General features: G+C 32.6%; 2 long non-coding RNA genes and 1 other non-coding gene across 5 annotated transcripts; 2 read left to right on the top strand and 1 right to left on the bottom strand.

The window, feature by feature from the left end:
- Positions 1-5,504: 5,504 nt before the first annotated feature.
- Positions 5,505-59,651, bottom strand: LOC112496231 (uncharacterized). Of its 3 annotated transcripts, none has more exons than XR_008052778.1 (3): positions 58,719-59,651; positions 58,505-58,549; positions 5,505-5,588 (listed from the first exon to the last, which is right to left on the bottom strand). It is a non-coding gene; the product is annotated as an uncharacterized LOC112496231 (long non-coding RNA). The 3 variants fall into 3 exon arrangements; XR_008052776.1 differs by lacking the exon at positions 5,505-5,588 and adding an exon at positions 57,445-57,629; XR_008052777.1 differs by lacking the exons at positions 5,505-5,588; positions 58,505-58,549 and adding an exon at positions 57,445-57,629.
- On the top strand, positions 33,633-33,740 carry LOC127901547 (small nucleolar RNA R71). Its single transcript, XR_008053787.1, has one exon. It is a non-coding gene; the product is annotated as a small nucleolar RNA R71 (small nucleolar RNA).
- Positions 38,205-41,401, top strand: LOC127900904 (uncharacterized). The gene is made up of 5 exons (XR_008052775.1): positions 38,205-38,284; positions 38,596-38,655; positions 39,310-39,372; positions 39,524-39,612; positions 40,859-41,401. It is a non-coding gene; the product is annotated as an uncharacterized LOC127900904 (long non-coding RNA).
- Positions 59,652-72,089: the final 12,438 nt, after the last annotated feature.

The following is a 72,089-nucleotide window of genomic DNA, read 5'->3' on the forward strand; positions in this document are numbered from 1 at the left end:
TCAGTCAATGCCACATCATCGGTCAATGCCACATTATCGTTCTGTATATGTGAACAGTGTCGGGAACAGTAATATGGACAATACCGTACATATGAATAGTACCATACATGTGAACAATGGCATTTTTCCTTTGATACTCCTCCTAAGGTTTTCGACTGTCCTGAGTTCAAAAGTGATGTCCGTTTTGTTGTCTGATCTCTCGTTCATTGTGAAATGACCATCATGCCCCTAAAATACATAAAATACTTAATTAAAATAAAACACACATAATTAAATCACAAGAGGTTTAAATACATAAAAGTAAGGGTATTAGTAAGACTTGAAATGTAAAATGACGATTTTTTCTTTTATAAATATACATTTTCTAACACTCAACACTAGTGGATTTGTTTGAATAAACTTTGGCTCATTTCTAATTGAGGCTTTTGTGAAGGATTATTATTTATAAGTAACCTCCTTTACCACATGCTCCACACATGTTGGATTTAGGGTATTACAATTTGCTTCAAGTGAGGATGTTGTTTGTGTAGTTTTCTTTGGTAACTTATTAATACTAGACTTAAATAAATCAAAGATGAACTTAGAAAACGGTAAAAGAGGCTATAAATAAGGTTAAAATTCTCAAATTTGAAATTAATTCGTATGACTTGAAGATTGAACAAATTAGCCTTAAATTTGTATCAACCATCCAAGATAGTTTTAAACAAATTTTAAGTTCAACAAAACCTTGACCCAATGTTTAAGAAACTTAATGGTAATTTCCAAACTGTATATTTTATCAAGCTAATGTATTTTCCTTTCATACACGAGCAAAGTGCATGATTGTTCATGGAATACATAACCTATTCATAATTTATATAGAGGTGGAAAAATGGGTTAATGGATTGTGTTTATGTCGTATGAAAATTTAAGCCAACTCAAACACAGTCTATTTAATAATTGCATCAAACAATCAAAATCCTAGTTAACCTAAGATGACTATTAACTGGATTTACATTTGCACGATCAATTTAATAATTAAATCAAATTTTAATTGTGTTGAGTAAATGAGTAAGAAAATAAACAAGATAAAATTACTGAGGAAAAAACTTTGAATGAAGTAGCCGCGGTAAAGTTGTCAAGGTGTTTATTAGAAAGAGAGAGAAGTAAATAGTAATTAATCCAAAAATATAGGCCCAATCAACATTTTTCTTTGTTCTAATAGAAATATTCAGTCAATAATGATTTATTGATATAGTTTATGATTGCCCAATTCTTACCCTTTAAATGAAAAAAAATTAACATATTTTACTAAATGTTAAAATGATTAGCCAGCTGTAAGGTAATAAGAATAGAGTTATCGAATTTTTTATTATTATTTCTTTTTTAATGGGAATAGTTGGACATTTGAAGGCATATAATTACGAAAAATAGTCTAATAAAACAAATCGGAGTTTCTGACAAATAAAACAAATTTATAAGTTTAAGAATTGAAATTAAGGGAAAAGGTTTTGTGGAGCAAATGATTTTAAGAACGTTCTCCATTTTTTCAAAAAAAATATTTTTAGAAAGCAATGATGGTTCTAACTTCTAACTACCTTTTGTTATCAACTATTTTTAGTGCCACTTGTATGAAAGTTGGTTTTCTTCATTTCCAAAAAAAATGTCTTTTGATTAAGGAAGTTATAAACTTTTCCTTAATTTAGTTTGTTTTTCCATTATACCTAAGACATAATTGAAGGAATATGTATATTAAACATTATTTTAGCAAGAGAAAAGAGAAAAAGAGTAATTAAAATCATGAAGAAGTTCATTGTTCTCATTCTTTTCTTCACTTTTTTTCTATGTCTTATGAATCTTTCTCAAGGTAAATATAGTATCCCAAAGAGTTATTTTTAATTTTTTTTAATATGAGAATACTCACATTTTAACGATTTTTATGTTTCTTTGCAAGAAAATGACAACTAAAATTCTGTACTAAACACATGACAATTCCTAGCGTTTGTCCCAAGGATCCTAAGGAAGCAGAATTCGTGTGCCTTAAAGCCTTCTTCGATAAATATGGAGCAACAAAGAGCCCAGATAATTGTCTATGCAAACCATCAACTGGCAACCAGCACATCTGCCAATGTGATATTATTTGTGATCCACCACCACCTAAACGAACTTAATTATGGTGTCCAATAGTATGAAGAATGAAGATCACTAAATCCACGATATCGATATTAACCTATTGTTAAATCATAGATAGAAAATGATACGGTGGTTTGTAATAATAAATCATAATATTTACTTAAGTAATTAATCGCTATGGTTGAGAAACATTTGTATATGAAACAACGTGTAATTTCATTACAATGACAGATTAGTAAAAAGAAAATTGCTTTTATACTATTGAATATAAATAAATCTAGTCGAATAAGTTTTCTTTTAATCCTAATAACCATGTTAAAAACAAAACTTCTAATTAAGATATAAAACTTTTTGTGTGTGCCTTTTTCTTCCCCCTTAAACAACTAATAACTTAAGGCTAAAGTTTCAGTGTCAGGCCTCAATGCCTAGCATTGTGCCAATTTTTATTTGTAGCCGTTGGATTCAAGTAAAATGAGTCCAACGGTTGAGATTAAATTAAAAATAAAAAGTAACTCGTTACTCGTTAAACGGTTGCTGAAATCCATTACGTTTTCCCTCCTTCAAATCTCAAACATCTCTTTCACCTCTCTTACTATCACTCTCTGAAATACTGATTTGTCTCTTGGATTGTTTACTAATCACATAAAATCGAAGCTACCATGTAACACAGCGAACAACAAGTCGAATCCATCAATCAGTTGGTGTCATCTTGAGCTATTCTCTTTCATTTTTTAGTTAAAGACAAGGTAATGATGATTCTTGTGTTTTTGTGGTGACTATTGAAAATGATATGTGAAAGAATTACGGGTTTATGTGTTATATTAAATTGTTGATGATATGTGAAATAATTAGGGATTTATAGGCTGATAGGTAGTGAGAATTATGATGATGACTTTAAGTTCCTCTTTTCTTTGCCTCTTCTAAGAACTGTATTATTTCCCAAAAGTGCCACTTACATCAATACGATGTACCTCCATGTCCTGAAAGGTAGTATGAAGAATGAAGATCACTAAATCCACGATATCTATATTAACCTACTGTTAAATCATAGATAGATACTAATACGGTGGTTTGTAATAATAAATCATAATATTTACTTACTATGGTTGAGAAATATTTAACTAATTAGTTACTGGGATTGAGAAATATTTGTATATGAAACATGGGTAAGTTCATTACTATGTCAGATTACTAAAAAAGAAAAATTACTTATACACTATTGAATAAATCTGGTCGAATAGTTTTTCTTTTAACCCTAATAATGATGTTAAAAAAGAAAAAAAGAAAAAGAAATACTTCTAATTAAGATTTAGAACTTGTGTGTGCACATTTTTTTTAACAATCAATAACTTCATTATAATTAAAGTGCGCACAAACGTTCTAAAAAGTCATCCAGCCAAATAACAGAATTTAAAAGAGCTAACTTGGCTAGTACATGGCTTGAGCTATTTAAAATTACACGAAATATGATGAATTTGAAAAGCATATCGTCGTTCCATGGGTTGTAAAATATTAGCAATAACTTAGAAAATACTAACTGGGAAAATAGTAGCAACCCTAACATACCCATGACATTCACACATCACAGCACCTAAACTCATGACATTATGCGCACAATCAACAGTGATGATGCCAGCCTCACAGTGAAACTTTGAGACCCATGTTCAGTTTAAAGTTTCAATTTCCCAACATAGTTTTTTTTTTCTTTTTTAAAAGAGGATCATTGGATTTCACCCCATTCCACATGTTAAATATACTTGCTATATTCCTACCAATATACGTAGTAATCTCTAAGTACCTATGACTAGACAAATCCCTAATGCAAGGAATAAATAAATAACAATATTATCGACACACTGATGTAATAATAAAAGCCCTAACATTTGTCAGTTGCAATAAAATTGGCTAGACAAAAAAGAAAAAAATCCTCAGTTTCATGTTAGTTGTTTTAGTGATCTGAGAAAGCAAAAATCACTTGTTGAAAAAGCACAATTGCTCACTTTTAGTAATTTTATTCTTTTGTATTTGCTAATTGCTCAATCTCCATAATGTTCTTTCTCTTGTTAAAAGCCTGGAAAAGCTATCAAGAGAACTATTTTAGCAATCCATGCAATGAATATATCATTTTAAACTTGCTCATTTATTTTGTTTTGGATATGGAATTGATGTTCTTTGCTACCAATGAAGAGATTTGATCAAATTGTTTATAAAAGAATAAAATTGTGATTCTTTTCTTTTGAAATAGTTTTGTTCTTTGGTCACATGAAATTTATAAAGGTATAACGTTGCAAAATGATAGAGTCTAAAGAGAAAATCATTGTACTTTTTAGTAATTTTGTACAGGATAAAATTAGAATCATTAATAGGGTTTTTTTAGATAAAATGAGATAATCAAATATCAATACTCTAAAGGAGATAATTAGATTCTTAGGCTTTCATAGTTTTTTCTTTTTTAATACACTAGGCTTTTATAGTTGAAACATCCAAAATCAGATGCAGATGCAAAACTTGGCCATAGAAATTAGAACATCCTTAATTCAAAAGCCAATACAAAGATGTATTCCTAGTAGGACAAAAACTTTTAAAGTGATGAAATTAGGGAAGCATCGTGATATCCAATTTTAGTAGGCATACCAGGTTTAATTAAAATTTAATTATACAAATAATAAGTAAAAATAAAATGCATAAAATTAAAGCACACAAGAGGATTTTTACGTTATTCACTACATCCATGGAGCCACGCTCAAATATCAAGTAATTTGCTAGGCTCAAGAGATTACAACCTGTTGAAACCTTACACAATATGAGACTCCATCTTAGTGATTGCCACCAACTTATTATAAACTCACCAAGTGTTGATAGGTGACTTTTTATCTAAATTAAACCATTATTGGTGGTCTGTTGATCTTGGAATTAAGGAGTTGATGACTCCACACTACAAGAAAATAGGCAACAGATGACGGTAAATAACTGTCATAAAAAGGGATGTATGACAGACAACTTATCTGTCCTCTATGTCACTATCATTAATTCATGACCGAATATTTTCAGTCATGAATTTATGATGGTTTTTCACAGTCACATATCTGTCACATAATATTTTAATGAGAAATTAAAATTATTTAAAGTTTTGGCATTTTTAAACTTTTTGGCTGGTTTTTGGTATTATCTCAATATTAAAATTACTTAAAAGCATTATGTTTTTAATTGTATAGTTATTATTATTTGTGTTGAATTATTATTATTATTAGAATTCTCAAATTCTACAAATTTTTTTTTAGAATAAATTATGATAAAAAAATTAAAAAAAATCCAATTAATAAAACCCGGATATCCATTTAACCATACAATCCATATCATTGAGGTATTCAAGCTACAACAACCCAAAACTTCACAAAATATCCTAAACATCCTCTCCATTCTTTTGCCATGCCCTCAATTGTTGGCCTTAGAATACTAGTCCCGTAACTCCGCATCTTATTCCTATTCAAGAAAAGAATGAGAGCAATAATCAGTTTAACTATGAACAAACATGCATACCTTAATAATAGTTTACAATCTAATAATTGCGCATAGCTATTTTTTTATAAGTTGAACTATCTAATGAAAATATCTATTGTAGCCCCAAAGAAAAAAAAAACACAGAAGCTAAAAGAAAGCAAGATTGACAATTTCATTGCCTAATTTAAGAAAAGGAGAAAAAAGTCCATCAAATGTTACTATATTGCCAGTAAATGTAATCAACACATTTTCTTAAGAACTCTATCTCTGCTATATTTTAACATTAGCAATTTTACCGCAAGCCAACACATAAAAATTACAAAACCATTTTCACAAATAAAGTATTTGTAACAACACTCACATTTTGTCAAATGCAATAGGGCTATCCATCTCAAAACTAGTTCTAAAATATAAGAAAACATGGCATTAGAAAGATTATAACTCAATGAAACACATAAAAACATCAAATAAAAATTCATAGAGTTCAAGCAAAAGACAGATATCTAAACATTTATTCAAATACCCAGTTAAGAATTTCTAAAGTAATCCAATTCGGTTGCCTTGAACAAAATCATTAATGGCACTACCGTATCTAAAGTGAAGCACTTCATAACTGGTGGACCAAATGTGTAGCATAAAAGACCATACAACATCACAGAAAAACATCATGAAAAAACAAACAACAAAGGATTCTAAATTCTCAACAATATTTACTAATAACCCTTTCAACATCTTAGTTTCAGAATTAATGAGCTACCTACAAGAAAACTAGCATCAACAAAACTCAAACATACACAAAACAATCTAGTTCTTTCTAGGTCAAGAAAATTAAAAAAAAAAACTATGAAAGATATAAGATTCACAAGCTTTGTGGATTTAATTCTATATGTCAACTAGACCAAGGCCATTGACAACAAACAAGTTTTCTAAAACAAAAGTTAAAGCAATAAAGAAAATGATTAACCAAAGAACTTGGGGATTAAAAAATCTTGCTAGGAGAAACTCTTGTCTTCGAATAAGTTTAACTTAGGAATGAAATTTCACAAATGTTAAGAATTGTACACACTTTCAATGGCATCTTACCATTTTCTAATTTTCTCACCAAACTATACATACTACAATAAACTATTAATAATAACTGAGAATGGAAAAAAAAATAAATGAATCATATAAACCTTCAGTCTTTCAATAACATGTTTAACTCCTGTTCTCACCTTAATTAAAAAATCTACTTCTTGATCTTTATCTCTAAAAATTATCTATATTGAACCAAAATGATTCTTAGATAGAGCTAATAAATATTAGATTAAAAAAAAAAGATAACTTCTTTAGGCTACACAGTAAAGAGAAAACAAAATAAATAAATCCATGAAATCAAGAAAAAAATGACAAGTAAATCAAACAACCACTGAGTTAGATGAACTAACCTTCCCATAATTGCGCCTCGCCAATAATCATCTCTATTATTATGCCTTGCCGGCTCTTGAAAATTATGAACTTTGGCCATTCATTTTTTAGCTATGGATCTACTGCTCACACAAAACAAATTTATTAAAAAACTAGTTAGCAAACAAATTTGCTTTAAAATAAAGTAATTACTAAAGTACAAAATCATTGCAAAATATTTGTCATTCCTAACCCATACTTCACTAGATTTCTAATTAAAAGAAACTCAAAATTCTGATTAACAATCCATATTTGACCATAGATTAACTTCCGAGTCCAACATGGAATACAAACTTCCCATTAACAATATTTAAAAAAGATCATATATTTGGTTTTATCAATTAATCAACAGAAAATTTAAAAAAGAAAACCCTAGCAAAAAATTAAACAAGAAAATCCTAGAAAAAAATAAGATCCCTAAACACAAATTAAAATGAAACAATTGATAATTGGAAAAAGAAAAAGAAGTCGACTAACAATAATGAAAAAGAGGCCAACTAACAAGGATGAGACTAAAGCAAGTGGCCTAATCAACTTTGACGAAATCGACATCCCAACCTTTGAGATCATCATCTATACCAGAGTGGCAAGATCGTCGAACTTAGATGCCTTCCCATGTTTATTATAGTACTCGATGGCCTTAGAGAGGATCTTACTGGTGAAGTTGGGCAAAAGGATTCCGTCATCGGGCAATCGTCATGAATCATGTGCTTGACAATGGTTAGTTACGGTTTAATGGGAAAATTTGAAAGGAAGTGAAAGAGACAGACGGTATTGGGGGACAAAATAAAACTGACGCAGTTGATGGCTTAATAAGAAGGAGGGTGATAGTTGAACAAGAAGAATAAATCAAGCATGACGGTGACGATAATGTGTGGATGGTAAGTCGACGACAAGAACGAGCCAGAGAAGCAGCATTTAGGGATTTTGATTTCTAAGGTGTGAGTGTTTAACACTTAGAAAAAGAAAAAGAATGTTAAAAGTACCAAAAACGGTAGCGTTTTCTTTTTCTTATCTATTATTAAAATGAACCTTTTGTTTTAAAAATAAAATAATACATCAAATTTGGGTCAAACATTGTCAAAATCATTTTTCTATCATAATTTCTTGATATATCAAATTACTATCACAATTCTATCATAAATTCGTGATAAACAACAACTCTATCACAACATCATCATAAATTTATGATAGAAAATATTTATATAACAAGACCATCACTAATCTTTGATAGATTGAAATTTCTATCATGAGTCTGTCATAGTGTTAAGATATAAGTTATTTTGCCTAGAATCTGTCATAAATTATTTGTCATCTATTGCTTATTTACTTGTAGTGCCACTACCATATGAAAATGACCATATGGCCAACTATATGGGAGGGCCAATATAAGGTAAAAAACTAGAGAAAAACAGAGGACAAGTTCTTAACCTTTTCTATGATGACTAGATAGCAAGAGGCATAACATTTTGAGGGGTGATTTCTTTGTAAATAAAAGTACCCCTTTATATTAAAGATCAGACTTTAGCATCGGAGAGTTCCGGCGAGACCTGACCACTTTCTATGAATGACGGGTTAAGAATTTCATGTTCAAATCAACTCGCTCTCTAAGTTTAGCTTGTGCTATTTTCCCCCAAAAACAAATTTGGCTGTTGAGGTCATTCTTCAACATCAATGCTAAGTGAAATCTCTGCATGCACTACATGTCTTTTGCTTTCTCTACTGAACAAGACTTTTAAGCAATGGTATGTTGCCTCTTTATAGAATCCATTGACTGAAAACAAATGATCCCTTCTCCTAAAAAGGCCAGAGACAACAACTCCCCAATCAAAGAATAATTCTAAAATTGTTGCCTGTAATGTAGAATCCATCAACTACTCGAACAACTTTCACTGCTGTAAAGATTAGGTCAACAAAACCACCAAAGAAACATAAAGCCTGAATGTTGACAACAGACTCTTCTCACATAAAAAAACTAATGGATAGACAAACAAACAAAAGACCAGACACCACATACAAATTGCGACATCTTCCTAAAAGCGTTAAAAAGGATGCCTTTATTCTCAGTGTGCGACTTGAACCAAAATATGTGAATGAATTTCTCTTATGTAGTGTTAGGTGAATCATGGGTATTGGAGAGCCTAATCTTGTCAAATATTTGTGCCTTAAGCATTTGGCTGCATAAAGAACTCTTTATGATATCTCTATATTATCTTTCATATCATAAGTCATAACAATTCAATCTCAATATTTAATCATCACGCTAATCTTAACTACCATCTTTAGATATTGTTTGCTTGATCTTGATAGATGTCTTCTATACATAGATTGATTTATCTTCAATTAATTTGATCTTGTGGTCTCCACATGAAGTAATGCCTAAGTCCTCGATCTTCTCTATGGTTCACGTTAACTTCATAATATAAACTTGTCTTGTGCATTTCCCTTATTCTAAAATATCTCCCTACGCACTTATGTGAACCCTACTTATATATAATATGTAAAACCCTAATTTGCATGTATCTACTATTGTTCTCAGGCACTATTTGTAACACTTGACATAATCTACGTTACATGGATATTACAATATTAATGAAGACTCAATGATGTGTCTAGTGAAGATGCTAACATACAAATATAAATATTGACGTTGTTATAGAAATACCAACATCTGTATAGTGAAATTTCGAACACATTGTGACAAATGAATCCTTCCAAGGCTCCTCCTAGCCTAAAGGACTTTTAGCTGCATTATTTCAGAGGCATTGGGATGCAATGGGAAGATCTGTAACTGAGGTTAGCCTTACAGCTATCAATAAGGAAGGAGATAATCCCCCTCTTAACCATAAGTCCATACTCAATCACATAACTTAAATCCCCAAGATTAAAGAGCCCAAAAGTTATATAGTTGAACTCAGGCCTATAACTTGTATGAAATTATTTATAAAATTGTTATTGCAAGTTATTAGTTATAAAATTGTTACTAAATGTATTGCTAATTGATAATGAAGAGTATGTTGGAGAATGTTTCGCATAATCAGTAGCATTAATTTACTCCTCATCGCTTAATTACAATCAATATTATTAGTGTACGAGTGTTTATACAAAATCAGGTGTGAACTTGACATCAACAAAGCCTATGGTCGACTAGGATGGTGTTTTTGGGAGGTGTCATGTGAAAGCACAAAGAGGCTTACTTAAGATAGGGATACTGCGAGAAAAACTTCTTAATTAATTTAACTAATATTATCGGCGCAACAAATTACACATTAATTATCATATAATGATCTTAAGTTGAAATATTTAATAAAGTTGAACTAATATTTTTAATGCTATGTTAACTAATAAAGTGTTTCTTTAAACGTTTGTTTTATCATTGTTTAAGTTTTTTACTTCATCTAATAATTTCCTATATTTCGCAACGAACTGATAGATAGATTAATGTCGCAATTGAAATTGTGTAGCCAGAACCAAACAATATTTGACAGAATGCAAACTGATCATTTCATATGTGCAAACAAATAAATAAACATATATAGTGCCTGCATGCATCTCTTAGCAATTAAAGAGTGTGTGAAAATATGTAAGGCGAATATATATAGGCTTGCCTAGTTGAAAATTATATCTTTTTCTTTTTTTTCTATTTTCTACTTTGATAGTATTAATTCCTTAATTAATCGTATTTAGCAGAGATGAAGTTGTAATTATGGACATACTTCTGGAAATAGAATGTTGTAATAATGGCATTATCATGATGATACATGCCATTTATGAAACATAAACATTCTTAATTAATTTGAAAGATCTTGGTTCTCCTGCTGCGAATTGTAACAATTAGCTAACTAATACATAAAGTGTTGTTGGAAAAAATATGCAAAAGGAAAGAGAGCGTTATTAATTAAACTGACATATAGACAATACCACATGATTTAATGTTTATTAACAGAACTTAATTAAAACATAACACACAATAGATTTATTTATTAAAGAAGACAAAATAAGTAAACATATATAGTACAAACAGATAAATAAACATTTATAGTGCTTCCACGCATCTCTTAGTAATTAAGGAGTCTATGCAAATATTTTGAAGAGAATATATACGATGATGAAAATTATAACTGATTTATTTTTATTTTGTTACTTTGATAGTATTAATTCCTAAATGAACTGTATGTAGCAGAGAGAATGTAAATTAAGGACATATTTCTATAAATAGAGAGTTATAATGGCATTATCATGATGATACACCTCACTTAAGAAATATATAAATGTTCTTAATTAATTAGATCTTGGTTCTCCTGCTGCGGCTGTAACAATTTGCTAACCAACATATTAGTGTTTTTGTTCAAAAAACTACTCAAAATGAAAGAGAGCATAAGTAATTGAACTGATATATGGAAAATATATCATTCCCCGTAGCAGTTTTTTATTTTTAGCTTATGCACTTCTATTTCGCACAAACATTAATATTACATTTTATTTTGTTACATTTTCTTTAATATTGCATCTAGTTGATTTTCTCTTGATGATTATATGCTTGTATTATTAATGGTTTGATGCTTAATATGAGCTCATGGCTTTGTGATGATGATATGAAAATATTGGTTTGATGATTGAAGTGTTCTTAAATAATAAGTGTATGGAGATGGTTTCAATGCTGATTTGGGAGTGTTTTTCCTAAACTTGTATTTGAGATAATACTTGTTGTAGGGGAGGTTCTGCCAAAATTTTTGAAAAACATAGATAAGTTATTTCTTTCATTTCTTTCTTTATTCATAACACTTATTTTTTATAATGAAGTGGGAGAATATTACATTTATTTGAAATCAGATTTCTAGAATCTTAAGAAAAGTTGTGTTGTTATACACACTTACACATATACACACAAAATGTTTAAAAAATTTTTAAATTATTTTTAAATTGGCTTAACTTGAAATAATGGCTCTTTTCAAACTTGTAAAATATTTAAGGGGAACTTATATTCAGGAGGAGCTAGCATTGTTTTTATTTCTCCATACCTTGAATACATGTAAGGTTTGTCATCATTAAAAATGGGGAGATTGTTGACATAAATGGTCTTTTCATATTGATTTTGATGATAATAAGCAATATAAGTTTTGACTAAGAATGTTGGAGTCTTGAAACTTGTTAAGCTCTTAGGCCGAATGTTGTTTTTGGGATTGTATAAGAATATGGAAACAAATGGATAGCCGTTAATGATTAAATAGAAAAACTATCATACAAAGGATAAAACGAAAAACTGATTCTGAAGGAAAACAACAAACCATTTATTGGAAAATGGTTAACCGACGAACTCCAGAGAATATCCAGGTTGCAAATAGCATACCGTTTAGCACAAACGGCTATCCAAAAAATTCCAGAGAGAATCTAGGTTGCAAACCATAGACCGTTCTGTCCAAACAGTTAGCTGATAATTTTGTACAGGTTTCTGGAATGTTAACGGCGATCCGACTTCTCAAAATAGTGATCCGACTATTCAAAATTGCGGTATAACGGTCACTTGCTCAAGTCAAAATAGTTACCCAACATCAATTAATGGTGATCCGATAATTTTTAAAAAGTCAACAATAGCTAATTTTCTTCTCCAACTATAAAATGCTCAATCATATTCAAATTCAACGTGATTAAAAAATTATCAATGAGGGAGACACTTGGGATAAGAGGTTTGGTATTACCTCAAGTTTTAAAGATTGATTGACAACTTGGAAGTCAATTGTAAATCTTAAAACTTTGGGTTGTAAAGGCTTGGATAGTGGAATCCTCAAGCTTGGTGAGCTTGGAAGCGTGAACGTAGGTGGAGTTTGCTGAGCCATGTAATGATATCATTTTTGTCCTCTATCTTTCTTATCTCTTTAATTTTTTTTATTGTTATTATTATTATCATTGCTTTGAATTATTTTGTGATGTTCATTTGCCTAAGATTTTAAAACTCAATTCACCCCCTCTTGGGTTGCATAACTAGTATTTCACTAAATACTGGAAGCATATAATTATACAATACTTGTAAACTTCTTTCGAATATGTCATAAAATATCAATAGCACTTCAAAATACGCCAAGACACTTCAAACACTTCAAAATACAGGTTACCTATCTTCTCCCCTTAATCGTCAAAATTACTTCCCACTATGCCAATCCATCAAAAATACTTTCACAATTACTAACAAAGAAACCAACAATGTATAACAAATAATTAAGGCACTCAAAACAAGCATAAGTATAAAACATGAATCCATAAATATTATCCAATCAAAGCCAGAACAACTGTATCAAATGCATATGATAATGTTGGTGCATAAAAATAGGAGACAAGTAAAAATAAAACGAAAGATGAAAGTCACTAATTAAAAGGCTGGGATGATAAGGATGGTGGCAGAATCCCGAGAGTAGCAAAACGTCGATGCTAACCGTCAAGAAGCTATTGTTGTTGATCGAAGAGGCACTACTGCTCAGTAATAATATGATCTTGAAATATTGCAAATTGTGACCGAAGTTGGTTCTGCTACTTGAATTCGAACTTCACTCAACAGTTGCTATATCGTATCCCCATGAGCTTCTGAAGAGGGGTAAGGAAGAGCTTCTAAATTGGGATGAAGAGGATGTGGTTGTTGTGAGACACTGATGAAGAGGATTGTGAGCTTCTTTAATAGCATACATTAGAGTCACGAAGTACCACACATAGTACAAAGTGTGATGTTCGAGTTTTTATATATATGAAAGATGAATTTAAATGTTTTAGCTCATTGTTTGCAGCTATTTTCTGTAGCTTTTCTAATCTTGATCGTATTTTACGATATATATATATAAGCACCACCACTGGATTTCTATTTTCATTGTGCACACAATATTCTGGTTCTGATTCTGTTTCTAGCAGGGTCATCGGAAGTATAAGTGACACTATGTGACATGAGCTAACCTTTTTTTTTATTGTGTATATATGATATACAATTTTTTTTCATGATTAATTATGCTTTTGATATTCTAAAATCAATTATGAATTTATATCTTTCTGTTATAAAATGCATTTTGTAAAATTTATGATTTTTAATATATGTTTTGATAAGAAAAGGGCTTGCAATATTTTTTGAACCTGATAACTGTAGTGAGTGGTCATGGTTTTACTTACCGAGTTGACAATGCACTCCTCGTCATTACGTTTTGGAGATTGAGTAATTTGTTGAGAGGTGCGCTTATCTTTGGACCTAGAAATTTATTTATTTTTGTTATTAGAATAAGAGGAGAATGAACTTTTGTTTCCTTTAAGTTTGTTTATCTTCCAAACTTGCAATTGGAGAGTTTTGAGACTTTGTTATATTTATGGCTTTGGAAAAGGAAAATGCTTAGTATTAGGCTAGTGGATTTATTTGAATAAACTTTGGCGCATTTCTATTTGAGACTTTTGTAAAGGATTATGATTTATAAGTAACCTCATTTACCACATGCTCCACATGTGTTGGATTCAGGGTATTATAATTTACTTGAAGTGAGGATGTTGTTTGTGTAGTTTTCATTGGTAACTTATCAATACTAGACTTAAATAAATCATTGATGAACTTAGAAAATGGTAAAAGAGGCTATAAATAAGGTTGAAATTCTCAAACTTGAAATTAGTTCCTATTACTTGAAAATTGAACAAATTAGCCATAAATTTGTTTCAATTACCCAAGATAGTTTTAACCAAATTTTAAGTTCAACAAAACCTTGACCCAATGTTTAAGAAACTTAATGATAATTTCCTAACTGTACATTTTATCAAGCTAATGTATTTTCCTTTTATACACGAGCAATAGTGCATGATTGTTCATGGAATACATAGCCTATTAATAGTTTATATAGAGGTGGCAAAATGGGTTAATGGGTTGTGTTTATGTCGTATCAAAATTTAAGCCTACTCAAACACGGTCCATTTAATAATTGCATCAAACAATTGAAATCCTAGTTAACCTGAGATTACTATTAACTGGATTTATATTAGCATGATCAATTTAATAATTAAATCAAATTTGATCGGCCAAACTGTTTTAATTGTGTAGAGTAAATGAGTGGCTCAAGGTTACAACCAAGAAGAGGGAATTGATTTTGAAGAAACATTTGCACCTGTAACTAGACTAGAATCCATTAGGATGCTCTTAGCATTTGCATGTCACAAAGATTTTATTTTATTTCAAATGGATGTCAAGGGTGCTTTCTTAAATGGTTATATTATGGAGGAAGTTTATGTAAAACAACCCCTTGGTTTTGAAAATGAAAAATTTTTAAATCATGTTTATAAGTTGTCAAAAGAATTGTATGGATTAAAGCAAGCACCTAGAGGATGGTATGATAGGCTTAAGGATTTCTCATTGGATAATGGTTTTTTAATGGGAAAAGCGGATACTACTTTCTTTGTTAAACATAAGAACCAAAATATACTTGTAGTTCAGATTTATAGTGATGACATTATCTTCTGTTCTACTAATGAATTGTTGTGTAAAGAATTTTCATCTTGTATGAGTAAATAATTTGAGATGAGTATGATGGGAGAGTTGATGTACTTCCTTGGACTGCAAATAAAATAAGATGAGGATAAAATTTTCATAAATCAAGCCAAATATGTGAAAGACCTAATCAAAAGATTTGGTTATGATAATGGAACTGCAAAAAACACTCCAATGAGTATTACCATCAAGCTGGACAAAGATGAAAAGGGTAATGAGGTTGACATCAAGACATATCGAGGTATGATCGAATCCTTACTGTACTTGACTGCTACTAGGCTTGATATTATGTTTAGTGTATGCTTGTGAGCAAGATTTCAATCTTGTCCTAAAGAGTCACACTTGCTTGCTGTTAAATGAATCTTTCGATATATGATCCGCACCATCAATCTTTCGATGCCGATTTTGCCGGGTATAAGGTTGATAGAAAAAGTACTAATGGAACATGTCACTTCCTAGGTTATTCACTTGTCTCTTGGTTTAGTAAGAAATAAAATTCGGTTGCACTTTCAACCACCAAGGCAGAATATATTATCGCATGTAGTTATTGTGCACAAGCCATTTGGATTAAACAAACCCTTAAAAACTATGGTATTAATCTTGATCAACTACCTATCTTGTGTGACAATACTAGTGCTATCAATCTATCAAAGAATCCAATTCAGCATTCTAGGACTAAACATATAGAGATTAGACATCATTTTCTAAGAGATCATATTAAAAAAGGAGATGTTGTGATTAAATTTATTTGTACTAAAAATCAACTTACAGATATCTTTACAAAACCCCTTAGTAAAGAGCAGTTTATAAAGATTAAACATGAGCTTCGAATGATGAATGTTGCATCTTAATTTATAATATTTTTTTTGGCATCATTGTTTGATATGAGTAATTTCATATGTTTGATCATATATACACTTATGTTTCATGCATTAAAAGGCTTATTGAAAGGTTTCAATCACAAAATGGTTTAAAATCAATTAAGTTTTAAGCCAAAAAATAAATTGATGTATACAATACAATTCTAAGGGTTAACCAATATTCAATAAGAGGTAAAATGATATCTAAGGATAAACCAGCATACCGCTTCTAATCAATCAGATAGTTGTTTTCTTCTTATTGTTACTCACTGGACCAGATCCAGATGACCGGATATAGAAAATCGGTAGGCCGTTTTCTTAAAGGTTACTCTCGGGCCACAATCTGGATAGCTGGTTAGGAAAATCGGTAAATTGTTTCTTAATTTTTCCTCTCGAGACCATAACCAGTCAGCAGGTTCCTTTGAAGCGGTAAGCTGGATCTGCGTCGGCATTCACTGGATTATAATCAGTTAGTCGGATTTTGCAAACCGGTAAGCCGAATTTACTTTTGGCACTCACTGGAAATAATCGATCAGCTGGTAAACCATTTTCAACTTCTCACTTTTTGGACACAAGTCGGTTAGTGCAATCCGGTAAGCCGAATTCGGGCTTTTTAAGAATTGTTCATCTTCTTCTCTCCATTCGGTAAACCGATTCTCTCTCTCTCTCTGTAAAATTGTTTCCTTCCCCTCTCATTCTCACTCTAACACTCATCATCTTCATCCATTTTTATACCAAATTGATTCATAAAAATTATTTCCCATCACTTTTTGTGTTCAAAATCATCTTTGAAATTCATTTCCATCACTTAAATCACTAGATCCCAAATCTAACCTAGGTTTTCAACCGAATTTTCTCTCTCTAAATTACTTCTTCTTAAACTAATTTTGTAATGCCACAAATTCCCATACATATTAAATTATGGAAATTGGGCTTTCATTGAGAATTATGGGTGGCCTATAACCCTTATTAAGGAAGGGGTACTAATTAAATAGAGGTTATTTATGAGATAATTTTGGAAAAGGGTTATTTTTCCTTATTAAATAGGGTTTCTTAAGATCCCCTATAAATGCATACTTTTTCCCCTTCCATAACCCTAAGTTCACAACGTTTATTCTTCTTCTCTGCTGCTCTTTATGCTCCTACCCAAATCTTAGGATTCAAACCTTTGTTTATGAGAGAATCAAAGCGACGGGTAAGTTATTCTTCCTGTTCTCAACAGATTTCTAATCACTCTATCTAGCTAGGGTTTATATTGGCACGATTCTAGAAGGTTATAGATCTTATTGCATGATTTAGAATATATTTAGGCTTTGCTTAGGGTTTTGATTTATTATGAGTTTAGTTAATCAATCCTTGACGTATTAAGCACATTATAATTCTGGACAGCATGAGTATCTCGAATTTAAAGCTATATTTTCTGAACGAATTTTCTTATAAAATTTATATTTCTGGAAACTAGACATGTAGGGCTTCTTGATTAAATTTTATTTCATTAAATTCGACTTCGTTTTCAATTTTATACGTATTTTGGAGGTAGAAACCACTACACTGGAAAACTGCGATTCCAGTATTGTGATCAAATTCACAAGACTATTTGTACCACCAAATGAACTCGAAAAATTTTGAAAGTTTATATGTATGTTAATATATGTGTCTAAGATTCCCAGTTTTAATTTCATAATTTTCTAATTAGTATTAGACATTTGAATTTGTAATTTTTTTGTTTGAATAAGATTGGAGGTATTTCAGTTTGAAACTTATGAGTATAGATTATGATTTGTGAGTAACCTCCTTCTTCACATGCTTCACACGTGTTAGATTTGGGGTGTTACAATTGTGGTATCAGAGCACTAGGTTAGGATTCTGTAGACTTTCTTTTACGGTTTAATTAGATTATCTAATAAAATCGATTACATTTGTTTTGTAGACATGAAGAAGGACAATATGGGTATGAAAAGTGTTAAGAATAAGGGATGGACAGAAATTGACAGGACCAAACAATTTATCTTAGGAGGAGTTTTTGTCAAAGATCTTAGTTATACTACTTATTCAGTACTCTGCGCGCTTGCACGACCTTTAGCTATGAATTATTTACCCTTTTTAATTATTTATTTATTCTCCGTGTATAGTCAAAAGATGTCACGTAGGGGAGGTGCTAGGCATGCCTCTAACTCGAGAGATGTTTTAGGTATCGCTGACGACGCTAACCCAACCTTGCACGAGATGGCTAACGAAGGAAATCCTATGATGCGCGCAATGCTTAGATTGATGGAACAACAAAGTAAGTTAATTCAAGATATGGCTAGAGGCAGAGTTGGGGCACAAGAGAATGTGCCAGTTGAAAGGCAAGGTGGCGCAAGAGATCATGGGGTAATGGTGAACTTAGAACGATTTAAGAAATTGGGACCACCTACCTTTCAGGGGACTGCCGATCCCATGGTTGCAGAGGCATAGCTAAAACAGATGGAGAAGATAATTGTGGCTATGGGTTGTAATGATGATCAAAGAGTAATATTAGCCTCATTTGTCCTTCAGGGTGAGGCAGACCATTGGTGGGATGCCAAATCTTGTCTCGTAAGGGTTGGCTTGCAAGATGCACCCATTACTTGGGAGTTATTTCTGGAGGCTTTTCATGAAAAGTATTTTCCCAAACCAGTTCAACATCAGATGGAGGCTGATTTCCTAAGGTTGACTCAAGGAACAAAGTCTGTTGCGGAGTATGAGGAACAATTTACTGCCCTCTCTCGTTTTGCTCCTACCTTGGTTGCTAATGAGGGTAGTAAGTGTAGAAAGTTCCTGGAAGGGTTACGTCCTAACATTAAAGGCGATTGACCATCCTTAAGATTAACAATTATGCCGATTTGGTGGATCGAGCAATTCTTACGGAGAAGGATATTCTTGAAGCTCAAGTTACAAGGGATCAGAGAAATAAGAAGAATCGACAAGGTGGACCGCAAAATGGAAGCTCTTATAGGCAGGGCCCTCACTCCCAGAAGTATAATGGTGGAGGTAACAAATGGGATAACAAGGGTGTTCCTGATGACATTGCTCGGAGGAACTACCCCATTTGTCGACATTGTGAAAGGAGGCACCCTGGTGAATGCCATTGGAAAACTGGAGCTTGTTTTGCTTGTGGAGAATCTGGGCATGGGATTATGGATTGCCCAAAGAGACGTAGCGAGACTACAAATACTCCGACTAACGAAGGGTAGAGGAAGAAACCGAGGGTGCAAGGGCGTGTTTTTGCACTAACAGAAAAAGATGCTGAGGTGTCCAATGATGTAGTATCAGGTACATTGTCCTTATTCTCTAGAGAAACCAAAGTTCTTTTTGATCCTGGTGCTTCACATTCATTTATATCTTGTGTGTTTGCCCGTTATGCTAATGTACCTATCACACCACTGGATGTTCACGTGACAATTAGTACCTCTATGGGGGATTGCCAGTTAATAGATCATGTCTATAAGTCATGTGTGATCAGATTGTGTGATAGAGAATTCCTTGTAGATCTCCTACCTTTAGAGATGCACGATTTTGATTTGATTTTGAGGATGGATTGGTTAGGACCTTACCATGTTTCAATAGATTGTTTTGCTAAGGAAATTATTTTTCGCCTACCTGGCGAGGAAGAATTTCATTTTCAAGGAAATCATAAGAGTCATAAAGCTTTGATTTCTATGGTTAAGGTAATGAAAATGCTGAAAAAGGGGCGTGAAGGATTTTTAGCGTATATAGTTGCTGACCATCCCGATGGGGCGTGCCTTGAAGACATACCTATTGTAAGGGAGCTTATTGATGTATTTCCTGAAGATCTTTCTGGACTACCCCTAGATCGAGAGGTTGAGTTTACTATAGAATTAGTCCTCGGCACTACACCTACATCCAGGGCGCCATATCGGATGGCACCCATTCAGTTAAAAGAACTAAAGGTCCAGCTACAAGAGTTACTAGATAAGGGTTTCATCCGTCCTAGTGTGTCGCCTTGGGGTGCTCCCGTTTTGTTCGTAAAGAAGAAAGATGGTTCAATGAGGTTGTGTATTGACTACCGGCAGTTGAATATAGTTACTGTCAAGAATAAATACCCTCTTCCTCGAATTGATGACCTCTTTGATCAATTATGAGGTGCAGCGATATTCTCTAAAATTGATTTACGATCTGGCTACCATCAATTGAAAATAAGAAGTAAAGATTGAACATCAAAGGCCAGCAGGAACTTTACAAACGCTTCCTATTCCTCAGTGGAAATGGGAACACATAACAATGGATTTCGTTTCTGGATTACCTCGTTCTAGGAGGGGATGTGATTGCATTTGGGTAATTGTTGATCGATTGACGAAATCAGCTCATTTCTTGGCATGGAAGAGTACAGACAATGTAGGGCAACTAGCTAAGTTGTTCATTAAGGAGATAGTGAGGCTTCATGGAGTTCCAGTGTCAATAGTGTCTGATAGAGATCCACTGTTCACTTCAAGATTTTGGGCTAGCTTACATAAAGAGTTAGGGACGAAATTGAGATTTAGCACTGGTTTCCATCCACAGACAGATGGACAATCCGAAAGGACTATTCAAACCCTTGAGGATATGCTTCGAGCTTGTGTACTAGACTTGAGTGATGGTTGGGAAGAGCACCTAATGTTGATTGAATTTGCTTATAACAATAGCTTCCATTCGAGTATTGGCATGGCACCATTTGAGGCATTATATGGAAGAAAGTGTAGGTTCCCAATCTGCTGGGATGAAGTTGGTGAAAGAAAACTTTTGGGTCCAGAATTAATACAGATTACTATTGATAAAATCAAGTTGATTAGAGGAGAAATAGACTTGTGTTTCTATTTAGTTACTTCTATTATGAATGTGTAATTTGGAGTTTGAGACTTTTGTTATTATTTTTATGTCCTCGGGAGAGATTATTTAGTATTAGACATTTGAATTTGTAAATTTTTTTTGTTTGAATAAGATTGGAGGTATTTCAGTTTGAAACTTATGAGTATAGATTATGATTTGTGAGTAACCTCCTTCTTCACGTGCTCCACACGTGTTAGATTTGGGGTGTTACAAATTTCCAACCGATTTAAACGTCAATATCCCTTTTAAACCTCATTATCTTCCTTTTTATTTCTTCATTTATCTTTAAATCACTCAACATTATCATGTCTAGTTCAAGGTCGGTTAGAGGAAAATGGAAAGAACATGTTCAACAAGCCAAACGGCCACGGCAAGCAGGGGACACTTCCAATTAGTCCAACTTTGAATTTTAGCACTTTCCGAACAAGGGTTTAGTCAAGCGATTTCACCAAAATTTCATGACCCGTGAGGTACTCTCTACATTTTTCATTTTTCAGTATTAGTAATAGAAATTTGTTTCAATTATTAGAAAAGTTGGTTGGATTAATGCTCTTGTGATTGAGGAGAATGTGTATCCCGACTTAGTGAAAGTATTTTACTCGAATATGGATATTTCTGAGAAGAAAAAAAATCTGAGTAATCACCAATGTTGGAGGAGTTTTGATTGATTTTGATGTTTCGGAATTAAATTCTATCCTAGGAACCTCCGATTTTAGCCTAGAAATATTTTCTACTAGAAAATCTCCCGATATTGGTCATTATGTTCATGTTAACGCCGTTAGAAATATATACCGGCATATTAATTTTTCTGATGAAATTTGTAACATTCATTTCCTCACTCAATGTCTATGTCTCCAAACTTGGATCTTACTTCGTTTTATTCATACCATTGTGCTTCCTAGGTCAGGGCATTTGGACGAGATTTCCCACATGGATGTTGCTTTGATTGATTACATCCTTAGACATCGTCCCGTTAACTTGGGGTACACAATTATCCAAGCTATGCTTTCTATACCTAAATTGATTACCTGTTCTCTTCCATATGATCATTTTATCACCCGGATCCTTAAACATTTTAGAGTACCTACTAATGAACCATCTTGTAAACCTTCTAAGAGTATCGGGGATGAAGCTGTATGTGCCTTAGGATTTGAGTGGCGTAATGGAGCTTGGGTAAAATTCATTGACAATAAGTACACTTTTCTTGCTTTGAGTGATGATCGACCACTTAATGATGTAGTCCTTACTGATCAACTTCCTGATTTTTTGCTTCCATTTCGAGGCTAGCGTAGACGTCGAGTTCCTCAAGTGTCTGCCTCTACATCTGCTTTACCACCTTTAAAGCCTCTTGCCTCTGACGAAATTTCTCTTCAGCAACTTATGGATGAGGTGAGGACACTTTCTGTGCAGCAGACTGACTTTCAGCAGCACATTCATGAGGAGCACCAGCGCCTCTCACAACAGCATCAATAACTCATTTATGGACAACACCTCCTCTTTGAGCACTTTGGCATTCTAAATCCATTTTCACATCCATCACCACCATCCTGACCACCTCAGTAGTCTCTTATACTTTTATTTGGACATACCAACATTTACTGCTTTATGTTCTTTGATTTTCCATTTAGATTATATAGATGTCTTAAAAAGAATTGATAAAAAGAATGCATGTCTTAAAAAGAAATGTTAGCATATATGTATCTATAATGTTGATTTTGATGATAGCGAACAAGATTAAGAATGATTAAGTTTTTAAAAGCTCAAATTATTGATACCTTGGAAGTCAATTGCAAGCATTTGAAGCCTTAGAAGTCAATTGTATGCATTTGAAGCTTTAGGAGTCAATTGTAAGCATTTGAAGCCTTGGGAGGCTTGGATAGTGACACCTTGGAAGTCAATTGTAAGCATTTGAAGCCTTGAGAGGCTTGGATAGTGAAATCCTCAAGTTTGGTTTGCTTGAGGCATAGACATAGGAGGGGAGTGTTGAACCACGTAAAAATCATTGTGTTTGCTCTTTCTTCCTTTACTCTTTTATTATTGTACTTTATTAAATTTATTATTATTATTTTATTCAATTAAGACAATAGATTAAATTGTTGTGTGGTTTGTTTAGCTTAAGTTGTAAAAACCCAATTCACCCCCCTCTTGGGTTGCCTAGTTAGTATTTCAAGAAATTTGTAAACCTCACAAATGAAAATGAATTTCTAAGTGCAAAGATTGCATACGTAGAATTAGAAAATAAAACTTTGCATAATAGAGTTGCATTATCAAATGAGAAACCAAGTACTTCACATGAGCATCTAGAACCACATATAGATGATTTGAAAAAGGAAAATGAAATGCTCAAGAAAAAAAATATTGAACTTAGTGATATTGTCTTAAAATTTACAAATTGGCAAAAGATGTTGGATAACTTATTGTTGGTTGGTTTTTATAATCAATTACTATCAATGCCAATGTGCAAGTATACACAACAAGTAATAAAGTGATGAGTATTCAAGATCGTCTCCACAGGGATTGATGTTGCTCAAAATGCTAAAGCAATCACAATAGCGCAAATCAACTAAAACCGAAACAAACAATTGTCAAATAACTCTATCGTAATTAATAATTGAAAGAAAAACTAAGTAAGATAATTTTTTACTGAAATAAACTAAGTTAAATGTGTTTAAGATTCAATTGAGAATATAGTAGTTGAATGATCAAACTCTCCTAATGGGGTGACTGTTGTTTACCAAATTAACATTAGTAGTTACAATAAGTGCTGCAGCACTGGGCAGAATAAATTTGCATCCTCAGTTATCGCATGTTGGAAATCTCATACCTTTAAATCTACTAACAATGACCAGTTGCTTATATATTTATGGTACGACATAATAACCTTTAATCTTTCTACCCTACAAGGTAAACACTTATGTCTAGAGTGTCACAAATCTTAACTTCAAGTATTGCCCTTATGGGATTCAAGATAACCTAATCCAAGAAACTCGACTTAAGAACAAGTAATACTCTAATAATGTCCGCTAAGACATACCCTTTTGCTGCTCTATCTTAACTGAAACTATTAAATGGGTGGTCAACCGAAATAACAGTTGTATTCATAAAAACTGCTAGAGTATAATGCTACAGCAATACCATAACAACATATAAGAACAGTCAAGAACCCATTGGATTATTTGTCACTCAACTACAAGTAAATTTAGTTTATATTCTGAATGGGAAAAGTAAACATAAATATACTGATCATAGAATACATCCAAACAATTAAAGGAAGAAAGATAATATAAGTTGAGCACGGTAAAAGACTAATGATCCTGCCCAGTTCTTTAATGATGCCGAACAACACTCCTAAATCTTGATCTTCTTCTTCTTCTTCTTGCCTTTGTAATTATTTTTTATGATAATTCCTTGTCGCCCTTCTATGTGATGCACGCCTCCTTTTATATTGCAAATTAGGGTAAACACCAAAGCCCATGAGCTCGCATGTGTTTAAATTAGGAAACATGCAGATCGTTATTTTATGGCTGACCCGCGCTTTAAGCTTTCTCCCGCATTATTCCCAGATTGCTGCAGCACCGGTTGCTCTAACACTCGCAACAGCACTGCATTATTCCCGATTGTGCTATTATTCTTTTGTGGCCATCTTCTTTCCTCCTCTTGCTCATCTAATGTCTCTGCATCCCCTCATGACTTTAAAGCCTACAATTATGCACCTGTTTTTAGCACAAATTACTTGATTTAAGCAAAACTTATTAATATCCAACTAAAATGAATGTTTATGCAAAAGGTAACCAAAATATAATAAAAACATCTTATTTGCTCTCTAAATGATCTTGATTCAAGTCTAAAATTGATGTAATAACTCTCATTTCCTAGACGTATCACACCCCGAAACTTAAACTATTACTTATCCTCAAGTAATGACAAATACTAACACTTCACACAAATAATCATTCACACAAATTTAGGTCTTTTATCAATCTTTGCAAGGATTCTTCCACCTTCAGATCATAGTCTCAATCATGTAAGATGACCATAGTAAATTAGTCCTAAACTTAAGCTTCTTTCTGTCCATAACGTGTGTGTGCTTCTTTCGGTTGAATTCTAGATATGCTATAGCATCACTAAGGGATTGCATGAATGTCAGCAGTGAGAACACTTCATTCATAAATGGGGTAATCATAACTTTCACATACTCAACTGTGATTATTTTAGGATTGACAAACTAGGGAATATTTAACCTCTTCACTGTAACATTTATCTTTCATGTGAATGTAAATCAATTGTAATGATGACACCCAATTACTCAAACCATGCCCATATTAGAGTTGCTACAGCAGTAACCGTAATGTAATCTTATCTAGAAGTATCTTTTACTCAAGGCTGAACATGGGGTTCATGAACAGACCTGGCTACTTAATGCCTTAGACAGAGAATTTCTTCTTCATTTTTTTATTTTTATTATATATATATATATATACTACAACATTGCTCATAACTCTCGCTACCTTTAGACACAAGTCTGCATATGGGGTACATACTCAGATCTAGTTACTCAACAACTTGAATCATTGGAACAACTTGTATTCCATAGATATCACAGTTATTCAAACTTGCTTCTTCCCCCCCCCCCCACCCCAAACTTGAGATCTTTTCTCTTCTTTTAGCTTTGCTCTAACAGTCTCATACAACTCAACCAAAGTCTAAGTGTCGGGACAAAATTTCACTTTCATCTATAACTATCTCTACTTGGCATATATATATTGAATAGCACTTAATTTCTCTTCATTAGGTTTTCAAATCCATACACAAATATTATATAATAGAGCTTCACACCACACAAACATAAACACATGCATACAAACATAAACATATGCATTCGGGAACACAACCCCCCCAAACTGAAGAGTTGATGTGTCCTCACAAGCAAACATAACAAAAGCACACAAATGGACAAACAATTTTTTTTTAATGAACTAGTAAAGAAAGAGTACTCCTCTGTGGTGGGGACTGCAGCACATGACAGGTTGCTATCAGCGCTTCTTAGATGCACTGCGCAGCTTATCCTTTGGTGAAGCTTTTGGGGAGATGGCTGGCAATGTCTTTGTCTTTTTCGTTGTGGGGATGGTGAGAGGAGTTGTGGCTGGGGTTGCTGTAGTAGTACTTGTAGACATACTGCCTTTTTGTTTGCTGGATTGTCTTGGACTGGTGTGGATAGGCTGGCTAGGAGTTTGTTGTGGAGGCTTTTGAGTCAATGCATCAGCTGCCTGGCCCTCAGCTGTGATGGCAGCAATAACCGCAAGTAGTTGCTTGGCTTGCTCAGGTGTAGGCATAGCTCTGGCTGCTGCAGCAGCCAGCTCAGCATCGACTTTCTTCATCTCGTCTTTAGAGGCTGGAGGTGTTGCCATTTTTGCTTTACCCTTGTCCTTTCTCTTGCCCGCAAGGACTGGAATAGACGGCTTATCTTCAAGGTCTTCCTCATCCTCTTCTTGAATAATGTGCTTTTTTCTGGTTTTGGGCTGGGTTGGGATGGTTGGTTCCTCACGGTCTTTCTCTGAGTTATCCTATTTTTCTGTAGGTGAGCTATCAGTCTCAGACTTGTCACCTTCTTCCTCAGGTTGGTCAGATGGTTCAGCGTCTTCTGATTCTTCCTCTGCTTGTGGTTCGGCTGCAGCATCTTTTGCTGGTTCCTCTTTGGCAGTGGCTTCTGCACTAGCCTCTGTTGGAGCATCTATGGTGTGGGTGTCAAAAGTAAACTGCTGAAGCAGTGCATCAAGGAAGTTTTGATGAATGCGTTTCATGTACGGAGCAAATTGGTGTAGTTGGTTGTCCAGGTGCTACAGATAACTCCAAAACCAACCATTTTCCCTCTGCTGAGCTTCCACACATTGAGTTATACTGGAGCTGAGTGCCTGGATAGTCTGTTCTAAGCCACTAGCTCGTCTTGCTCCTGTTACAATAGTTGGTTCAGTGGTTGTTCCAGCACTCTCACCAGCAACTCGCTCAATGGTCCATGCCGTAAAGGCACCATCATTTTTTACATGTTCATCTTTGGCGTCAAGACGAACACTGAAAACTATACAAATACTGGTGATGAGTGAAGGAAATAGCTAGGCAGTAGTTCGGTGAGTCTTTACAACATAATCCCAGATTTATTTAGCAATGATGCTACCCACATCTATGGGAAGCCCTCGAACGATGACATACAACAAAACCAACCTTTCTTGCGAAACCATAGTAGTGTGAGTGGTTGGCATAAGCCTAGATTTAACAAATTTTACCCACACCTTAGCAATACGTTTCAAATCTATCATATTAACTACACGCCCTTCCTCGTTAGCCCATGATGCCCCTTCGATGGTAAGAGTTGTGAAAATAGTGGTCCACTTTTTCGGGGTTAACTTATCACGCAACTTAGCATACTCACAAGTAATTTCAGCAGGTAAATTATAAAAAAGCATTGATAACATGAGAGTCTAATGGAACAAGTGTGTTTCTTACCCCAAATGTTGTACTGATCAGGGCTTACCAAATTGGCGTAAAATTCTTTGACTAGAGGCAGCACAAGATCGCGAGGGTGGTTGCAAAACTCCAGCCATCCTCGCTTTGCTACAACATTATGAATTATTTGCACAATTCCAGTAAGTTGGTCTGGAAATTGAAACCATTTTTCTTCCAGAATCTTACGCGGCTCTGTGAATTCTTCATATTTTTCTTCGGCGTGGTAGCTCTGGAATCGTGACGGATCTTTGAGGCGGCTTGTTGTTTTCTTATATCTCGGCATTGCTGTAGCAGTAACAAATTGAAGCTACTGTTCGTGAGAGTAAAAAGAGAAGAAGAGGTTAAGAATTATGAGAGTTGGATTTGCGAAGGAGATGGGGAATAGTGGCGTAGAGCACCAAGCACAGTGACTCCTTTTTATAGTGGACTTTTAATTGGAGATAAATACGGTGACTGGAGATAATTGAGGGAATAAAATATTTTGAATTAAATGTGCATATCCCAAAATGATCGGCCAATGAAATTAAAGTTTTAATTTCGGAGATTTGTTTCCGCAATTTCTATCCATATCCATGTGTCCATCTATCACGATTTCATCTCCAACGGTAAGTGAAAGGCTCCAGCTTTTAATTTACTGTAACGGTAAAATTAGTTGCTGCAGCATCCATTCGCTTATTCTAACAACGGATACATACTCCACACTAAAGCTTCTGACACGTGGTTTGCCTCTGAACTCTGCCACCATACACTCTCACTTGTCAATATGGAATTCAATTGTCACACTTACTTCAAACTAAAATTAAGTCTAAAATTATTAAAAGAAATAAATAGATCGAATTAAAGCGAAAATAAAGAATGCAATAATGTAAAAGGATAAAAATAAATGGTTAATCATGATAAAAAAAGATTAAATAAAATGGTAAAGAGGAAGAGTTGTCTACAAAACCAAAGGATATCAAAATTGGTTTGAAGTGGCTATCTCCTCAATGGGCTACCTCCCATGAAGCGCTTGATTTAAGGTCCTTCAGCCTGACCCTCTTTCATTGCTCAATAGCTGGGTTCTTTAAGGAGTAATACCTCATTTGAACAATCTGCCGCTGGATGTATGTAGTGCTTAACCCTGTGTCAATTAACCTTGAATTCTTGACCTGTTTATTCATCTAAAAGATCAACAGCTCCATGAGGATAAACTTTGAGCAGCTTAAACGGGCCAGACCATCGTGACTTGAGCTTTCCCAGAAATAATCTTAGTCTTGTATTGTGGAGCAACACTAATTGACCAGGGTTGAATTTCCTGTGCTGAATATGCTTTTCGTGCCATTGTTTTGTCCTCTCTTTATAGATTCTTGTATTTTCATTTGCAAACAACCTTAATTCATCAAGCTCACAAAGTTGAAGTTTCCTTTGCTCTGCTGCAGCATGCATATCCCAATTTAATTTCTTAAGTGCACAATGTGCTTTATGCTCTAGCTCTAGTGGCAAATGACAAGCCTTTCCATAAACAATTCGGTAAGGGGACATGCCGAGTGGAGTTTTGTATGCTGTTCTGTAAGCCCATAGAGAATTATGTAAGTGTAAAGATCAATCCTTCCTTGTTGGGTTCACCACTTTTTCTAAGATCTTTTTAATCTCTCTATTGGACACTTTAGCCTGACCATTAGATTGTGGGTGATATGAAGTAGCTACCTTGTGTTTAACTCCATATTTTACCATTGTTGCAGCAAATACTTTGTTGCAAAAATGTGTTCCCTCGTCACTAATAATTGCTCTAGAAGTGCCAAATCTGGAAAAAATATTTTTCTGCAGAAAAGCTACCACTGTTTTAGCATCATTGGTAGGTAATGTTGCAGCTTCTACCCATTTGGAGACATAATCCATAGCAACAAGGATATATAAGTTTCCAAATGATGGGGGAAAAGGTCCCATGAAATATATTCTCCAGACATAAAAAACTTCCACTTCCAGTATATTAGTCAATGGCATCTCATCTCTGCTAGTTATGTTCCTTGTCCTTTGACACATGTCACAACATTTAACAAATTCATAAGCATCTTTAAAAATAGTTAGCCACTAATAATCTGATTTCAGTACTTTAGCAGCTGTTCTGTGACCACCAAAATGTCCTCCATATGCTGCAGCATGACATAACTTCAGTATATGGGGAATTTCTCCTTCTGTAGTACATCTTCGTATTACTTGGTCTGAGCATAACTTATATAAATGTGGGTCATCCCATTGGTAATTTCTAACATTATAAAGAAATTTCTTTTTCTCTTGAAACTTCAGCTCAAGTGGTAGCAACCCACTTACTAAATAGTTAGCAAAGTCTGCATACCATGGAGATTCTGACTGCTGCAGTATCTGTGCTTGCTGTACTACCAACAGCTGTTCATCAGGAAAAGTTTCAGTGATACCCTTCCTTGTCAATGTACTAGTGTCTGCTTCCAACCATGACAAGTGGTCTGCCACTTGATTTTCAATCCCCTTTCTATCTTTAATTTCCAGATCAAATTCTTGAAGCAATAAGATCTATATGATTAATCTTGGTTTGGCATCCTTCTTTGAAATTAAATATTTGATGGCTGCATGGTCTGTGTAAATAGTTACTGCCAGCAACTCTTTCTCTGTAGTGGTGTAATTGATTTGAGTTGGAGTGAAAGTTTTGCTTGCATAGTATATGGAATGGAAAACCTTATCCTTTCTTTGCCCTAATACTGCTCCCACAGAATGATCACTAGCATCACACATCAATTCAAATGGTAAATTCTAATTTGGAGATATAACTACTAGAGCAGTGTTAAGAGCTTTCTTTAATTCTCCAAATGCTTGAAGGCACTCTTTGTCAAAGTGAAATGGTTTGTCATGCTCCAGTAATGAACACAGAGGCTTAACTACTTTGGAAAAGTTCTTAATGAATCTTCTGTAGAATCTAGCATAACCCAAAAAACTCCTAATACCCTTTACTGAAGTTGGAGGTGGCAATTTATCTATTACCTCTATCTTGGCTTTGTTTACCTCAATATCATCCTTGTATATCTTGTGACCCAGCACTATTCCTTCTTGCACCATGAAATGACACTTCTCCCAATTGAGTACTAAGTTGGTCATCTCACATCTTTTAAGAACTTCTTCCAAGTTGTGTAAACAATCACTGTATGTTTCTCCAAAACCTGAGAAATTATCCATGAAAACTTCCAAAGTCTGCTCTACCATATCAGAAAATATAGACATCATGCATCTCTGAAAAGTTACTGGAGCATTGCATAGTCCAAATGGAATTCTTCTGAAAGTAAATGTTCTATAATGACAAGTACATGTAGTCTTCTCTTGATCCTCTGGAGCTATAGCAATCTGGTTGTAGCCTGAACACCCATCTAAGAAACAATAGTATTGTTTTCCAGCAAGTTTGTCCAGAATATGATCTATGAATAGAAGTGGGAAATGGTCTTTCCTTGTGGCTTTGTTGAGCTTCCTGTAATCCATACACACTCTCCATCTAGTCACTGTCCTTGTAAGAATAAGTTCATTATTCTCATTTGCCATTACTGTTATCCATCCTTTCTTTGGAACACATTGAACTGGGCTTATCCATTAATTGTCTGATATTGGGTATATGATTCCAGCATCTAACCATTTGATGATTTCCTTCTTCACCACTTCTTTCATAATAGGATTCAGCCTTCTCTGGTGCTCCACCAAATTACTGGAACAATCTTCTAACAGGATTTTATGCATACATATGGATGAGTTTATCCCCTTTATATCTGCCATGGTCCATCCAATTGCTCTTCTGTATTTTCCCAGCAAATCTACTAGGATTTATTCTTGACCTGCATCCAAAGTAGAAGAAATGATTATAGGGAATGTGTTGTTTGACCAAGATAAGTATACTTCAAATGTGAAGGTAACAGTTTTAATTCAAAACTAGGAGGTGATTCAATATATGGTAAAGTTGTTTTTACTTCCTTGTCTGAAAGATTCAGGTGTTCAATAAACATGTTGTGCCTATCAAATTGTTGTTTGCCCATCCAATTTGTTTGGATTGCTACAACATCTTCCTCTTCAATATCCTCAAAGGTGGTGACTTTGTTAAGTACATTACTGAAACATCTGTCCATTCTGTCTGCTACAACAAGATCCACTACACTTAGGAAATTACAATCTTCTGTTTCATCAGGGTTCATCATAGCCTCTAGTACATTAAATGTGACTTGCTGATCATTCACTCTCATGGTGAGCTCTTATTTCTGCACATCTATCAGAGTTTTTCTAGTTACTAGAAAAGGTCTTCCAAGTATAATGGGTACCGCTTTGTCAGTTTCAAAGTCTAGCACAATGAAATCCACTGGAAAAATGAATTTGTCAACCTTCACCAGTACATCCTCTATCTTTCCTTCAAGGTATGCATGAGATCTATCAGCTAATTGCAGAGTGACTGTTGTTGGTCTACACTCCCCTACTCCCAGCTGCTTAAATACAGATAATGGCATCAAATTAAAACTAGCTCCCAAGTCACAAAGTGCTCTGTCAGCATACCTAGTCACTATAGAGCAAGGTATTGTAAAACTCCCTGGATCTTTTAATTTTGTGGGAATTTTACTTTGGAGGATATGACTGCTTTCCTGTGTTAAAGCAACAGTTTCAAACTCTCCCAGCCTTTTTTTTCGTGCCAATATATCTTTTAGAAATTTCACATAATTTGGCATTTGCTCCAAAGCTTCCACAAAAGGTATATTTATGTGAGTTACTTCAACACTTCCAGGAATTTACTGAATTGCTTGTCTTATTTTTGCTTCTGGAACCTTTGAGGGAATGGTGGTGGATGTCTAAACTGCTGGTTAGATTCAGGAGATTCAGGAGGTACCAAACTATGTTTGTTTAGGCTGGTGTAGGTTGTGGCTACTGGTGTTACAATTTCCTTTTCAGCATGATCTGGTTGAATTTCTTCTGCAGTTGCTGTAGTTTGGCCCCTTAAATCAGTGTCTTGATGGGGAGTTTGTTGTAACATGCTTCTCTTTTGAGTTGGTTTTTGAGCTGAATTGCATTTCATCCCATTTTTTGTCACCTCAACTGGGATATCAACATTCTTTCCAAATCTCAAACTAATTACTTTGCAGTGTTCTTTGCTCTCTCTCCTAGGGTCTTCTGTCTTGCTAGGTAGGCTTCCTTGAGTTCTGCTGCTCATTGCTGTAGCTCCCATTTGGTTCTCAAGCTTTCTCAAGGACACAACTTGACTTTGCACAATTGCTTCATTCTTTGCAATATACTCCTTGATCAGTGCTTCCAGTGAAGTGATTGGATCCTGACTGATATGCTTTTGCCCTTGACTTTGCTGATGAAAACCAGGTGGTTATGTATTTCTACTTAGTCCATTCAATGCTGGAGCATTTCGATTTTGACTGCTCCATGATAAATTTGGGTGTTGTTTCCAGCCTGGGTTGTAAGCATTTGAATATGGGTTGTTTTGAGGTTGTCGATTGAAGTTACCCACATAGTTTACTGAGGCTGGATTTCCAGGACAATTATCAAAATCATGTTCTTCACCACAGTAGACACAAGAAAATTTAGTAACTTGCTTTACTGTTGCTGGAGCAGCTGTCATGGCTTTTACCATGTTAGTCAATGAGGTTACTTGAGCTAATAAGGCTGTAATTGCATCAATGCTATGTACCCCTGCTGATCCTCTTGCTGCTGGTTGCCTGGCTGAAGGCCACTGGTAGTTATTATTGGCAATTCTTTCCAAAATTTCATAAGCTTCAGTGTATGATTTAGATAACAGAGCTCCATTTACTGAAGCATCCACCATTAACCTTGTTCTCGGATTCAATCCATTGTAGAAAGTTTCCAATTGAATGCAATAAAGAATACCATGATGAGGACACCTTCTGAACAATTTCTTGAACCTTTCCCAAGCCTTGTACAAACTCTCATCTTCAAGTTAATGGAAGGAAGTAATTTCATTTCGTAATTTTGCATTCTTTGTCGGTGGAAAATATTTCATTAGGAATTTATTAGCCAATTCAGTCCATGTAGTGATGGAATCAGATGGTAATGAATTTAACCATGCCCTTGCTCGATCTCTTAAGGAGTAAGGAAATAGCCTCAGCCTTAAGGCATCTTGTGTTGCTCCAGCAATCTTAAAAGAATCACTTACTTCCAAGAACAATTTAAGATGGAGACGAGGATCTTCATTAGGTAATCCATTGAATTGTCCCACTGTTTGTAACATTTGAAACATCACTGGTTGTAACTCAAAATTTACAGCGTCTACTTCATGTCTAATGATGCCAGGAGGCACAACTTGTGGAGTTAGCACAGCATAATCTCATATAGCTCTGTCTCTGTCATCAGCCATGTAAATAATATTGTTATTGCCTGGCTGTCTCCCGTTAGCATGTTCATTCTGCTCTTCTTGAATGTTGGCTAGTTGTAAAGGCCCGTGAGGGTTCAAATTTCCCTCATCCTGCAAATTATTCATGCCTGAAACAGTCTTTGAATTTCTTTGTTCTCTTCGCAATCTCCTGATAGTTCTTTCAATCTCAGGATCGAATTGGAATACCACAAATCTGTCCTTGCGCATACACGTACTGATCGGCCAATCAATAGAATGAATCAAGCTAAATTTGGTGCTATCACGATTTACTTCACACTTCAAAAATAAACAATCAATCACCGGCAACGGTGCCAAAACCTTGTTAGTTGATTTTTATAATCAATTACTATCAATGCCAATGTGCAAGTATACACAACAAGTAATAAAGTGATGAGTATTCAAGATCGTCTCCACAGGGATTGATGTTGCTCAAAATGCTAAAGCAATCACAATAGCGTAAATCAACTAAGACCGAAACAAACAATTGTCAAATAACTCTATCGTAATTAATAATTGAAAGAAAAACTAAGCAAGAGAGTTTTTTACTGAAATCAACTAAGTTAAATGTGTTTAAGATTCAATTGAGAATATAGTAGTTGAATGATCAAACTCTCCTAATGGGGTGACTGTTGTTTACCAAATTAACATTAGTAGTTACAATAAGTGCTGCAGCACTGGGCAGAATAAATTTGCATCCTCAGCTATCGCATGTTGGAAATCTCATACCTTTAAATCTACTAACAATGACCAGTTGCTCATATATTTATGGTATGACATAATAACCTTTAATCTCTTTACCCTACAAGGTAAACACTTATGTCTAAAGTGTCACAAATCCTAACTTCAAGTATTGCCCTTATGGGATTCAAGATAACATAATCCAAGAAACTCGACTTAAGAACAAGTAATACTCTAATAATGTCCGCTAAGACATGCCCTTTTGCTGCTCTATCTTAACTGAAACTATTAAATGGGTGGTCAACCGAAATAACAGTTGTATTCATAAAAACTACTAGAGTATAATGCTACAGCAATACCATAACAATATATAAGAACAGTCAAGAACCCATTGGATTATTTGTCACTCAACTACAAGTAAATTTAGTTCATATTCTGAATGGGAAAAGTAAACATAAATATACTGATCATAGAATATATCCAAACAATTAAAGGAAGAAAGATAATATAAGTTGAGCACGGTAAAAGACTAATGATCCTGCCCAGTTCTTTAATGATGCCGAACAACACTCCTAAATCTTGATCTTCTTCTTCTTCTTCTTGCCTTTGTAATTATTTTTTATGATAATTCCTTGTCGCCCTTCTATGTGATGCACGCCTCCTTTTATATTGCAAATTAGGGTAAACACCAAAGCCCATGAGCTCGCATGCGTTTAAATTAGGAAACATGCAGATCGCTATTTTATGGCTGACCCGCGCTTTAAGCTTTCTCCCGCATTGCTCCCAGATTGCTGCAGCACTGGTTGCTCTAACACTCGCAACAACACTGCATTATTCCCGATTGTGCTATTCTTCTTTTGTGGCCATCTTCTTTCCTCCTCTTGCTCATCTAATGTCTCTGCATCCCCTCATGAATTTAAAACCTACAATTATACACCTGTTTTTAGCACAAATTACTTGATTTAAATGATCCAACTAAAATGAATGTTTATGCAAAGGGTAACCAAAAAGTAATAAAAACACCTTATTTGCTCTCTAAATGATCTTGATTCAAGTTTAGAATTGATGTAATAACTCTCATTTCCTAGAGTTATCACTTACTTAATTCACAAAAATGTGTGTTTGATATAGGAGGACTTGGCTATAAGCCTAATTTGAAACAAAAGTATTATAAGAACTACTTTGTGAAGAATACATCTATTAACAATCAAGTTGTATGTCATTATTGTAATCAAGATGGTCGTATGAAAAATAGATGTTCAGTGAAAAAAATGCATATTATGGTGTGAAATGTATTTGGATTCCAAAAGGAACCATTGCTAACACTCAAGGACCCAAAACATTTTGGGTACCTAAGACTTGAGAATTTCTCTGTAGGGCTGGAAGAAGAAGAAAAATATATGGTACCTGGACAGTGGTTGTTCAAGGCATTTGACCGAAAAACTATGCATGGTTTTCAAGTTTCACTAAAATAAAAAATGGTGGAGATGCTTCCTTTGGAGACAATTCAAAGGGAAATATTCTCGGAATTGGTAATGTCGGTAAAGTTTCGTCAACCCTAATTGAAAATGTATGTGTGGTTGGAAATTTGAAACACAATTTGATTAGCATTAGTCAATTGTGTGACAAAGGTTATAAAGTTGTTTTTGATAAATTTAGATGTGTTATCACTACTAGAAAAATAGCTTTTACTGATACTTGTCTTATGAAACTTTTCTAAAAAGTATTAGTAATTACATATATTTGGGTTATTTTCCGTGTTTAACAAACAAGTGTCACTAATTACTAATTCTATGGTGTTTGTAGATTAAACATCAGAGATCGTCGACACTAAGGTATTAGAAACAAAAAAAAAATCTATTTTTGTTTTAGTTGCGACTTGAACCTAAGACCCAAAACTAAAGTGCTTTATGTTCAACCAACAAACCACCGGGCCAAATTCATAAATTAGTTTGTGTTGAACATGTTGAAATTATCAAATTAAATTAATATAGAAAACAACAATATAAAAGGAAAAGCAAAAAACCCTAAATCAACATAAACATAAAATTGCCTAACTCCTAAATCCATGGCCAGCCGCCTCATCTCTCTGGCGATATCCTTCTTCTTCTTCATACCTCTAAAAATTCTCTTCTTGGAGCCCTAAAATTCAAGGGTCCATGCCATAAGAAATTCTAACACCACTGCTCAAATTCTAAGACCCATACCATATGAAACCCTAACAATCTACATTATGCAAAACATCTACCATGCCGCTATGCCACACAAGACCCGATTTACATCTCCATATTTTGCTCTTCCGTATATGCCATTTGCTTAGGCTTTGAACTTTTATCAATGATCATTAGCGAGGTAATTTTTCACCTTTCACCCGTTTTGATTTTCTGGTTGGTTAGCGTAGCTTTCCAATTTTGTTGTGTGTCGCCTTGAAAGAAAATGGGAGAAGAAGATGCTTGGTGTTGTTTCTACTAAAAGAAAATAGGATAAGAAGCTTGGTGTTTCCACTAATGATGGTGATCTATCTTGTCAAAATTTGACTTCTAAAAGAAGTCATATTGCAGAAGATACTACTAGAAATCATGTTGCAGAAAAAGAAGATTTGGTTTCTAATAGGACTCAGGTTGCAGAAAATACTGTTTTGGCCTCTGAAGTTCAAGCAACAGACCATTCGATTTCTGATTCTGGAGATCATGTTGCAGAAAATATTGTCGACAATTCTGTTGAGGCAGAAACTCGACAACTTGCAGAATTCAATCCACAGGGTGATGGCTATAATGGGCTGAATGAAGCCTCTGTCTTGGCACTGCAGTTACCAGTTTATCCAGAATAGGAATCGTCATATTCTAATGGTTCTAGTTGCGGTAATGGTTTATTGAATTCTGAATTTGACAGTGAGCAGGTAAATGACCAGTTCAATTCACAGAGGGATTTTCAGAATAAAGACTCTCCTAATGAATTTGGGCAGACCACTTCTGACTTCCTCTCATCAAAGTCAGATGAAGGAGTTTACTTAGAGGATGGCAGTGACATGGACTCTGAAACCTTCATTGCAAAGGTGACGATATTCTTTCAGTATTAATAGTACTTCAATAGCATCCAATTTTGTGTCTGATTAACTTGTGCTTATTTTATAGGCTTGAAACATGTTTTGTTCATCTCTTGATTAATATCCTGCTATTCAATTTCAATTTGGAATTTGTATGCATATTACGTGTGTGCTTCTTATGGCTTTACTGTATGCTTTTAGTTTGTCTCTTGTGTAAGAAAAATGTCTTTTACTGCTTACAACGATTATAATATGATGGTACTCTTTCCGGCATTACTGATTGCTTTTGTTGTTCATTATTTTTATTTTTACTTTTTTCTCTTCCTCAACAATAGGACAGAAACATTTGATGGAGCAAATCAGGCATCTACCCTCCAATTCGTCAAAAACATTAATATTGAAGGAACATTGTTCCAAAGGTACATAGTTTTCATTGCTCTTTAATTGATTTTTATGTTGTTACAATTAATGATGCTAGGAGCCTCTTCACATCTAACTTTCTCAGCATGCTTACCATTTTTTGATTTTCAAACACTTTGACTCAATATTGATAATGAAGCTGTACACAAGATCCAAATGTTTCTGGACAGTCTTGTCATGAGTAAGAAAAAGATTCCATGCCGTCTTTAACATTTTTTGCAGCTTAATCCAGATTGTTTTATTTTCTTCTTGGTATTAAGCTTCCAGAATGACATGATTTCGCAACGTGATACTCGTGCGCATTTTACAGATTTCCCCGGAGCTCCTTAAGAAGTTAAGTACGGATTGACTGGTTATGCAAAACCACCATGTAAGAAAATTGTGCTTCACGTACGGTTAACTTGCTTTGCATTTGTGTACCAAGATTCAATTTCTTAAAAATGTGTTAAGCTTTATGTTCTAAAACAACCATCTTTTTATTGTTAGATTCAATTCTCTGTTTTAATTTCTTTCATCTTCTGTAATAATGCTAGTCACTCATGAATATCTAGCTCAATGAAAGTGTTGGGTCTAATAAGCGAGCTTTTTTGGAAATCTTGCTTTGTCGTGAGCCTCTTTGATTCATGGAAGAATTCCATTTATATGGACTTCTTGTACAATTAATTCCTTAGATCAGTGCACTTCAATTTTGGGAGACAATGGACTCTAAAAATGTTTAGATTTATTAAATTATTATGGATGATTGAGTAAATAATTTGGTTGATCTGAAATTTTATGTGTTGTACCATTACAACAGTATGGCATTTCACCTGAAAGAATACAAGCAAACCAGGAGCTAGCTAAGTTTTTTAAGATCTTGACAACAAGCGTAGATGAATATAATAAGGTGCAAAAGTAAATATTTCTTTGTTGAATTTATTTTATATATAAACACAGACTCAGGATATATGCCTGAATGCTTGATATTTTAATGGCAATTTATCCAGTGTTATCAATTCTAACTTCTGTTATTAATCATTATCAGGTCTATGTCTCGACAGTGCAAGCTTATAACTATCCTGTGACCGCCTTCCGATGGCATCCAGAGGTATTAACTTCAATGCTCTTAACAGTGATTTTAGTTGCATCCCATTTACAAAATTGATAAGCTTAATATGGCAGACTGATCTGATTAATCAAACCTTTTGAGCGACATTTGTGTGCTAAACTCTAGATGTGTGTGACCAAATATGCTGCAGAAAAATGCTTTTGAATGGGGACCAAAAGCAATTCCACACACAGAGGACGCCATTCGGGTGACTCAACAAGCTGCAAACTTTTTTATAAGGTCAGTTCTTATTACCTGCATGATTGTTTATGTTACGAGTTTCGTTGTTAAGCAAGTGCTGGAATTTTATTGATAGTTTATTTTCTTTTCTTAATGACATATTTTATTAATATATATGAAGGAAAAATAGAAATAAATAATAATATATTGTCATTCGCTTTGGTTATTTAATAATCTTGTCTTGTTAACAAATATCATTAACATACTTACATATATGGACAATTGAATATGCAAACGAATTTATAGTAAATTACATTAATAGTTGTGTTCATAAACTGATTAGGAACATCATGTGATTAATTATGGGGTTATCTGTTCAGTAAAAGAAATTCAAATTAGGCCTCTACTTTTGAATGTACTTAAACAGTAAAATAATTAAAGAGATTGAGGCTAATAATATCAAACTCTACATTTTTTTTTTTTGGTGATTATGGACTATGGTGTTTGCTGGATCAAAAGCTTTTTTTTTTTTCAAAGATCAGAGAAGTACTTGCTCGTTTGATCAAATTCAACCAGCCATTTATCAACATCAATACTTAAAAAGAAGGGAAAAAAAAATTATCGTGCCCTCTACTTTTGTTTGTAAAGTCTTGGTTTGTGAATTCAAAGGGGGTGGAACTATATGAATTAAAGATTGCCTTAGAAAGATAGAGAATATGCATAGCTTTAAGAGGTACATCTCTTAATTGCCTTAAACTCTATATTTATTGTGAATATTCTAGATTAGTAGTTCCATCAATACAATGGCTGAAATGTTTTATTATTCTAGTCGAGTAATTTGGAATGAGTTGACACTAATTGCATTATGTTGTATTAGATATTAAATTTTATTATGAATTTTTTTTAGCTGGAAAATCATTGTTTTTTATATAATGAGAAATAAACACACTTTCTTGAAACTAGATGTTATACTGAAAACTTGAATGCTATAATTTGCTATCTCACTCTCTCTTATTTATATATATATAAGAGAATGAATTCATCATCACCTTTTTTTTTTAATTTATATCTATAGTTAAATATATTATACCTTATTTCTAATCAAATGAGTTAGAACATTCTTATTCTCTAATTTTCCTTTAAGATAATTGAGTTGATCTACTAATAGCTTATGAATTTTTTTTGTTTTCGAGCAAAATATGTTTATTTTTATTAAATTTTGTCTCTGTATTGCTTGTTAATTTATTTTGCAACTGTTGGAATTTGGCAACCAATTTCTTTTCCTTTTTCTTTTATTTGTTTGCAGATATGATTAATATGTTTAAAGTGTTTCTTCTTCAACTTATATCCCTAACCCATCAAATTCATCGAATGAAGAAGCTGTCCGTGAATGAAGAAGCTGTTTGTGATAATGCATGATTGCATTACTTATGTTCATGGAGTGACAAATAATAATCCTTCTAAATTTAGCTTTTAGATTAGGTAAATTTAGCCCTTAAATTCAGCTACGAGTAGAAGGAATTCGATTGGATAATAGCAGTTAAGATTATTCAATTATAAGAATAAGATGTCTTGTAATCAGACGTCTTTGTGTATTGAAGTATTTGGATTGTGTAATATATATTGATAATATTTAAATGTTATGAAAGGTTTTGATATATAAATTGATTTTTGTTCTTATTTGTCACATCCTTTTAATTCTATCAACAAATCAATGGGCAACATGTCATTTTATATAATTATTTTTTTAAATAATAAATAAAGTAGTGATACTATAGTAACAGTAATCACAAATACTAATATAGTATTGTAATATTTTGATACCATGGTGTTATTATTTTAGTGATACTATAGTAATAGTAATCACTAACACCACTTACAAGTGTCACTATTTTTCTGACTCCCAGATTACTGACACAATTAATAAGTGTCAGTAAAAGTAATTTCTGACACTATTCTAAAGTCAGTAAAGACCATTTTTCTAGTAGTGTATTGAGAATGCATGTGATGGCAAGATTTTATTTGTTGGAAATACATGTGGTAATGTTTATACCATTGACATAAAATGTGCATCTACTCATGATAAATGTTTTTCAGCATTGCATGATGATGGTTGGCTATGGCATAGAAGACTAGGACATGCAAACATGGATTTAATTTCTAAGATTTCAAAAAAATGATTCAGTTAAAGGTCTTCCAAAAATCAATTTTCAAAAAGATATAATTTGTGAAGCATGCCAATTTGGTAAACAAATCAAAACCTCATTTAAAAGTAAAAATCATATTTCTACTTCAAAACCTCTTCAACTACTTCATATAGACTTATTTGGACCTTCAAGATATGCTACCCTAAGTGCCAAGTATTATGCTTTTGTAATTGTTGATATTTTTTAAGATACACGTGGGTATTATTCTTAGCTAATAAAAATGAAGCTCTTGATGTTTTAAAAGTATTTTGTAAGAAAATTCAAAATGAAAAAGGGTATAGTATTACATGCATTAGGAGTGATCATGGTGGAGAATTTAAAAATAATGCATTTGAGAATTTTTGTAATGATTTTGGCATTGAGCATCAATATTCATCACCCAGGACTCCACAACAAATGGAGTTGTTAAGAGAAAGAATATGTCTATTCAAGAAATGGATAGCACCATGTTGAATGAGAATGCTTTACCAAAATATTTTTTGGCTGAAGCCGTCAACACCGCTTGTTATGTTTTAAATCGGGTGTTGATTAGACCACATCTCAATAAAACTCCCTATGAGCTTTGGAAAGATAGAAAACCTAACATTGGTTATTTTAAATTTTTTGGATGCAAATGTTTTATTTTGAACCCAAAAGATAATCTTAGCAAATTTGATCCAAAATCTGATGATGGCATATTTCTTGGATATTCAAACTCAAGTAAAGCTTATATAGTTTATAACAAAAAAACTCTAGTTGTGGAAAAATCTATGCATGTTACGTTTGATGAATCTAACCCCTCCTCTGCGATAAAAGTTATTATTAATAATGATGTAAATGAAGAACTACAAGAAGAGTCATCAAAGGATAACTAAAAGAATGCAACATCAGGAAATAAAGAGCAAAATGAAAATACTTCTCAATCACTCTCCAAGGAGTAGAGATATGTTTCTTCTTATACTAAAGATTTAATTTTAGGCGATCCTTCAAGAGGTGTTACCACTAGATCATCATTTAGAAATACTTGTGAGCATGCTGCATTTATTTCTCAACTTGAACCAAAATCCTTTGAGGATGCAGAAAATGATGAATCTTGGATTATGACAATGCAAGATGAGTTAAATCAATTTAAGAGAAACAATGTGTAGGAATTAGTTCCTAAATTGGAACATCAATCCATTATAGGCACTAAATGAGTATTTAGAAATAAAATGGATGAATCCAATGTGGTTGTAAGAAATAAAGCTAGATTAGTGGCTCAAGATTACAAATAAGAAGAGGGAAATGATTTTGATAAAACATTTGCACCTGTAGCTAGACTAGAATCTATTAGGATGCTCTTAGCATTTGCATGTCACAAATATTTTATTTTATTTCAAGTGGATGTCAAGAGTGTTTTCTTAAATTGTTATATTATAGAGGAAGTTTATGTAAAACAACCCATTGGTTTTGAAAATGAACAATTTCCAAATTATGTTCATAAGTTGTCAAAAGCATTGTATAGATTAAAGCAAGCACCTTGAGCATGGTATGATAGGCTTAAGAATTTCTTATTGGATAATGGTTTCTCAATGGGAAAACCAGATACTACGTTCTTTGTTAAGCATAAGAACCAAGTTATACTTATAGTTCAGATTTATGTTGATGACATTATCTTTGGTTCTACTAATGAATTGTTGTGTAAAGAGTTTTCATCTTATATGAGTAAAAAATTTGAGATGAGTATGATGGGAGAGTTGAAGTACTTCCTTGGACTGCAAATGAAACAAGACGAGGATGGAATTTTCATAACTCAAGCCAAGTATGTGAAAGATCTACTCAAAAGATTTGGCTACGGTAATGGAACTGCAAAAAGCACTCCAATGAGTACTACCATCAAGCTGGACAAAGATGAGAAGGGTAAGGAGGTTGACGTCAAGACATATCGAGGTATGATTGGATCCTTACTGTACTTGACTGCTAGTAGGCCTAATATTATGTTTAGCATATGCTTGTGTGCTAGATTTCAATCTTATCCTAAAGAGTCACACTTGCTTGCCTTTAAATGAATCTTTCGATATTTGATCGGCACCATCAATCTTGGCCTTTAGTATCTTAGGGGAACTCATATTGACTTAACTTGTTATTCATATGCCAATTTTGCCGGATATAAGGTTGATAGAAAAAGTACTAGTGGAACATGTCACTTCCTAGGTCATTCACTTGTCTCTTGGTTTAGTAAGAAACAAAATTTAGTTGCACTTTCAACCACCGAGGTAGAATATATTACCACATGTAGTTGTTGTGCACAAGCCGTTTGGATGAAACAAACCCTTAGAGACTATGGTATTAATCTTGATCAAATACCCATCTTGTGTGACAATATTAGTGCTATTAATCTAACAAAGAATCTCATTCAGCATTCTAGGACTAAGCATATAGAGATTAAACATCATTTTCTAAGAGATCATGTTAAAAAAAGGAGATATTGTGATTAAATTTGTTTCTACTGAAAATCAACTTGCAGATATCTTTACAAAACCCCTTAGTGAAGAGAAATTTATAAAGATTAAACATGAGCTTGGAATGATGAATGTTGCATCTTAATTTATAATTTTTTTTTGGCATCATTGTTTGATATGAGTAATTTCATATGTTGGATCATATATGCATTTATGTTTCATGCATTAAAAGGCTTATTGAAAGGTTTTAAGTCACAAAATGGTTTAAAATCAATCAAGTTTTAAGGCAAAAATAAATTGGTGTGTACAATACAAGTCTAAGGGTTAACCAATATTCAATAAGAGGAAAAATGATTTTTAAGGATAAACCAGCATACCACTTGTAATCAACCGGATAGTCGTTTTTTTCTTATTGTTACTCACTGGACCAAATTCGGATAACCGGATATAGAAAACTGGTAGGTCATTTTCTTAAAGGTTACTCTCGGCCCACAATCCGGATAGCCAATTAGGAAAATCGGTAAACCGTTTCTTAATCTTTCCTCTCTGGACCATAACCGGTCAGTCAGTTCCTTTGAAATGGTAAGCCGGATGTGTGTTGGCATTCACTGGATCATAATCGGTCAGTTGGATATTGCAAACTGGTAAGCCGAATTTTCTTTTGGCACTCACTGGAAATAATCGATCAGCCGGTTAAGGAAACTAGTAAACCGTTTTCAACTTCTCACTTTCTGGACACAAACCGGTTAGCTAGTTAGTGCAATCTGGTAAACCAAATTCAGGGTTTTTAAGATCTGTTCATCTTTTTCTCTCCATTCGGTTAACCGATTCTCTCTCTCTCTAAAATTGTTTCCTTCCCCTCTCATTCTCACTCTAAAACTCATCCATTTCATCCATGTTTACACCAAATTGTTTCACAAAAATCATTTCCCATCACTCCTTGTGTTCAAAATCATCTTTCAAATTTGTTTTCATCACTCAAATCTCTCTAAATTACTTCTTCTTAAACTAATTTCCAACCAATTTGAACTTCAATATCCATTTTAAACCTCATTATCTTCCTTTTTATTGTTTCATTTATCTTCAAACCACTCAACATTATCATGTCTAGTTCAAAGCCAGTTAAAGGAAAAGGGAAAGAACATGTTCAACAAGCCAAACAGCCACAGCAGGCAGGGGACACTTCCAATCAGTCCAACTTTGAATCCAAGCACTTTCTGAACAAGCATTTAGTCAAGCGATTTCACCAACATTTCATGACCCGTGAAGTACTCTCTATATTTTTTATTTTACTAGATTGGCTTCATAGTCTCAATATTAATAATAGAAATTTGTTTTAATTGTTGGAAGAAGTTGGTTGAATTTATGCTATTGTGATTGAGGAGAATGTGTATCCTGACTTGGTGAAAGTATTTTACTCGAATATGGATATTTCTGAGAAGAAAAATAATCGAGTAATCACCAATGTTGGAGGAGTTTTGATTGATTTTGATGTTTCAGAATTAAATTCTATCCTAGGAACCTCCGATTTTGGCCCAGAAATATTTTCTACTAGAAAATCTGCTGATATTGGTCATTATGTTCATGTTGACGCCGTTAGAAATATATGTCGGCGTATTGATTTTTCTGATGAAATTCGTAACATCCATTTCCGCACTCAATGTCTATGTCTCCAAACTCGTATCTTACTTTGTTTTATTCAGATCATTGTGCTTCCTAGGTCAGGGCATTTGGATGAGGTTTTCCACATGGATGTTGCTTTGATTGATTCAATCCTTAGACATCGTCCCATTAACTTGAGGTACACCATTATCCGAACCATGCTTTCTATACCTAAATTGATTACCCGTTCTCTTCCATATGGTCATTTTATCACCCGGATTCTTACGCGTTTTAGGGTGCCTACTAATGAACCATCTTGTAAACCTTCTAAGAGTAGCGGGGATAAAGCTGTATGTGCCTTAGGATTTGAGTGGCGTAATGGAGCTTGGGTAAAATTCACTGACAATAAGTACACCTTTCTTGCTCTGAGTGATGATCGGTTACTCAATGATATGATCCATGCTGATCAACTTCCTAATTTTTTGCTTCCATTTTGGGGCTAGCGTAGACGTTGAGTTCCTCCATTGTCTGCCTTTGCCCTTGATGCTTCTGCATCTGCTTTACCACCTCTAGAGCCTTCTGCCTCTGGCGAGATTTCTTTTTAGCAACTTATGGATGAGGTGAGGAAACTTTCTGTGCAGGAGACCGATTTTCAGCAGCACATTCTTGAGGAGCACCAACGCCTCTCACAGCAGCATCAGCAACTCATTCATGGACAACGCCTCCTCTTTAAGCACTTTGGCATTCCATATTTGTTTCCACCTCCATCACCACCATCCTCACCACCTCAGTAGTCTCTAATGCTTGTATTTGGATGCACCAACATTTACTGCTTTATTTTCTTTGATTTTCCATTTAGATTATATGGATGTTTGTTATGATTTAGGATTAAGTGGATTTGCTATGGTTGTTTGTTATGTATTTCACTTACGTTTTGGATAATGTGGAACTAATGTACTTGTCTTGAGATGTTGATGATTGATAGGGGGAGCAATTTATTCTTTTTGATGATGAAGGGGGAGATATAATATATAAGGGGGAGAAATGTTTGTTATGAAAAATATTCATATGCATTTATGCAGTGGGAGTTGTTTAACTGTAGCACAACGGCTAATCAGATTCAGAAAGCGGCAAACCAGATGTGTAAAAATTCAAATTTTTTAACATAACAGTAACATAAAGTGGGAAACCAGATTTACAAAGCGGCAAGCCGGTTATCACCAGAAAGTCAATAACGGCTAGTTTTATTCTTTAACTATAAATTGGCTCAAGTCAAATTCATTTAAAATGATGCGACCATTGTTATTATTTAGCATTTCTCTACAAGTCTAAAGCATAAACTTTGTTTATTCATTTCATTTATTCACACATATTGGGCTTTCATTTGTATTCAAATACATTGTGTAAGAGAAATTTTTGTAATCCTTTTTATAAAATCAAATTGAGAGGTTGTAAGTGTTGGGATACACTTGGGTTAAGAGATTGTGAATAATATCTCTTGTTGTAAAGGTCCATTGACACCTTGGAAGTCAATTGTACGCATTTGAAGCCTTGGGAGGCTTGGATAGTGAAATCCTCAAGCCCAGTGCGCTTGGAGGCGTGGACGTAGGCGGGCATTGCCGAACCATGTAAAAATCCTTGTGTTTGTTTTCTCTTTCCTTACTCTTTTATTATTGTGATTTATTGAATTTATTGTTTTTTATTCCATTAAAGCATTAGATTGAATTGTTTTGTGGTTTGCTTAGCTTAAGTTTTAAAATCTCAATTCACCCCCCTCTTGGGTTGCATAACTTGCATTTTAAAATCTTGCCAGGAGAAACTCCTGTCTTCAAAAAAGTTTACTTAGGAATGAAATTTCACAATGTTAATAATTGTACACACTTTCAACGGCATGTTACCATTTTCTAATTTTCTCACCAAACTATACATACTACAATAAACTATTAAAAATAACTGGGATGGAAAAAAAATAAATGAATCATATAAAACTTCAGTCTTTCAATACCATGTTTAACTCATGTTCTCACCTTAATTAAAAAATTTACTTCTAGAAATAGAGAGAGTTATAATGGCATTATCATGATGATACACCTCACTTAAGAAATATATAAACGTTCTTAATTAACTAGATCTTGGTTCTCCCGCTGCGGCTATAACAATTAGCTAACCAACATATTAGTGTTTTTGTTCAAAAAACTACTCAAAAAGAAAAAGAGCATAAGTAATTGAACTGATATATGGAAAATATATCATCCCCCGTAGCAGTTTTTTATTTTATTTTCAGTTTCTGCACTTCTATTTCGTACAAACATTAATATTACATTTTATTTTGTTACATTTTCTTTAATATTGCATCTAGTTGATTTTCTCTTGATGATTATATGCTTGTATTATTGATGGTTTGATGGTTGATATGAGGTCATAGCTTTGTGATGATGATTTGATATTATTGGTTTGATGATTGAAGTGTTCTAAAATAATAAGTGTATGGAGATGGTTTCAATGCTAATTTGGGAGTGTTTTTCCTAAACTTGTATTTGAGGTAATGCTTGTTGTTAAGGGATTTTCTGCCAAATTTTTTAAAAAACAGAGATAAGTTATTTCTTTCATTTATTTTTTTATTCCTAACACTTTTTTTTTATGATGAAGGGGGGGGGGAATATTACATGTATTTGAAATCAGATTTCTAGAATCTTAAGAAAAGTTGTTTTGTTATACACACTTACAAATATACACACAAAATGTTTTAGAATTTTTTAAATTGTTTATAAATTGGCTTAACCTGAAATAATGGCTCTTTTCAAACTTGTAAAATATTTAAGGGGAGCTTATATTTAGGGGGAGCTAGCATTGTTTTTATTTCTCCATACCTTGAATACATGTAAGGTTTATCATCATAAAAAATGGGGAGATTGTTGACATAAATGGTCTTTTAATATTGATTTTGATGATAACAAGCCATATAAGTTTTGACTAAGAATGTTGGAGTCTTGAAACTTGTTAAGCTCTTAGGCTGAATGTTGTTTTTGGGATTGTATAAGAATATGGAAACAAATGGATAACCGTTAATGATTAAATTGAAAACCTATCATACAAAGGATAAAACGAAAAAATTGATTCTGAAAGAAAACAACAAACCATTTATTATCCAATCAAAGTCAGAACAAAAGTATCAAATGCATATGATAATGTTGGTGCATAAAAACAGGAGACCAAGTAAAAATAAAACGAAAGATAAAAGTCACTAATTAAGAGGCTGGAATGATAAGGATGGTGGTAGAATTCCGAGAGCAGCAAAATGTTGATGCTGGCGGTCAAGAAGCTATTGTTCTTGATCGAAGAGGCGCTACTACTTAGTAATGATATGACCTTGAAATACTGCAAGCTATGACCGAAGTTGGTTCTACTGCTTGAATTCGAACTTCACTCAATAGCTTCTATATCATATCCCCATGAGCTTCTGTAGTGGGGTAAGGAGGAGCTTATAAAGTGGGATGAGGAGGATGTGGTTGTTGTGAGACAATGATGAGGAGGATTGTGAGCTTCTTTAATAACATACATTAAAGTCACGAAGTATCACACATAGTACAAAGTGTGACGTCTGGGTTTTTATATATATGAAAGATGAATTTAAATGCTTTAGCTCATTCTCTACAGCTATTTTCTATAGCTATTCTAATCTTGATCGTATTTTACGATATACATATATATAGATGTTTAGCACAACCATTGGATTTCTATTTTGATTGTGCACACAATATTCTGGTTCTAATTCTGATTCTGTTTCTAGCAGGGTCATTGAAAGTATAGGTGACACTATGTGACATGAGCTAACCTTTTTTTTTATTGTGTATATATGATATACAATTTGTTTTCATGATTAATTATGCTTTTGATATTCTAAATCAATTATGAATTTATATCTTTCTATTATAAAATGCATTTTTTTTAAATTTATGATTTTTAATATATGTTTTAATAAGAAAAGGGCTTGTAATATTTTTTGAACCTGATAACTGTAGTGAGTGGCAATGTTTTTACTTACCGAATTGACAGTGCACTCCTCGTCATTACTTTTTGGAGATTGGTAATTTTGTTGAGAGGTGCGCTTATCTTTGGACCTAGAAATTTATTTATTTTTGTTAGCAGAATAAGAGGAGAATGAACTTCTGTTTCCTTTAAGTTTGTTTATCTTCCAAACTTGCAATTGGAGAGTTTTGAGACTTTGTTATATTTATGGCTTTGGAAAAAGGAAAATGCTTAGTATTAGGCTAGTGGATTATGATTTATAAGTAACCTCCTTTACCACATGTTCCACACGTGTTGGATTTAGGGTATTTGTGAGGTACAATTTTCACACTTAAATATAATAGAATTTATTTTAAGCTAACAAACTCCCTTAAGCATTAAAATAATAATAAATAAAATATTTAATTCTAAGTAATGATGACATAAGCAATGACATAAGTGATGATGTAAGAGAAATATGTAGAGAAAGTTAAGAATTCTAGAATTTAGTAAGTTATTTATGAAGGCTAACCTCAACCATTGATCAAACCTAGAAATCCTATAAATACGCCCTAAGAAATCCTATAAATACGCCCTACCCCCTTTCATTTTCAATCCAACCTATAAATTTCATTATCTTTTATTCTAAGTCATAATATCAAGAGTAGAGAAATCCTTAATTTAGAAAGGTCTAGAGAAGTCAAGGTGAAGAGATAAGTAACACTTCAACTGTAATGTAGGGACAAAATTTTTTTTATACTTAACTTCAGTTTTGACCATTCCTTTATGTTGTGATGACTATTATGATGTGATTAGTTATAATCTAAATTGTTATATGGTCGGCTATGCCGCCTAATCTATTATACTTAATCGTTATGGTCGCCTCTACCGCCTAATCTATGATACTTAGTTACGTTATGGTCGGCTCTGCCACCTAAACTATGATACTTGATTATGTTATGGTCGGCTTTGCCGCCTAATCTCTGATACTTAGTTATGTTATGGTTGGCTCAGTTGCCTAATCTGTGATATGTAAACTTAATTATGCTATAGTCGGCTATGCCGCCTGTATTAAAGAATATTGAATTGTGTTGTGTGTTGATTCTGTTATGCATCTAGGAAATTCAAATGTTATGATATAAGTTGCATTGGATACATGCATATCATAGATTACATTATGAAGAATATGTTTTCAGAAAATGAATTTATGAAAAATAAGTGGTTGTACTACCAGGTGACAAGTTTTTAAGGAATGCAAGCCCTCAAAGCTAAGTAAAAAGAAATCTTTTGGGAATGGTGATACGTAACGCCCAAAAGATCAACTAATGAGACCCAAGGGCATATTGTTTAAAGAGTAAAAGTTCCAACCTTGTAGTGCAACATACCTAGGGCCCTAACGAAGTTGTTATTTATTTTCTAAGTTTTAAAAAAAAAAGCTTAATATGATCATTCATATGCATAATAAGTTATACATGCATCCAAGTGTTATCTTACTGAGCATTAGCTCACAAAGTCCTTACATTGCAGGTAACGATAAGTAGGACAAGCGGGCGCCAAGTCCTACCTAAGACGAAGTGCATATGGGCATAACAGACTTCGGGATTTTATGATGGGCTCAGCTTTGTTTTAATCAAAAATAAATATCTTAGCTTTATGTAATAATCAAGTTTTGAAATAAACTATGAAATCTCTATATGACTTTTACTTTATGAAAGAAAGTTTTGTTTGTTATGTTAAACTTTTAAAATTCGTATTAAAAGTAACCATGTTTTAAACATTTTTAAATAAATATTATAGTGGAGTGTTACAGTATTACAATTTACTTCAAGTGAGGATGTTGTTTGTGTAGTTTTCATTGGTAACTTATCAATACTAGACTTAAATAAATCATTGATGAACTTAAAAAACGGTAAAAGAGGCTATAAATAAGGTTAAAATTCTCAAATTTGAAATTAGTTCCTATGACTTGAAAATTGAACAAATTAGCCATAAAGTTTTTCCAATTATCCAAGATAGTTTTAAACAAATTTTAAGTTCAACAAAACCTTGACCCAATGTTTAAGAAACTTAATGGTAATTTCCTAACTGAACATTTCATCAAGCTAATGTATTTTCCTTTTATACACGGGCAATAGTGCATATTGTTCATGGAATACATAGCCTATTAATAGTTTATATAGATGTGGCAAAATGGGTTAATGGATTGTGTTTATGCCGTATAAAATTTAGGCCTACTCAAAGACGGTCTATTTAATAATTGCATCAAACAATCAAAATCCTAGTTAACCTGAGATGACTATTAATTCTAATTAAAATCAGCACGATCAATTTAATAATTAAATAAAATTTTAATTGTGTAGAGTAAATGAGTAGGAAAATAAACAAGATAAAATTACAGGGGGAAAAAACTTTGAATGAAGTAGCCGCGGTAAAGTTGTCAAGGCGTTTATTAGAAAGAGAGAGAAGGAAATAGTAATTAAGCCAAAAATATAGGCCCAATCAACATTTTTCCTTATTCCAATAGAAATATTCAATCAATAATGATTAATTAATAAAGTTTATGATTGCCCAACCCTTACCTTTTAAATGTAAAAAAATTAATATATTTTATAAAATGTTAAAATGATTAGCCGGCTGTAAGGTAATAAGAATAAAGTTAGCGAAGTTTTTATTATTATTTCTTTTTGAATAGGAATAGTTGGACAATTAAAGGCATATAATTACGAAAAATAGTCTAATAAAACAAATCGGAGTTTCTGACAAATAAAACAAATTTATAAGTTTAAGAATTGAAATTAAGGGAAAAGGTATTGTGGAGCAAATGATTTTAAGATCGTTCTCCATTTTTTCAAAAAAAAAAAAATACTTTTACAGAGCAATGATGGTTCTAACTTCTAACTATCTATTGTTACCAACTATTTTTAGCGGCACTTGTATGAAAGTTGGTTTTCTTCTTTTCCCAAACAATGTCTTTTAATTAGGGAAGTTATAAAATTTGTCCTTAACTTAGTTTGTTTTTCCATTATATACAAGACATAATCGAAGGAATATATACATTAAACATTTTTTCAACAAGAGAGAAGAGAAAAAGAGTAATTAAAATCATGAAGAATTTCATTGTTCTCAATCTTTTCTTCACTCTTTTTCTATGTTTTAATATGAGAATACTCACATTTTAACGATTTTTATGTTTCTTTGCAAGAAAAGGACAACTAAAATTTTGTACTAAACACATGACAATTCCTGGCGTTTGTCCCAAGGATCCTAAGGAAGCAGAATTCGTATGCCTTAAAGCCTTCTTCAATAAATATGAAGAAACAGAGAGCCTAGATAATTGTCTATGCAAACCAACAACTGGCAACCAGCACATCTGCCAATGTGACATTATTTGCAATCCACCACCACCAAAACGAACTTAATTGTGGTGTCCAATAGTATGAAGAATGGAGATCACTAAATCCACAATATCGATATTAACCTATTGTTAAATCATAGATAGATAATGATACGGTGGTTTGCAATAATATATCATAATATTTACTTAAGTAATTAATTGCTATGGTTGAGAACCATTTGTATATGAAACAATGGGTAATTTCATTACAATGTTGGATTACTAAAAAGAAAAATTACTTTTATACTATTGAATATAAATAAATCCAGTAGAATAATTTTTCTTTTAATCCTAGTAACCATGTTAAAAATAAATAAATACCTCTAATTAAGATATAAAACTTTATGCGTGTGCCTTTTTCCCCCCCCTTAAACAACTAATAACTTTAGGCTAAAGTTTTAGTGTCGGGCCTTAATGCCTAGCATTGTGCCAATTTTTATTTGTAGCCGTTGGATTCAAGTGAAATGAGTCCAATGGTTGAGATTAAATTAAAAATATAAAGTAACGAATTACTTGTTAAACAGTTGCTGAAATCCATTACATTTTCCCTGCTTCAAATCCCAAACATCTCTTTCACATCTCTTGCTATCTCTCTCTGAGATACTGATTTGTCTCTTGGATTGTTACTAATCACATAAAATCGAAGCTATCGTGTCCCACACAGCGAACAACAAGTCGAATCCATCAACCGGTTGGTGTCATCTTGAGCTGTTCTCTTTCATTTTTGAGTTAAAGACAAGGTAAGGATGATTCTTGTGTTTTTGTGGTGACTATTGAAAATGATATGTGAAAGAATTAGGGGTTTATGTGTTATATTAAATTGATGATGGTATGTCAAATAATTAGGGATTTATAGGCTGATAGGTAGTGAGACTTATGATGATGACTTTAAGTTCCGTTTTTCTCTGCCTCTTCTAAGAACTTTATTATATCCCACAAGTTCCACTTACATCAATACGATGTACCTCCATGTCCTGAAAGGCAGTATGAAGAATGAAGATCACTAAATTCACGATATCTATATTAACCTACTGTTAAATCATAGATAGATACTAATACTCTGGTTTGTAATAATAAACCGTAATATTTACTTACTATGGTCAAGAAATATTTAACTAATTAATTACTAGGGTTGAGAAATATTTGTATATGAAACATGGGTAATTTCATTACTATGTCGGATTACTAAAAAAGAAAAATTACTTATACACTATTGAATAAATCCGGTCGAATAATTTTTCTTTTAACCCTAATAATGATGTTAAAAAAGAAAAAAAGAAAAACAAATACTTCAAATTAAGATTTAGAACTTGTGTGTGCGCTTTTTTTTTAACAGTCAATAACTTCATTATAATTAAAGTGCGCATAATCGTTGTAAAAAGTCATCCAGCCAAATAACAGAATTTAAAAGAGCTAACTTGGATAGTACATGGCTTGAGCTATTTAAAATTACATGAAATACGATGAATTTGAAAAGCATATCGTCGTTTCATCAGTTGTAAAATATTGGCAATAACATAGAAAATACTAACTACGAAAAATAGTAGCAACCCTAACATACCCATGACAATCACACATCACAGCACCTAAACCCATGACATTATGCGAACAATCAATAGTGATGATGCCAACCCCACAGTGAAACTTTGAGACCCACGTTCAGTTTAAAGTTTCAATTACCCAACATAGTTTTTTTTCCTTATTAAATATACTTTATATATACCTAACAATATACGTAGTAATCTAGTAAGTACCTAAGACTAGACCAATCCCTAATGCAAGGAGTAAATAAATTACAATATTATTGATGCACTGATGTAATAATAAAAGCCCTAACATTATGTCAGTTGCAATAAAAATGCCTAGACAAAAAAGAAAAAAATCCTTTGTTTCATGTTAGTTGTTTCAGCAATCTGAGAAAGCAAAAATCACTTGTTGAAAAAGCATAATTGCTCACTTTTAGTAATTTTATTCTTTTGTATTTGCTAATTGCTCAATCTCCATGTTGAGTGCTAGAAAGCGTATATTTATAAAGGAGAAAATCGTTATTTTACACTCCAAGTCTCACTAACATCCCTACTTTTATGTATTTAAGTCCCTTGTGATTTAACTATGTGTGTTTTTATTATAATTAAGCATTTTATTTATTTTAGGGGGTATCATGGTCATTTCACAATGAACGAGAGATCAAATGAAAAAACGAACCATAATTCTAAACTCAGGACAATTGAAAACCTTAGGAGTAGCATAAAAGGATAAACGACACTATTCATATGTACGGCACTATTCACATGTACATCACTGTTCACATGTACACTATTCACATGTACGCTGACGTGGTAGTATGTTAGTGGACTGAAAAAATGTGTGTACGGTACATGTATATACACGGAATGACAACCATGATAATGTGTTCTATCCAATTAGAACTTGCCACATGGCGCAATCTTGAACGTCTAAATTGTTTTAATCCGATGGCCATGATTTACTCATTGTATCTATAAATAGGGGCTCCCCCCTAATTTGACACCCCTAAATTCATTTTTGAGCTCCATTTTCTGTAATTCTGTCTCCATCTTGTATTTTCTACGTATTTAATAAATTTCCATTTTACCCCTAGTTCAATTATGAGTAGCTAATTTTCTTTCAAGCTTAGGTTGAAGGTGAAGTCTCAACATGTTCCATGGGCTTAATTTGGTAATTTTACTTTCTCTTCCCCTCTGATTTATGTTGATGTTTTGACTTTTCGTTGACAGATAGTAATTAATCTTGCCTAGATATCGCACTGGGTAACCGTCTCCCTAGTGCAAGGTTATTGCTATTTGGCACAATAAGCCCTTAGCACCATATTGATTAAAATGTGGTTCATGACGAGTGGAAACCCCCCTCATGATTTAATTGGCATTAATAAGGAATATTAACCCATGGTGCATGTTGAGTGCGGATCCAGAGACTCAAACACTTCATTTTAATAGTTTCACTTTAATTAATTCCTACCATTTTCATTTAAATTTTAGGATAATCTAAATCACTTTCATCACAAATCCAACCACCCACTTAGAAAATTAACTCTACACGCAATTAAAATCCACCTCCTCGTGGGATCGACACTCGTCACCATTGATCTATTCTACAATAGATTCGTACACTTGCGAGTCCAATAAAATTTACACAACACTCCAAAAATTTTTTGTTGTTTGGTCACATGAAATTTATAAAAGATATAAGTTTGCAAAATGACAAAGTCTAAAGAGAAAAATCATCTGTACTTTTTAGTATTTTTGTACAGGATAAAATTAGAATCATTAATAGAGTTTGTTGAGATAAAATGATATAATCAAATATCAATACTCTAAATGACATAATTAGATTCTTAGGCTTTCATAGTTTTTTCTTTTTTAATACACTAGGCTTTTACAGTTGGAACATCTAAATCAAAAACAGATGCAAAACTTGGCCATAGAAATTAGAACATCCTTAATTCAAAAGCCAATGCAAAGATATATTCCTAGTAGGACAAAAACTTTTAAAGTGATGAAATTAGGGAAGCATTGTGATATCCAATTTTAGTAGGCGTACCAAGTTTAACTAATATTTAATTAAAAAAATAATGAGTAAAAATAAAATGTGTAAAAGTAAAGCACACAAAAGGATTTTTACATTATTCACTACATCCATAGAGCCACGCTCAAATATCAAGTAATTTTGCTAGGCTCAAGAGATTACAACTTGTTGAAACCTTACACAATATGAGACTCCATCTTAGTGATTGCCACCAACTTATTATGAACTCACCAAGTGTTGATAGGTGGCTTTTTATCTAAATTAAACCATTATTGGTGGTCTATTGATCTTGGAATTAAGGAGTTGATGGCTCCACACTACAAGAAAATAGGCAATAGATTACAGTAAATAACTATCATAAAAGGGGATGTATGACAAACAACTTGTCTGTCATTTATGTCACTGTAATTAATTCATGACAGAATATTTTCCGTCAAGAATTCATTATGATTTTTCACAGTCACATATATGTCACACGATATGTTGATGAGAAATTAATATTATTTAAATTTTTGGCATTTTTAAACTTTTTGGCTGGAAATTGGTATTATCTCACTTTTAAAATTACTTAAAAGCATTATTTTTTTAATTGTATTGTTATTATTATTTGTGTTGAATTATTATTATTATTAGAATTCTCAAATTCTACAATTTTGTTTTTAGAATAAATTTATAAATCTAAAATAAATACAAAATATGGTACAAAAAATTAAAAAATCCAACTAATAAAACCCGGATATCCATTTAACCATACAATCCATATCATTGAGGTATTCAAGCTACAACAACCCAAAATTTCACAAAATATCCTAAACAGCCTCTCCATTCTTTTGACATGCCCTCAATTGTTGGCCTCAGAATACTAGTCTCGTAACTCCGCATCTTATTCCCGTTCAAGAAAAGAATTAAAGCAATAATCAGTTTAACTATGAACAAACATGCATACCTTAATAATAGTTTATAGTCTAATAATTGCGCATAGCTATTTTTTTATAAGTTGAACTATCCAATGAAAATATCTATCGTAGCCCCAAAGAAAAAGAAGACAGAAGCTAAAAGAAAGCAAAATAGACAATTTAATTGCCTAATTTAAGAAAAGGAGAAAAAAGTTCATCACATGTTACTATATTGTCAATAAATGTACTCAACACATTTTCTTAAGAACTCCATCTCCGCTATATTTTAACATTAGCAATTTTACCGCAAGCCAACACATAAAAGTACATATCATGAAAAACCACACAACACAGGATTCTAAATTCTCAACAATATTTACTAATAACGCCTTCAACATTTTAGTTTCAGAATTAATGAGCTACCTACTAGAAAACTAGCATCAACAAAACTCAAACATACACAAAACAATCTAGTTCTTTCTAGTTCAAGCAAATTTAAAAAAAATATATATGAAAGATATAAGATTCACAAGCTTTGTGGATTTAATTCTATATGTCAACTAGACCAAGGCCATTCACAGCAAACAAGTTTTCTAAAACAAAAGTTAAAGCAATAAAGAAAATGATTAACCAAAGAACTTGGGGATTAAGAAATCTTGCTAGGAGAAACTCCTGTCTTCAAATAAGTTTAACTTAGCAATGAAATTTCACAAATGTTAAGAATTGTACACACTTTTAATAGCATGTTACCATTTTCTATTTTTCTCACCAAACTATACATTCTACAATAAACTATTAATAATAACTGGGAATGGAAAAAAAATAAATGAATTATATAACGTGTTTAACTCTTGTTCTCACCTTAATTAAAAAATTTACTTCTAGATCTTTATCTCTAAAAATTATCTGTATTGAACCAAAATGATTCTTAGATAGAGCTAATAAATATTAGATTAAAAAAAAAAAAGAGAACTTCTTTAGGCTATGCAGTAAAGAGAAAACAAAATAAATAAATCCATGAGATCAAGAAAAAATGACAAGTAAATCAAACAACCATTGAGTTAGATGAACTAACCTTCCCATAATTATGCCTTGCCAATAATCATCTGTATTATTATGCCTTGCCACCTCTTGAAAATTATGAACTTTGGCCATTCTTTTTTGGCTATGGATCCATTGCTCACACAAAACAAAGTTATTATAAAGAATAGTTAACACACAAATTTGCTTTAAAATAAAGTAATTACTAAATTGCAAAATCATTGCAAAATATTTGTCATTCCTAACCCATACTTCACTAGATTTGTAATTAAAAGAAACTCAAAATTCTGTTTAACAATCCATATTTAACCATAGATTAACTTTCGAGTCCAACATGGAATACAAACTTCCCATTAACAATCTTTAAAAAAAATCATATACTAAACAGTCAATGTAAAAAAGTTCCCAAAATTAAACAAGAAAACCCTAGAAAAAAAAACAGACCCGTAAACACAAATTAAAATGAAACAATTGATAATTGGAAAAAGAAAAAGAAGTCGACTAACAATAATGAAAAAGAGGCCAACTAACAAGGATGAGACTAAAGCAAGTGGCCTAATCGACTTTGACGAAATCGACATCCCAACTCTTGAGATCATCATCTATGCCAGTCGTGGCAAGATTGTCGAACTTAAATGCCTTCTCATGCTTGTTATAGTATTCGATGGCCTTGCAGAAGATCTTATTGGTGATGTTGGGCAAAGGGATTCTGTCATCGGCGCAATCGTCATGAATCATGTGCTTGCTTGACAATGGTTAATGAGGGTTTAATGGGAAATTTTGAAAGGAAGTGAAAGAGACAGACTGTATTGGGGGACAAAACAAAATTGACGAGGTTGATGGCTTAATAGGAAGGAGAGTGATAGTTGAACAAGAAGAATAAATCAAGCATGATGGTGACGATAATGTGTGAATGGTACGTCGACGACAAGAACGAGCTAGAGAAGCAGTGTTTAGGGATTTTGATTTCTAACTTCTAAGGTGTGAGTGTTTAACACTTAGAAAAAGAAAAAGAATGTTAAAAGTACCAAAAACGGTAGCGTTTTCTTGTTCTTATCTATTATTAAAATGCACCTTTTGTTTTAATATAAACTTGGCTTGTGCATAATATAAACTATCTATTATGCACTTTTTCTTATCTATGGTTCATGCCAACTTCATAATATAAACTTGGCTTGTGCATTTCCCTTATTCTAAAATATCTCCCTACACACTTATGTGAACCCTACTTATATATAATATGTAAAACCCTAATTTGCCTGCATCTACTATTGTTCTCAGGCCCTGTTTGTAACACTTGACATAATCTACGTTACATGGATATTACAATATTAATGAAGACTCAATGATGTGTCTAGTGAAAATGCTAACATACAAATATAAATATTTGACGTTGTTATAGAAATGCCAACATCTGTATAGTGAAATTTCGAACACATTGTGACAAATGAATCCTTCCAAGGCTCCTCCTAGCCTGAAGGACTATTAGCTGCATTATTTTAGAGGCATTAGGATGCAATGGGAAGATCTGTAACTGAAGTTAGCCTTACAGCTAACAATAAGGAAGGAGATAATTCCCCTCTTAACCATAAGTCCATACTCAATCACATAACTTAATTCCCCAAGATTAAAGAGCCCAAGTGGTATATACTAGAACTCAGGCCTATAACTTGTATGAAATTATTTATAAAATTGTTATTGCAAGTTATTATTTATAAAATTGTTACTAAATGTATTGCTAATTGATAATGAAGAGTATGTTGGAGAATGTTTCGCATAATTAGTAGCATTAATTCACTCCTCATCGCTTAATTACAATCAATATTATTAGTGTACGAGTGTTTATACAAAATCAGGTGTGAACTTGACATCAACAAAGCCTATGGTCGACTAGGATGGTGTTTTTGGGAGGTGTCATGTGAAAGCACAAAGAGGCTTACTTAAGACCGGGATGTCCTTTCTCCCGGAAATAAACTACGAGCAGAACTTCTTAATTAATTTAACTAATAGTATTGGCACAACAACTTACACATTCATTATCATATAATGATCTTAAGTTGAAATATTTAATAAAGTTTAACTAATATTTTAAATGCTATGTCAATTGATAAAGTGTTTATTTAAACGTCTGTTTTATCATTGTTTAAGTTTTTACTTCATCTAATAATTTCCTATATTTCGCAACGAATTGATAGATAGATTAATGTCGCAATTGAAATTGTGCAGCCAGAATGAAACAATATTTGACAGAATACAAACTGATCATTTCATATGTGCAAACAAATAAATAAACATATATAGTGCCTCCATGCATCTCTTAGCAATTAAAGAGTGTGTGCAAATATGTAAGGCGAATATATATAGGCTTGCCTAGTTGAAAATTATATCTTTTCCTTTTTTTTCAATTTTCTACTTTGATAGTATTAATTCCTTAATTAATCGTATTTAGCAGAGACAAAGTTGTAAATATGGACATACTTCTGGAAATAAAGTGTTGTAATAATGGCTTTATCATGATGATACATGCCATTTAAGAAACATAAACATTCTTAATTAATTTGAAAGATATTGGTTCTCCTGCTGCGAGTTGTAACAATTAGCTAACTAATACATAAAGTGTTGTTTGAAAAAATATGCAAAAGGAAAGACAACGTTATTAATTAAACTGACATATGGACAATACCACATGATTTAATGTTTATTAACATAACTTAATCAAAACGTAACACACGGTAGATTTATTTATTAAAGAAGACAAAATAAGTAAACATATATAGTGCAAACAGATAAATAAACATTTATAGTGCTTCCACGCATCTCTTAGCAATTAAGGAGTCTATGCAAATATTTTGAGGAGAATATATACGATGATGAAAATTATAACTAATTTATTTTTATTTTGCTACTTTGATAGTATTAATTCCTAAATGAACTGTATGTAGCAGAGAGAATGTAGATTAAGGACATATTTCTAGAAATAGAGAGAGTTATAATGGCATTATCATGATGATACACCTCACTTAAGAAATATATAAACGTTCTTAATTAATTAGATCTTGGTTCTCCTGCTGTGGCTGTAACAATTAGATAACCAACATATTAGTTTTCTTGTTCAAAAAACTACTAAAAAAGAAAGAGAGCATAAGTAATTAAACTGATATATGGAAAATATATCATCCCCCGTAGCAGTGTTTTATTTTTAGTTTCTGCACTTCTATTTCGCACAAACATTAATATTACATTTTATTTTGAAATACATAGAATTCATTTCTTTCTTTATTCCTAACACTTCTTTTTTAGGATGAAGGGGGAGAATATTACATGTATTTGAAATCAGATTTCTATAATCTTAAGAAAAATTGTTTTGTTATACACACACACATATACACACAAAATGTTTTCAAATTTTTTAAATTGCTTTTAAATTGGCTTAACCTGAAATAATGGCTCTTTTCAAACTTGTAAAATATTTAAAGGAGCTTATATTCAGGGGGACCTAGCATTGTTTTATTTCTCCATACCTTGAATACATGTAAGGTTTGTCATCATAAAAAATGGCAAGATTATTGACATAAAAGGTCTTTAATATTGATTTTGATAATAACAAGCTGTATAAGTTTTGACTAAGAATGTTGGAGTCTTGAAACTTGCTAAGCTCTTAAGCCGAATGTAGTTTTTGGGATTGTATAAGAATATGGAAACAAATGGATAACTGTTAATGATTAAATGGAAAACCTATCATACAAAAGATAAAACGAAAAACTGATTCTAAAAGAAAACAACAAACCATTTATTGGAAAATGGTTAATCGATGAATTTCAGAGAATATCCAGGTTGCAAACGACATACTGTTTAGCCCAAATGGCTATCCAAAAAATTTCAGAGAGCATCCAGGTTGCAAACGACAAACCGTTTAGTCCAAACATCTAGCTAATAATTTTGTGCACGTTTCTGGAATGTTAACGGCGATCCGAATTCTAAAAATAGTGATCGAACTATTCAAAATTGCGGCATAACGGTCACTTGCTCAAGTCAAATTGGTGACCCAACCGCAAATAACGGTGATCTTATTATTTTTAGAAAGTCAACAATAGCTAATTTTCTTCTCGAACTATAAAATGCTCAATCATATTCAAATTCAGTGTGATTCAACAATTATCATTGAGCTTACTATTGATTATTCAATCTCTCTTGTGCTTAAAACTTGTATTCTTTTATCAAATCACACTTTGGGCTTTCATTTGTAAACACATACATTGTGTGAGGAAAATTTCTTTCAATATCATAATTGAGTGATTGTAATTATGGGAGACACTTAGGATAAGAGGTTTGCTATTACCTCAAGTTTTAAAGGTTGATTGACAACTTGGAAGTCAACTGCAAATTTTGAAGCCTTAGGTTGTAAAGGCTTGGATAGTGGAATCCTCAAATTTGTGAGCTTAGAGGCGTGAACGTAGGTGGAATTTGCCGAGCCATGTAATAATACCATTTTTGTCCTCTACCTTCCCTTATCTCTTTTAATTTTGTTTATCATTGTTATTATTGTCATTTCTTTTAATTATTTTGTGATTTTCATTTGCTTTAGATTTTAAAACCCAATTCACCCCCTCTTGGGTTTCGGAGCTAGTATTTCACTAAGTACAGAAAGCATATAATTATACAATACGTGTAAACTTCTTTCGAATATGTCATAAAATATCAATTGCACTTCAAAATAGGCGAAGACACTTCAAAATACATGTTACTTATCTTCTCCCCTTTATCGTCAAAATTACTTCCCACTATGCCAATCCATCAAAAACACTTTCACAATTACTAACAAAGAAACCAACAATGTATAACAAATAATTAAGGCGCCCAAAACAAGCATAAGTATAAAACATGAATCCATAAATATTATCCAATCAAAGTCAGAACAAAAGTATCAAATGCATATGATAATGTTGGTGCATAAAAGCAGGAGTCGGTAAAAATAAACGAAAGATAAAAGTCACTAATTAAGAGGCTGGGATGATAAGGATGGTGGCAGAATCCCGAGAGCAGCAAAAAGTCGATGCTAACCGTCGAGAAGCTGTTGTTTTTTATCGAAGAGGTGCTACTGCTCAGTAACAATATGATCTTGAAATACTACAAACTGGACCGAAGTTGGTTCTGTTGCTTGAATTCGAACTTCACTCAACAGCTGCTATATAATATCCCCATGAGCTTCTGAAGAGGGTTAAGGAGGAGGTTCTAAAGTGGGATGAGGAGGATGTGGTTGTTGTGAGACACTAATGAGGAGGATTGTGAGAATCTTTAATAACATACATTAAAGTCACAAAGTACGACACATAGTACAAAGTGTGATGTCCTGGTTTTTAGATATATGAAAAATGAATTTAAATGCTTTGACTCATTGTCTGCAGCTATTTTCTGTAGCTATTCTAATCTTGATCGTATTTTACGATATATATATGTTTAGCACCACCACTGGATCTCTATTTTGATTGTACACACAGTATTTTGGTTATGATTCTGTTCCTAGCAGGGTTATCGGAAGTATAGGTGACACTATGTGACATGAGCTAACCTTTTTTTATTGTGTATATATGATAGAAAAAGTTCATGATTAATTATGCTTCTGATATTCTAAATCAATTATAAATTTATATCTTTCTGTTATAAAATGCATTTTTTTAAATTTATGATTTTTAATATATGTTTTGATAAGAAAAGGGCTTGCAATAGTTTTTGAACCTGATAACTGCAGTGAGTGGCAATGGTTTTACTTACCGAGTTGACAACGCACTCCTCGTCATTACTTTTGGAGATTGAGCAACTTTTTGAGATGTTTATTTATTTTTGTTAGCAGAACAAGAGGAGAATAAACTTTTGTTTCCTTTAAGTTTGTTTATCTTCCAAACTTGCAATTGGAGAGTTTTGAGACTTTTTTATATTTATGGCTTTGAAAAAAGGAAAATGCATAGTATTAGGCTAGTGGATTTGTTTGAATAAACTTTGACACATTTCTATTTGAGGCTTTTGTGAAGGATTATGATTTATAAGTAACCTCTTTTATCAGATGCTCCACACGTGTTGGATTTACTGTATTACAATTTGCTTCAATTGAGGATGTTGTCTATGTAGTTTTCATTAGTAACTTATCAATACTAGACTTAAATAAATCATTGGTAAACTTAGAAAACAGTAAAAGAGGCTACAAATAAGGTTAAAATTCTCAAATTTGAAATTAGTTACTACGACATGAAAATTGAACAAATTAGCCATAAAATTGTTTCAATTATCCAAGATAGTTCTAAACAAATTTTAAGTTCAATAAAACCTTGACCCAATGTTTAAGAAACTTAATGGTAATTTCCTAACTGTACATTTTATCAACCTAATGTATTTTCCTTTTATACACGAGCAATAGTGCATGATTGTTCATGGAATACATAGCCTATTAATAGTTTATATAGAGGTGGAAAAATGGGTTAATAGATTGTGTTTATGTCGTGTCAAAATTTAAGCCTACTCAAACACAGTCTATTTAATAATTGCATCAAACAATCAAAATCCTAGTTAACCTGAGATGACTATTAACTGGATTTACATCAGCACGATCAATTTAATAATTAAATCAAATTTTAATTGTGTAGAGTAAATGAGTAAGAAAATAAACAAGATAAAATTACTAGGGAAAAAAACTTTGAATGAAGTAGCCGCAATAAGGTTGTCAAGGCGTTTATTAGAAAGAGAGAGAAGTAAATAGTAATTAAGCCGAAAATATAGGCCCAACCAACTTATTTCCTTGTTCCAATAGAAATATTCAGTCAATAAGGATTAATTAATATAGTTTATGATTGCCCAACCCTTACCCTTTAAATAAAAAAAATTAATATATTTTATGAAATGTTAAAATGATCATTATTATTTCTTTTTGAATGGGAATAGTTGGACATTTAAAGGCATATAATTATGAAAAATAGCCTAATAAAACAAATCGAAGATTTTGACAAATAAAACAAATTTATAAGCTTCAGAATTGAAATTAAGGGAAAAGGTTTTGTGGAGCAAATGATTTTAAGATCGTTCTCCATTTTTTTAAAAAAAAAAAATTTAGAGAGCAATGATGGTTCTAACTTCTAACTATCTTTTGTTACCAACTATTTTTAGTGACACTTGTATGAAAGTTGGTTTTCTTCTTTTCCAAAAAAATGCCTTTTAATTAGGGAGGTTATAAAATTTGACCTTAATTTAGTTTGTTTTTCCATTATATAAAAGACATAATTGAAGGAATATATATATTAAACATTTTTTCAACAAGATAGAAGAGAAAAAGAGTAATTAAAATCATGAAGAAGTTCATTGTTCTCATTCTTTTCTTCACTCTTTTTCTATGTCTTATGAATCTTTCTCAAGGTAAATATAGTATCCCAAAAATTTATTTTAAAATTGGTTTTAATATGAGAATACTCACATTTTAACGATTTTTATGTTTTGTTGCAAGAAAAGGACAACTAAAATTCTGTACTAAACACATGACAATTCCTAGCGTTTGTCCCAAGGATCCTAAGGAAGCAGAATTCGTATGCCTTAATGCCTTCTTCAATAAATATGGAGCAACAAAGAGCCCAGATAATTGTTTATGCAAACCATCAATTGGAAACCAGCACATCTGCCAGTGTGACATTATTTGCGACCCACCACCACCTAAACAAACTTAATTGTGGTGTCCAATAGCATGAAGAATGGAGATCACTAAATCCACGATATGGATATTAACCTATTGTTAAATCATAGATAGATAATGATAAGGTGGTTTGTAATAATAAATCATAATATTTACTTAAGTAATTAATTTCTATGGTTGAGAAACATTTGTATATTAAACAATGGGTAATTTCATTACAATGTTGGGTTACTAAAAGGAAAAATTACTTTTATACTATTGAATATAAATAAATCCAGTCGAATAATTTTTCTTTTAATACTAATAACCATGTTAAGAAAAAAAAATACTTCTAATTAAGATATAAAACTTTATGTGTGTGCTTTTTTTCCCTCTTAAACAAATAATAACTTAAAGCTAAAGTTTCAGTGTCAGGCCTCAATGCCTAGCATTGTACCAATTTTTATTTGTAGCCGTTGGATTCAAGTAAAATAAGTCCAATGGTTGTGATCAAATTAAAAATACAAAGTAACGGGTTACTTGTTAAACGGTTGCTAAAATCCATTACATTTTCCCTCCTTCAAATCCCAAACATCTCTTTCACCTCTCTTACTATCTCTCTCTGAAATATTGATTTGTCTCTTGGATTGTTTAATAATCACATAAAATCGAAGCCACCATGTCCCACACGGTGAACAACAAGTTGAATCCATCAGCTGGTTGGTGTCATCTTGAGTTGTTCTCTTTCATTTTTGAGTTAAAGACAAGGTTAGGATGATTCTTGTGCTTTTGTGGTGTCTATTGAAAATGATATGTGAAAGAATTAGGGGTTTATGTGTTATATTAAATTGTTGATGGTATGTGAAATAATTAGGGATTTATAGGGTGATAGGTAGTGAGAATTTTGATGCTGACTTTAAATTCCTCTTTTCTTTGCCTCTTCTAAGAACTGTATTATATCCCACAAGTGCCACTTACATCAATACGATGTACCTCCATGTCCTGAAAGCTAGTATGAAGAATGAAGATCACTAAATCCACGATATCTATGTTAATCTATTGTTAAATCATATAGATACTAATACGGTGGTTTGGAATAATAAATCAATATATTTACTTACTATGGTCGAGAAATATTTGACTAATTAATTACTGGGGTTGAGAAATATTTGTATATGAAACATGGTTAATTTCATTACTATGTCGGATTACTAAAACATAAAAATTACTTATACACTATTGAATATATCCGATTGAATAATTTTTCTTTTAACCCTAATAATGATGTTAAAAAAGGAAAAAAGAAAAACATATACTTCTAATTAAGATTTAGAACTTGTGTGTGAGCTTTTTTTTTTAACAATTAATAACTTCATTATAATTAAAGTGCGCATAATTGTTCTAAAAAGTCATCCAGCCAAATAACAGAGTTTAAAAGAGCTAACTTTGCTAGTACATGGCTTGAGCTATTTAAAATTACATGAAATATGATGAATTTTAGTAGGCGTACCGAGTTTAATTAAAATTTAATTAAACAAATAATGAGTAAAAATAAAATGCGTAAAAGTAAAGCACACAAGAGGATTTTTACATTATTCACTACATTCATGGAGCCACACTCAAATATCAAGTAATTTGCTAGGCTCAAGAGATTATAACCTGTTGAAACCTTACACTATATGAGACTCCATCTTAATGATTGCCACCAACTTATTATAAACTCACCAAGTGTTGATAGGTGGCTTGTTATCTAAATTCAACCATTATTGGCAGTCTGTTGATCTTAAAATTAAGGAGTTGATCGCTCCACACAACAAGAAAATAGGTAATAGATGACAGTAAATAATTGTCATAAAAGGGGATGTATGACAAACAACTTGTCTGTCATTTATGTCACTGTAATTAATTCATGACAGAATATTTTCCGTCAAGAATTCATTATGATTTTTCACAGTCACATATATGTCACACGATATGTTGATGAGAAATTAATATTATTTAAATTTTTGGCATTTTTAAACTTTTTGGCTGGAAATTGGTATTATCTCACTTTTAAAATTGCTTAAAAGCATTATTTTTTTAATTGTATTGTTATTATTATTTGTGTTGAATTATTATTATTATTAGAATTCTCAAATTCTACAATTTTGTTTTTAGAATAAATTTATAAATCTAAAATAAATACAAAATATGGTACAAAAAATTAAAAAATCCAATTAATAAAACCTGGATATCCATTTAACCATACAATCCATATCATTGAGGTATTCAAGCTACAACAACCCAAAATTTAACAAAATAACCTAAACAGCCTCTCCATTCTTTTGCCATGCCCTCAATTGTTGGCCTCAGAATACTAGTCTCGTAACTCTGCATCTTATTCATGTTCAAGAAAATAATTAGAGTAATAATCAGTTTAACTATGAACAAACATGCATATCTTAATAATAGTTTACAGTTTAATAATTGCACATAGCTATTTTTTATAAGTTGCACTATCCAATGAAAATATCTATCATAGCCCCAAAGAAAAAAAGAACACATAAGCTAAAAGAAAGCACAAATGACAATTTAATTGCCGAATATAAGAAAAGGAGAAAAAAGTTCATCACATGTTACTATAATGCCAATAATTGTAATCAACAATTCACATTTTCTTAAGAACTCTATCTCTGGTATATTTTAACATTAGCAATTTTACCGCAAGCCAACACATAAAAATTAGAAAACCATTTTCACAAATAAAGTATTTGTAACAACACTCAAAATTTGTCAGATGCAATAGGTGTATCCATCTCAAAACTAGTTCTAAAGTAGAAGAAAACAAGGCATTAGAAAGATTATAGCTCAATGAAACACATGAAAACATCAAGAAATTATAATAAAACATCAAATAAAAATTCATAGAGTTCAAGCAAAAGACATATATCTAGACATTTATTCATATACCTAATTAAGAATTTCTAAAGTAACCCAATTCGATCGCCTTGAACAAAATCATTAATGGCACTACCTTATCTAAAGTGAAGCACTTCATAACTGGTGGACCAAATGTGTAGCATAAAAGACCATACAACATCACAGAAACCCCACTTTGATAAAACATCATAAAAAACCACACAACGAAGGATTCTAAATTCTCAACAATATTTACTAATAACCCCTTCAACATTTCAGTTTCAAAATTAATGAGCTACCTTCTAGAAAACTAGCATTAACAAAACTCAAACATACACAAAACAATCTAGTTCTTTCTAGTTCAAGCAAATTAAGAAAAAAACTGTGAAAGATATAAGATTCACAAGCTTTGTGGATTTAATTCTATATGTCAACTAGACTAAGGCCATTCACAGTAAACAAGTTTTCTAAAACAAAAGTTAAAGCAATAAAGAAAATGATTAACCAAAGAACTTGGGGATTAAGAAATCTGTTAGCCTATATGGCTATAAAATGTTGAATTTGATGATACTTGGACAAGGCTTGAAGAAGCAGAAAAATAATTGGTACTTGGACAGTGGTTGTTCAAGGTATATGATCGAAAACTATGCATGGTTTTCAAGTTTCACCAAAATCGAAAACGATGGAGATGCTTCCTTTAGAGACATATCAAATGGAAGGATTCTCGGAATTGGTAATGTCGGTAAAGTTTCGTCAACCCTAATTTAAAATGTATGTTTGGTTGAAAATTTAAAACATAATTTGATTAGTATTAGTCAATTGTGTGACAAATGTTATAAAGTTATTTTTTATAAATCTAAATGTGTTATTGAGAGTGCATGTGATGGCAAGATTTTATTTGTTGGAAACAAATGTGGTAATGTTTATACCATTGACATAGAATGTGCATCTACTCATGATTAATGTTTTTTCGGTATTGCATGATGATAGTTGGCTATGACATAGAAGACTAAGACATGCAAGCATGGATTTAATTTTGACGATTTCCAAAAATGAGTATTCCAAAAATCTGTTTTCAAATAGATAGAATTTGTGAGCATGCCAATTTGGTAAACAAATTAAAACCTCGTTTAAAAGCAAAAAAATCATATTTCTACTTCAAAACCACTTCAACTACTTCATATAGACCTATTTGGACCTTCAAGATATGCTAGCCTAAGTGGCAAGTATTATGCTTTTGTAATTATCGATTATTTTTCAAGATACACATGGGTATTATTCTTAGCTAATAAGGATGATGCTCTTGATGTTTTTACAATATTTTGTAAGAAAATTCAAAATGAAAAAGGGTATGGTATTACATACATTAGGAGTGATCATGGTGGAGAATTTGAAAATCATACATTTGAGAATTTTTGTAATGATTTTGGCATTGAGCATCAATATTCATCACCTAGGACTCCACAACAAAATGGAGTTATTGAGAGAAAGAATAGGTCTATTCAAGAAATGGCTAGGACCATGTTGAATAAGAATGCTTTACTAAAATATTTTTGGACCAAAGCCATTAACACAGCTTGTTATGTTTTAAATCGGGTGTTGATTAGACCTTATCGCAATAAAACTCCATACGAGCTTTGAAAAGATAGAAAATCCAACATTGGTTATTTCAAAATTTTTGGATGCAAATGTTTTATTTTGAATACAAAAGATAATCTTAGTAAATTTGATCCAAAATCTGATGTTGGCATTTTTCTTGGATATTCAAACTCAAGCAAAGCTTACAGAGTTTATAACAAAAGAACTCTAGTTGTCGAAGAATCTATGCATGTTACATTTGATGAATCTAGCCCCTCCTCTGCGGAGAAAGTTATTGTTGATAATGATGCAGATGAAGAACTACAAGAAGAGTCATCAAAGGATAACCAAAAGCATGCAACATCAGGAAATGAAGAGGAGCAACATGAAGAAACAAGTGAAGAGCAAAATCAAGGTACTTCTTAATAACTCTCCAAGGAGTGGAGGTATGTTTCTTCTCATCCTAAAAATTTAATTTTAGGTGATCCTTTAAGAGGTGTTACCACTAGATCATCATTTAGAAATATTTGTGAGCATGTTGCATTTATTTCTCAAATTGAACCAAAATCCTTTGAGGATGCGGAAAATGATGAATCTTGGATTATGGCAATGCAATAGAAGTTATGACGAAGAAGATTCACAAGAAATGTCAAACGCAGCACTTATGGTAATAGGAGATGATGATGAACTTAATGAGGTAAATGATATTTCTACTTATGATGAGTTGTATGATACTTTTAAAGAATTGCATGATGATTGGATAAGAATATGTAAAAAGAATGCATGTCTTCAAAAGAAAGTTATAGAGCTCACAAATGAAAATGAATCTCTAAGTGCAAAGATTGCATGCTTAGAATTAGAAAATAAAACTTTGAATAATATAGTTGCATTATCAAATGAGAAACCAAGCACTTCACATGAGTATCTAGAACCATATATAGATGATTTGAAAAACGAAAATTAAATGCTCAAGAAAAAGAATATTGAACTTAGTGATATTGTCTTAAAATTTATAAATGGGCAAAAGATATTGGATAACTTGCTTAATTCACAAAACTGTGTGTTTGATAAAGGAGGACTTGGTTATAAGCCTAATTTGAAACAAAAGTATTATAAGAACTACTTTGTGAATAGTACATTATTAACAATCAAGTTGTATGTCATTATTGTAATCAAGATGGTCATACGAAAAATAGATTTTCAGTGAAAAGAAATGCATATTATGGTGTGAAATGTATTTGGGTTCCAGAAGGAACCATTGCTAACACTGAAGGACCC

Source organism: Citrus sinensis, chromosome 3 (genome assembly GCF_022201045.2).
Source record: "Citrus sinensis cultivar Valencia sweet orange chromosome 3, DVS_A1.0, whole genome shotgun sequence".
NCBI lineage: Eukaryota > Viridiplantae > Streptophyta > Magnoliopsida > Sapindales > Rutaceae > Citrus > Citrus sinensis.